The sequence below is a fragment of the Mus caroli genome, unplaced genomic scaffold (assembly GCF_978045245.1).
Source record: "Mus caroli unplaced genomic scaffold, Mus_caroli_1 scaffold_8, whole genome shotgun sequence".
In the NCBI taxonomy this organism is placed as follows: domain Eukaryota; kingdom Metazoa; phylum Chordata; class Mammalia; order Rodentia; family Muridae; genus Mus; species Mus caroli.
Genome location: NW_028227263.1, coordinates 128,812,438 through 128,884,526, shown reverse-complemented (window position 1 = coordinate 128,884,526; position 72,089 = coordinate 128,812,438). Strand labels below are relative to the sequence as shown.

General features: G+C 39.5%; 1 protein-coding gene and 1 pseudogene across 2 annotated transcripts; both read right to left on the bottom strand.

The window, feature by feature from the left end:
- Positions 1-23,615: 23,615 nt before the first annotated feature.
- On the bottom strand, positions 23,616-55,721 carry LOC147003494 (sulfotransferase 2A1-like). 2 transcript variants are annotated; one of them, XM_085842157.1, is made up of 6 exons: positions 55,515-55,721; positions 54,256-54,464; positions 50,859-50,985; positions 32,109-32,203; positions 29,486-29,663; positions 23,616-23,832 (listed from the first exon to the last, which is right to left on the bottom strand). In XM_085842157.1, exons 1-6 carry the CDS (start codon positions 55,648-55,650, stop codon positions 23,720-23,722), a joined length of 858 nt encoding a protein of 285 aa, XP_085698283.1. In that variant the 5' UTR covers positions 55,651-55,721; the 3' UTR covers positions 23,616-23,719. The 2 variants fall into 2 exon arrangements, with proteins under 2 accessions (XP_085698283.1, XP_085698282.1); XM_085842156.1 differs by lacking the exons at positions 23,616-23,832; positions 29,486-29,663; positions 32,109-32,203 and adding an exon at positions 48,375-49,977.
- Positions 39,053-43,465, bottom strand: LOC147003495 (histone acetyltransferase KAT6B pseudogene; annotated as a pseudogene).
- Positions 55,722-72,089: the final 16,368 nt, after the last annotated feature.

The window sequence follows — 72,089 nt, the reverse complement described above, 5'->3', positions numbered from 1 at the left end:
GAACATCAAATAAATGGGACCAGAAAAGAAAATCCTCATGTCACATAATAATCAAAACACTAAAAGCACAGAACAAAGAAACAATATTAGAAGATTTAAGGTGAAAGGACCAAATAACATTCAAAGTTATCAGAATTAAGCAAGACTTCTGAATAGAGACTTTGAAAGCCAGAAGAACCTGGTCAGAGGTCATGCAGAATCTAAGGCAACACAAATGTAAGGCCAGCCTACTAGACCCAGAAAAACACTGAATCAACACATATGAAGAAACCAAAATATTCAGGGCAAAACCATACTATATACCAGGCCAGTCCCTATTACAGAAATTATAGAAAGCTCACATACGTATAGAAACTGAACAACTGTACTCAATGATAACTTGGTTAGGGAAGAATAAAGAAAGAAATTAAAGACTTTCTGGAATTTCATGAAAATGTTGATACATCATACCCAAACTTATGGGACACAATGGAAGCAGTGATAAGAGGAAAGTTCATTGTATTATTTGCCCTGCTAAAGAAATTGGAGAGATCTTAAGCTAACAATTTAACTGATCACCTGTGAGCTCTAGAATAAAAAGAAGCGTACTCACTTGAGTCAAATAGAAGGCAGAAAACAGTCAAAATCAGGGACAAAATCAACCAAACACAAACAAAGAAAACAATACGAAGAATCAACAAAACCAGAAGAAAAAAACAAACGAACAAACAAACATCATATACTACTCTAAAAGCCTATTCTCAACAAAACCGAAAAATCTAAAAGAAATGGAAGTTTTTATGGACAGATACCACATACCAAAGTTTAATTAACATAGGTAAACTATTTAAATAGGCCCATATCACACAACGATATAAAAGAAGTAATTAAAAATCTCCCAACCAAAAGAACTACAGGGCCTGATGGATTTAGTGCGGAATTCTACCAGACCTTCAAAGAAGTCTTGATACCAATTGTCCTCAAACTATTCCATATAATAAAAAGAGAACGAACACTACCTAATTTCTTCTATGAAGCCATAATTATTCTGATACCTAAACCACACAAGGACCCAACCAAAAAATAAAAACTCAGACTAATCTTTCTTATGAATATCTATGCAAAAATACTTAGTAAAATTCTTGCAAACTAATTGCAAGAACACATCAAAACCACCATTCACCATGAGTGAATTCATCACAACCATCAAGACAAATTCATCCTAGTGATGCAAGGTTAGTTTAATATATGAAAATCCATTAATGTAATCCACTATATAAACAAACTCAAATTAGAAAATCACATGGTCATCTCCTTAGAAGCTGAAAAAGCATTTGACAGATTACAACATCACTTCACTGCCACACCCACTCCAGTAAAAACTGAGTTGCAGGCCCAAAAGTTTGGATAAAATCCTGAGGCAAAAAGTTTTAGGGAAACATAGTCTTCTGAAGCCTTGGCATCCCATAGCATGAATGCTCCAAACTTGTCCTTGCATTAGACAATGAATCAATCTGTGTTTTGTATTATTGTTTTATTAGAGGTACCTTCAAACAATGACTTGTCAAATACCTAAGCAAAATTCACCTTTGCTTCCTGGCCTTCACCAATGTCCTAGGCAGTCCTTGAACTGACCCTGGTCTTAGAATTCTGTAAGAATGTTACCTATTCAGTAACATTCAGAATTACCACTAGTATTATAAGAGAGATAATGAAAGAAATCAAACATTACTATCTACTACATAGAATTAGAAATTTCTGGGCAACCTTAGCAAAGTGAGTTTAGAATTATATCATAATTATGTATGGCACATTACATTGCTTAATAGAAGAAAGTCCCCAACAATGTCACTTACAATAGCAGCCACATCAATTCCATTTACAGGAATTTACAATGGTTTAGGAAGAAGATCTGGCTGTGGTTTAAGGAGGTATTGCATTATTATGAGAAGGTTAGCTAGAGTGTAACTCCCTGAACTTGGGCATGAAAGCCCTTAGTCCAGAGTGTAAAGATCTCATACCTGTCTTCTAAAAATGTAGTTGACCTTAGATAGAACAGACTTTGTCTCAGTTGTTTTATTGCCTAGTTCCTACCAGTCTTTATGTATGTAGTCCTCTGTTTTGGATAAGAGTCATTAATCATCAGAAAACCTCAATGTACCTTGAGTGATGTGTCACCTAAATTCCTTATTTTCTTCTGTAGTAAAAATGTAATGCTCGCTTTGAGAAATTATATTCAGAAACAGCACTCTCTGTGTCTGTCTGTCATCCTCTCCAACTCCTTGCTTGCCTGATTACCGAAATCCTGGTTTCTCGTGGATTGAGGGACTGACTGAGTCCAGTCAATGGCAGCTGGCACCTTGAACAGGGACTTTGGACAGGTAAGACTCTCTCTCTCTCTCTCTCTCTCTCTCTCTCTCTCTCTCTCTCTCTCTCTCTCTCTCTTTCTCTCTCTCTCTCTCTCTCTCTCTCTCTCTCTCTCTCTCTCTCTCTCTCTCTCTGTCTGTCTTCCTATTTTCTACCTTCTCTCTTTCCCCTGCATTTCTATAATGAATCTCTTAAACCATAGACAGTCTCTGCTCCATCAAGATTCCACTGCACACTCTGTTCAGTGTTGGGAACCTCTTCCCCTATTCCTTCTCTCCTGCAACCCTGGTGTGTTAGCAAGGTTGCTCCAATGAGGTCCCTGGTCCGGGGCTGTCCCTTTTCCAAACCCACTGCGTGGGTCAGGCATGCTCACACAGGGACCTGTGGAAAAGTGTCCAGCAGCTCTGCCTGCATCTGCCTGCCCTGTGCACAGGAGCACCTTCCCTTCCCCTGGGCCCCCACAGGGCCCCCCTTTATTTTGTTCCATAGGGCTTACAATGGCTTAAAATCGTTCCTTTTTTTCATATACTGCTAATTCTCAAATTTGCAATTGATGTGCTTATATAACTCAAGTTAAGAAAAAACATACTATTCCTTTAAAGGATTGTCTTTGGACATTTAAGAACTCATCCTAATTTGCCTGGTCAAGACCTCAACTCCCTTCCAAATAGCCACAAATAATATAAAATATCTTGGGGTAACTCTCACCAAACAAGTGAAAGTCTTATAAAACAATAACTTCAAGTCTCTCAAGAAAGAAATTAAAGAAGATCTCAGAAATGGAGAGATCTCCCATGCTCTCAGATTGGTAGAGTTCACATCATAAAAATGGCCACCCTATCAAAGGCAATCTATAGATTCAATGCAATTACCATCAGAATCCCAATACAATTCTTCAAAGTCATGGAAAGCACAATTCTCATATTCGTTTGGTGAGGCAAAAAACCCAAAATAGTGAAAACAATTTTTAACAATAAAAGAACAGCTGGGGAAATGAACATCCCTGACCTCATGCTTTACTATAGAGCTATAGTGATAAAAAGTGTCTGGATGAGGAGGAGTTATGGGATGTGGAGCAGTCCAAGTGCTGGACTGGCAGGTGCTGATAAAATATGGAGTGTGAAAACATTAATATTTAATTAAAAGAAAAAAGAAATAAATTGAAGCCTTATAAATATAAGACCGAATCTCAATATAATTTTGGTTTGTATTTCCCCTCCAGGGCCAATCCCAGTGGGATTCTTCTTTCTTGTCTGTTCTTCTTGATGTAGAGATGAGGGAAGAGCATCAGCAGAGAGTAAGACTTGGTTTCATGAGATACAGGCATAAGACTTTGTCTTACTAGATATTTAGGGTTGTTGTATAATAATAAACAGTTTACTTATTGTACTGGCTATTTTTATGTGTCAACTTCACACAGGCTGGGGTTATCACAGAGAAAGGAGCTTTAGTTGGGGAAGTGCCTCCATGAGATCCAGCTGTGAGGTATTTTCTCAATTATTGATCAAGGGGGAAAGGCCCCTTGTGGGACCATCTCTGGGCTGGCAGTCTTGGGTTCTATAAAAGAGCAGGCTGGGCAAAGCCACAAAAGAGCATCCCTCCATGGCCTCTGCATCAGCTCCTGCTTCCTGAACTGCTTGAGTTCCAGTCCTGACTTGCTTGGTGATGAATAGCAGTATGGAAATGTAAGCGGAATAAACCTTTTCCTCCCCAACTTGCTTCTTGGTCATGATGTTTGTGCAGGAATAGAAAACCTCACTATGACACTTAGATCTAAGTCTATGTTACCTTGCTACTGTAGTTGACCTGCCTCCTGAGATCATCTGAGATCAGAAACTAATTTCTTCCTAAAACTGTCAAAGGATTAAGTGAATAGCCTTTGTACTATCTCAGCAGGAACTCTACTGCTCTATCAGCCACCTATTTGTAAATAGCAGGAAGAGAAAGGGACACTTAGAAAAGTGATTATAGTATTTATTACTATGTTGTAAAAACATTCCTATGAAAGCAAACTTAGGAGAAAAGCAGAAAGATCCAAAGTGGGGTAGGGTTAGGGGAAGGGGCAAAAATCCTAGTAAGGGAAAAAATGTTCTAAGGGAAAAATTCTTCTGTATTTGCCTCTCATTATTTGTCCTCAGTACTTATACATCTTTCAGAATACATGGTCACATGTTACAAGGTTCTTCACAAGTTCACACAAATAAATCATAGCATAAATTGAAATAGTTTTCAACAGAGAATATTTACATGCAAATCCAATAGGCGTAATTATCTGGCTAAACATCCTTCACCAGTCACAAATTCACAGGTTTACAGAAGGTTTAAAACCATAACTAAGTTATTAGTGAAGTTTTGTATAGAAAAACCAGTCAATATTTTATCTTCTATCCTCTAACCTGTAAAAAGTCATTAGATCTCTTTTATGACCTTTGATTAATTGTTTTACAACCTCTTGGAATGTGCTCTGAGTAGGAGAGAGTCTGGTTACTACTAAGAGAAGTTAAAGTGTGACACATGGGAGACTGGCAGAGTTCTCATTGCAGTTTTTACTATCAGAAAAGGACCTAATAGCAGTCCCACTACAAAAAAGCATATTAATCACAAATATAATTTAGGAATTCTTTTAGGATAATCATTAAGACATAAGAAGTCATCTATTTGTCTATATAGCATCATTTCAAGAAAATGCATCTTTGTGTATCTGCAGTGACCTGCTCCAAAGGCTTGTGCTGTTACTTAATGATTGTTATATAGGTTTAATAACAACAGGAAAAGTATATTAATAGTAGGAAACTTTCCTAAAATGTATTTCCTTAAAGCATTTCTCAATAAGGGCAACCCTGTCACAGATTATATTATAATCAGAAGCAGGCCATCTCAGAAAGATCACGTGCTAGATATTACCTTGTCACATTATGGCTCCTGACAACTGAGAATTGATAAACGGGACCTCATGAAACTGAAAAGCTTCTCCAAGGCAAAGGACATAGCCAATAGGACAAATAGGCAAATTACAGACTAGGAAAAAACCTCAATAACCCCACATCCAATGGAGGGGTAATAATCAAAATATATTAAGAAGTCAAGGAGCTAACCTCCCAGAAATCAACCCACCAATAAGAAAATGGAGAATAGAGCTAAACAGAGAATTTATGACAGAGGAATTTCAAATGACCAAGAAGCAGTTAAAGAAATATTCAAAGTCCTTAGTGATCAGGGAAATGCAAATCAAAATGACATTGAGACCCTTAGACCAAACCTCACACAAGTCAGAATGGCTAAGATAAAAAAAAAAAATCAGGTGTTAGCACCTCCATTGCTAGTGCGATTTCAAGGTGATAAGAACACTTTGGAAATCAGTCTGGTGGTGCCTCAGAAAATAGGATATAGTACTGCCTGAGGACCCAGCTATACCACTCCTGCACATATACCCAAAAGACACTCCAACATGTAATAAGGACATATACACAAGCTCCACTATGTTCATAGCAGCCATATTAATGATAGCTCAAACCTGTAAACAACCCAGATGTCCCTCAACAGAGGAATGGATATGGAAAATATGGTACATTTACACACGAAATACTACTCAGCTCTTAAAAACAATGACTTCAAGAAATTCACAGGCAAATGATGGAACTTGAAAATAATATCCTGAGTGAGGTAACTCAGTCACAAAAGAACACATACAGTATATACTCACTGATAACTGAATATTAGCACAAAAGTTCGGAACATACAAGGTTAAATTTACAGACCATATGTAGCCTAGGTGAAGGAAGTCCAATATGTGGATTCTTGAGTGCTTCTTAGAACTAATAAGAAAATACTCACAGTTGGAAATATGGAGACAAAGTGTGGAGCAGAGACTGAAGGAAAAGTCATCTAAAGACTGATTCATCCGGGGATCCATACCATATATAGTGACCAAATATGGATTCTGGGAAGGGCTTGGTAATGGAAGACTAATATGGCTATCTTCTGAGAGGCTCTGCCAGTGTCTTTCAAATACAGAGGTGGATACTCACAGCCAACCATTTGACTGAGCATGGGGATCTCTGATGAAGGAATTGGAAAAGAGCCTGAGGAGCTGAGAGGAGTTCGTTTGCAGCCCCATGGAGGGAGCAACAGTGTCATCAGGCCAGAAACCCTGGAGCTCCTGGGGACTGAACCACCAACCAAAGAATACACATGGAGGGACCCATGGTGTTGATATCATATGTAGCAGAGGATGGCTTTGTTGGACATCAGTGGGAGGAGAGGCCCTTGGGCCTGAGGGTTTTCAATGACCCTAAGTAGGGGAATGCCAAGGAGGGAAGTTGGGAGAGGGTGCATGGATGGGAGAGCATCCCAATAGATTCAGTGGGAGGAGGGAGGAGGTAGGGATTTTCCAAAGGGAAGACCTGGAAGGGGAAAACATTTGAAATAAGAACAAAAACAAAAACGAAAACAAAAATTACCCTGAGATTCTTCCTCATACCAATCAGAATGACTATGATCAAAAACCCAGGTGACAGCAACTGTTGGGGAGAATGTGGAGAAAGAGAAATATTCCTCCATTGGTACTGGGATTGCAAACTGGTACAATCAATCTGGAAATCAATCTGGAGGTTCCTTAGAAAATTGGAAATATATCTCCCTGAAGCCACAGCTGTACACTTGAGCATATACCCAAAAGATATATGTGTCCACCATGCCACAGGGACATGTGATCCACTATGTTCACAGCAGCTTTACACAATGGAATACTATTCAGGTATTAAGAATGACGACAATATGAGTTTGCAAGCAAGTGGATGGAACTAGAAAATATCATCCTGAGTAAAGTAAGTCAGACCCAAAAGGACCCACATAATATGTACTCACTAATATGTGGCTTTAGTCAAAAAACACAGGGTATTCAGGATATGATCCACAGAACTCAAGAGGTTACCGAGCTAAATGGCCTAAGTAAGGGTGGTTCAATCATACTAGGGAGGTAGCAAAAAAAAAAAAAAAATCATGGGGGCAGAAGGAGGGAGAGGAAGGGAGAGGTGGAGAAAAGAAAAGGGGAGCATGATCAGGTATTGGGGGTGACATAGGAAAAAGCCCTTAGGACCAGTAGAAGGAATGGAAATATGCAATCTTGGGGATATGATGTGTGAGGACCCTCTAGAATGTACCTACAACCTTGGAGGTGAGAGTTTCTCAGTACTCAAAGGGAGGGACCTTAGATAAAATACACAACACTGGGGAGAGGGAACTTGTACAGTCCACCTCCAGATGAAAGACAGGACATCTATTTGAGAGATGGGCTTGCCATTCCACAGTCAATAACTCTGATCCAGAATTGTTCCTTTCTAAAAGAACTTCAGGGGAAAATATGGAAAAAAAAAAACTGAAAGAAGTGACTGGCCAAATTTGGAATCCATCTCAAGGGGAGGCTCCACGGCCTGTTACTATTATTGTTGCTATGGTGTCCTTACAGACAGGAGCATGGCTGCCCTCTGTGTGGCCCAACAAGCAGCTGACTGAGATAGATGTAGATACTTACACTCAATCAATGGACTGAGTTTGGAGACTCCTGTTTCCCTTGAATTAGGGAAACACTGGAAGAAGATGAGAAGGAAGGCAAACCCACAGTAAGACCAGTAGTCTCAGCTATCCCAGACACCTGAGATGTCTCAGATACTGAGCCATCAATCCAGGCAGCATATACTAGCTTGTATGAGCACCCCAAAACATACATATACAACAAAGGACTACCTGGTCTGGCTTCTTGAGAGAAGATGAATGTAACTCTCTAGAAACTTGAGGCCACAGGGATTATGGATGTCAGAGGGCTGGTGCAGTTGTGGGTTGGAAGTTGAGGGATTTGAAAAAAGGGGAGGAAGAATGGTATGAGGAATTGTGGGAGGTAGGACTGGGAGGTGGATAATGACTGGACTGTAAAAAAAAATAAAGTTAATAATAAAAGAAAAATGCCCTGCAACCAGATCTTATGGAGGCATTTTCTGAATTGAGGTTCCCTCCTTTAAGAAAAGTTGTGTCAAGTTGATATGAAACTGTTATGATATATAATATTATATAGTATAATTACATTATGGATATGGGTCACCACTTGTGTGTGGAGGACAAAAAGAACTCTGTGGGGAGTTATTACTTCTTTCTGCTTTATGCATGATATGCAAGGAACTCATTACATTCAGCTTGCAAAGCAGGTGCCGGTATCTGCTGTGCCAGCTATTGATTTTAACATTTTTTTTCCAACTTGAAGAAGGGCACTTTACAAAGTCATGTTAGGAGGCAACTCTGGTGGTCTCTACACTGTACTGGCTAACCAATGGTAATAATAAATGACCCTCTGCTGTTACACAATTATAGCTGAGGAGAAATAAAAGTATTTTTCTCAGTGTGAGGGTTTGGGCAATGTATTTATGTGTCATTGCCAGGGAAGAACACATAGACAATAAAAGGATAGCAAATCTTATTCCTCCCTGGCATAATTAATAAGTTTGGCTTAGGCTAGGATTATCAATAAGAGGGCTGATTCCATCCACACTCTGAGAGGGTGTCAGAGGTTTTGAATTTTCTAAATCCCACTGGTTTATGGTCTGAATTCCTTCATTGGATTAATGTGAGAAGAGGAATACATAATCAGAGATGGTATTGGCACCTCCAGAAAGTTTCATTTCTTTCCCTCATAATTTATTTTTTTATTCACATTACATCCCAATCGCACATCCTCCCTTCTCTCCTCCTATCCTAGTCTTCTGAAAATGTGGACCTTACAGCTACTATCCATTTGTTGTGGATTGCCCTGTTGCTGTTTGTATTTTGATGCTAATTCTGCTTACCCAAGAGGAGGCTGCCTGGAACAAGGAGTGAAATACTCAGGTGACTTCAGGTGGAATTTCCTCTAATGAATAAAGATTTCAAGGAATCAATCATTGGGTTAATAGGCAGAACTTCCTGGTTGGAGAAAGGAAGAGGAGAAGCAGGAGAGAGATCTTTTGAATGGGAGAGTGGATGGAGGACATATGTAGGTACCAAAGGCCCCAGGTTCAGTTGGTAGATCCACTGGAATTCATTACCAGAGGATATGTAACTCAGAAGAGCTTACAAATTAGAACACTACCTGCTGCACTTAGCGATTGTGTTACCTGTTGATTTTAAACTAAGTTGTGTGGTGTTTGTCTTCATGTGGCAAGTGAGTTCTAGAGAGAATTGTACTGCAGCAAAGCATGGGAATGTGAGAAGTGCCATGTGAACTTAGTGAGCCAGGTGGAGAGATTTCAGAACTCTGGGTCAAAGAGTCTGCTGGGCTGAGAAGAGTCTAGCCTATCCACTGGTGCCTAGTTGGTGGTAGTGTGGGATTCTTATTTCATAATTACAGCTACAGGTGTTATTCCAAACTGTGAGGCAAAAATCTACTATGAATTTAAAATTATTAGCCTATGAGTTAAAAATTTGGAGGTTTGGAGAGCTGAGCAGAGTCTAGTGATGTGATGACTCAAGCATGGAAACCTTGAAAGAAAGAAAGAGGGCTCTGAGAAGGAGTGTGAAGAGTCAAGATGGCTGCTCTGAGTCAGCAAACTGGAGAATGCAAGCTGCCTACTTCTTGTGTCAGATATTGATTGAACTGTGAATTTATAAAATTGGGACTATTTGCTTTTAGGATAGATTTATATACACACTAATAAATCAAGAAAGACAAGATACAGACCAGAAGATGTAGGTAAGGTAGCTGAGAGTCCATATAAGTTGGTCCAAAAATCTGAATTATATATAATACTCATGGTGTTGTCAGATTTTCAAGGGTCTCTTACTACATTAACTGCCTCTCAATATGCAGAAAGCACTGTTTTACACATAGAGACTACTAAACTTATTCAGGATGATTTTGAATTGACTTCACTATATATTCAGCTACAAGAAATGATTAGAAATAGGAGTAATCCACTATATATAATCTCATACAGGTCTGCAAGGCCGTCTGTTACAAGGTAATAATGAAATTGACCAGCTATTGATAGGAAGTATATGAGAGGACTCAGAATTCCATTAAAAATAACAAAACATGTTAACAGCAAAGAATTAAAGAATTCTCTATCACTTGGCATCAAGCCAAGAAAATTGTGAGGCACTTTCCTACTTGTTTACTATATAACCATACTCCATTACCTCCTGGAAGTAACCTTAATGGTAGGCAAAGAAATGAAATTTGGCAGAGATATGTTCCTTTTTACAGAGTTTGATAAACTGATATGTGCATCATACTATAGAAACATATTCAGGATTTCAATGGACAATAACCAAAGGCTGATTCTGGTATTACACATTTGTTAGAAGTTATGGCCATTATGGGAATACCCACATAAACTAAAATGGACAACAGTCTGACATATGTCTTTAATAAGATGAAACAATTTTTAATACATTATACGATAAAACATGTTATAGTCATATAACATAATCAATATACGACAAGCAATTGTGGAACGATCCAATTGAATTCTAAAAGAGATGCTTAACAGGCAATGGCAGGCAACAAAAGCACCCAGAGATAGATTACATAGTGCTTTATTAACCTTAATTTTTAAAATGCTAATCAAAAGAAAACTAACACTGCTAAAAGATATTGAATTTTTGAAAAAAAAAAACTGCTAAACTAAACCAGCCTGTTTTACTTTAAGGATGTTCAGACATCAGAATGGAAGATGAGAAATGTGTTAGGCAGAAGGGTTATGCCTATATTTCTATAAGGAGAGAAAAGCTATGGGTTCTTTCCAAATTTGTAGCTTTCCCCAGCCTGAAGTGGGCTGGTACAAACCTTGTTGCCACTGAGGTGGTGCCACCTGCTGTACAGCTTTCAGACTTGGCTGGATCCTTTTTGAAGTGACAACTGCTCTGAGATTCTATTGTCTGCAGAGAGGCTGAACCTCTCTTCCTGAGACATTACTGAATAAGCAACCAGTCTGGTGACCAAGAGCTGACAGAATGGCTCCAGGCACCAAGAATGGATTGGCGGAGGTGGTAGGGGGTGGGAGGGTGGCTTCCCCCTTATAAACACCATCTCTTAGTAAACTCACAGGCCTTGAACAGAAATGTGTCATGGTCTCCATTAATTTCTCTCGTAGTCTAAGTCTCTTTCAGCTCCAGCCTGCCTCCCAGGTGTACCTGGTTCATGTAGGCCGTGGGCAGGCATACAACAGATTGGCGCCTGAACAGCTACCAGCTGGAAACATGGAAATGGCAGGGAAACACTGAGGGAATCGCTGTCTTGTGTGGAGCTCCATGAGAAGGAAGAATCAGAGGATCATATCTGGCACAGTGAAAAACAGGTATTTATGCTAGCGCTGGCTTTAAACATCATTTTTTAAAAGTGTTTCTGGAGGTGCGATAGGAATAGGGCTAAGTTTGAAATAGTGCTGACCTGGCACTAGGTCCACTTAGGTTTGACAGCAAAATATATGTGGGACTAGAAACTTTGAATCAGGGTGTTGTCCGCAGCTTTCAAAGCTGCTTCAGGCAAGAGGGATAGGGTTTAAAATAATAAAACATGCGGTTGTCCGCAGTCTAGAACTGCATCAGGCTAGAGGAATAGTGTTTAAAATAATAAAATAAAATAATATAATATAAGATAAGATAATAAAATAAAATAGAGGAAAATGGATTTTGAAACTCTCCCGGAGACAGAGAGAAAATCGGGGGATGTCCTGCTTTATTCTCTCTGGCCCCTACAGGAGACACTCTTAGATTTGGCTACATCAAGTTCTCTACATTCTCTGTGTTGTTTGTGTTTGGTGCACCAATATTTGTCCACTTGTCAATTCATGTCTGTCTTTATTTCCTTGTATGTATGCCTGTTGTTTTGTGTTTTATGTTGGAAAATAAAAATGGCTAAGACTATCTGCTGTTTCAGCAGAGCCTGAGAGTAGCCAAGAATCAAACACAGCAGGGGAGCCACTGCTGGAAAAAACTGCTTTTAAAGAAAAGGAGTCTGCAGCTTCTTAGTTTTAAGGCAAAAAAAGCTGATAGTTGTTTTTTCCTAGAAAATTCTCTGCAATTATTATTGTGTTTAGCAAATGACAAAGTGCTTTTTTATCTTATAATTATAGCTATAAACAGTAAAATTCTTTGATTGGTTTAAATTTATAAGACTCATGTACCCTCTGCATTTTTTTTTTTACTGGTCTTAAAGGTGTAACACTGGTAGCAAGAGCTTTAAATTGGTAACTCAGGTTTGGAGTCTTTCAAACTTGTGGCATAAAGCAGGCCAAAAAGTAGGCCTCTAAAGACACTTCTAGTTGAGATAATATTTAATGTGATTCTTATCCTAAAAGGTAGACTTAAAGATAAGATTTAAAACAATGTCTCCTTTCATCACAGCTATGAACTTTGACTCTGTAACTCCTTCCCTGGGTGTTTTGTTCCCAATTCTAAGAAGGTGCACAGTGTCCACACTTTGTTCTTCATTCTTCTTGAGTTTCATGCGTTTAGCAAATTGTATCTTATATCTTGGGTATCCTAAGTTTTGGGCTAATATCCACTTATCAATGAATACATACTGTGTGAGTTCTTTTGTGATTGTGTTACTTCACTCAAGATGATGCCCTCCAGGTCCATCCATTTGGCTAGGAATTTCATAAATTCATTCTTTTTAATAGCTGAGTAGTACTCCATTGTGTAAATGTACCATAATTTCTGTATCCATTCCTCTGTTGAGGGACATCTGGGTTCTTTCCAGCTTCTGGCTATTATAAATAGGGCTGCTATGAACATAGTGGAGCATGTGTCCTTTTTACCGGATGGGACATCTTCTGGATATATGCCCAGGAGAGGTATTGCTGGATCCTCCGGTAGTACTATGTCCAATTTTCTGAGGAACCGCCAGACTGATTTCCAGAGTGGTTGTACAATCTTGCAATCCCACCAACAATGGAGGAGTGTTCCTCTTTCTCCACATCCTCGCCAGCATCTGCTGTCACCTGAATTTTTGATCTTAGCCATTCTGACTGGTGTGAGGTGGAATCTCAGGGTTGTTTTGATTTGCATTTCCCTGATGATTAAGGATGTTGAACATTTTTTCAGGTGTTTCTCTGCCATTCGGTATTCCTCAGGTGAGAATTCTTTGTTCAGTTCTGAGCCCCATTTTTTAATGGGGTTATTTGACTTTCTGGAGTCCACGTTCTTGAGTTCTTTATATATATTGGATATTAGTCCCTTATCTGATTTAGGATAGGTGAAGATCCTTTCCCAAATCTGTTGGTGGTTTTTTTGTCTTATTGATGGTGTCTTTAGTCTTGCAGAAGCTTTGTAGTTTCATGAGGTCCCACTTGTCAATTCTCGATCTTACAGCACAAGCCATTACTGTTCTATTCAGGAATTTTTCCCCTGTGCCCATATCTTCAAGGCTTTTCCCCACTTTCTCCTCTATAAGTTTCAGTGTCTCTGGTTTTATGTGAAGTTCCTTGATCCACTTAGACTTGACCTTAGTACAAGGAGATAGGAATGGATCGATTCACATTCTTCTACATGTTAACAACCAGTTGTGCCAGCACCATTTGGTGAAAATGCTGTCTTTCTTCCACTGGATGTTTTTAGCTCCCTTGTCGAAGATCAAGTGACCATAGGTGTGTGGGTTCATTTCTGGGTCTTCAATTCTATTCCATTGGTCTATTTGTCTGTCACTATACCAGTACCATGCAGTTTTTATCACAATTGCTCTGTAGTAGAGCTTTAGGTCCGGCATGGTGATTCCACCAGAGGTTCTTTTATCCTTGAGAAGAGTTTTTGCTATTCTAGGTTTTTTGTTATTCCAGATGAATTTGCAGATTGCACTTTCTAATTCGTTGAAGAATTGATTTGGAATTTTGATGGGGATTGCATTGAATCTGTAGATTGCTTTTGGCAAGATAGCCATTTTTACAATGTTGATCCTGCCAATCCATGAGCATGGGAGATCTTTCCATCTTCTGAGATCTTCTATAATTTCTTTCTTCAGAGACTTGAAGTTTTTATTATACAGATCTTTCACTTCCTTAGTTAGAGTCACGCCATGATATTTTATATTATTTGTGACTATTGAGAAGGGTGTTGTTTCCCTAATTTCTTTCTCAGCCTGTTTATTCTTTGTGTAGAGAAAGGCCATTGATTTGTTTGAGTTAATTTTATATCCAGCTACTTCACCGAAGCTGTTTATCAGGCTTAGGAGTTCTCTGGTGGAATTTTTAGGGTCACTTATATATACTATCATATCATCTGCAAAAAGTGATATTTTGACTTCATCTTTTCCAATTTGTATCCCTTTGATCTCCTTTTGTTGTCAAATTGCTCTGGCTAGGACTTCAAGTACAATGTTGAATAGGTATGGAGAAAGTGGACAGCCTTGTCTAGTCCCTGATTTTAGAGGGATTGCTTCAAGCTTCTCACCATTTACTTTGATGTTGGCTACTGGTTTGCTGTAGATTGCTTTTATCATGTTTAGGTATGGGCCTTGAATTCCTGATCTTTCCAAGACTTTTATCATGAATGGGTGTTGGATCTTGTCAAATGCTTTTTCCGCATCTAACGAGATGACCATGTGGTTTTTGTCTTTGAGTTTGTTTATATACTGGATTATGTTGATGGATTTCCGTATATTGAACCATCCCTGCATCCCTGGGATGAAACCTACTTGGTCAGGATGGATGATTGTTTTGATGTGTTCTTGGATTCGGTTAGCAAGAACTTTATTGAGGATTTTTGCATCAATATTCATAAGGGATATTGGTCTGAAGTTTTCTATCTTTGTTGGGTCTTTTTGTGGTTTAGGTATCAGAGTAATTGTGGCTTCATAGAATGAGTTGGGTAGAGTACCTTCTGTTTCTATTTTGTGGAATAGTTTGTGAAGAACTGGGATTAGATCTTCTTTGAAGGTCTGATAGAACTCTGCACTAAACCCATCTGGTCCTGGGCTTTTTTTAGTTGGGAGACTATTAATGACATCTTCTATTTCTTTGGGGGATATAGGGCTGTTTAGATCATTAACCTGATCTTGATTCAACTTTGGTACCTGGTATCTGTCTAGGAACTTCTCCATTTCATCCAGGTTCTCCAGTTTTGTTGAGTATAGCCTTTGGTAGAAGGATCTGATGGTGTTTTGGATGTCTTCAGGATCTGTTGTTATGTCTCCTTTTTCATTTCTGATTTTGTTAATTAGGATGCTTTCCCTGTGCCCTCTAGTGAGTCTGGCTAAGGGTTTATCTATCTTGTTGATTTTCTCAAAGAACCATTTAGAGACTGCCGTATCCAGGGATCCATCCCATAATCAGCTTCTAAACGCTGACACCATTGCATACACTAGCAAGATTTTGCTGAAAGGACCCAAATATAGCTGTCTCTTGTGAGACGATGCCGGGGCCTAGCAAACACAGGAGTGGATGTTCACAGTCAGCTATTGGATGTATCACAGGGCTCCCAATGGAGAAGCTAGAGAAAGTACCCAAGGAGCTAAAGGGATCTGCAACCCTATTGTTGGAACAACATGATGTACTAACCAGAACCCCGGAGCTCTTGTCTCTAGCTGCATATGTATCAAAAGATGGCCTAGTCGGCCATCAATGGAAAGAGAGGCCCATTGGACTTGCAAACTTTATATGCCCCAATATAGGGGAATGCCAGGGCCAAAAGAATGGGAATGGGTGGGTAGGGAAGTGGGGGGCGCTATGGGGGACTTTTGGGATAGCATTGGAAATGTAATTGAGGAAAATATGTAATAAAAATCAAAAAAAAAAAAAAAAAAAAAGATGGCCTAGTCGGCCATCACTGGAAAGAGAGGCCCATTGGACATGCAAACTTTATATGCCCCAGTACAGGGGAAAGCCAGGGCCAAAAAGTGGGAATGGGTGGGTAGGGGAGTTGGGGGGAGGGTATGGGGGACTTTTGGGATAGCATTGGAAATGTAATTGAGGAAAATACGTAATAAAAAAAGTATTTAAAAAAAATAAAACAATGTCTCTTTAATGAAGCATTAAAATTTGCACTGTCATGCACTCATAGGTATAAAATGGCAGCCAAAATTTCATAACATGATAATAATGCTTCTAATATTGATTTTAAAGGTGATAAATTGTTTTAAAATTGGGTTTTGCTTTCCCAAGGTTGTAGATATTATCCTAACGTTGCAAAAGAAACTTAAAAATTATGGTTAAAACTGCCAGTGTTCCACTGACTGCCACTTGCAGTTTGATCACAAATTTAAGATTTTCTACTCACCCATATAGTGTTAATTAAGATTATTACAAGAGTAATCATCTTATGAGAGTACCAATACAGCTCTCTGTGGCCATAAAGCCATACAAAGCTCAGAGCAGCCTCAGAGAGGCTTGTGTGACTTTCTTTTGTTTTGCAAATGGTGTGCCTAAGTTAGTTCTTGAAACTTGCCTCTCCCTTCCCCAGGGTAATTTCTCTTTAGCTAAAAGAACACTGTTGCAGATCTATCCAGATGTTGTTCTAATGAAGTTCAAATTCAAAGTTTATAAAAGGTCAACCAGACTGTAGAACTTATAAAGGTATTGCAATCTGGCTTGCCTACTTCATGTAAAGTTATTATAGGTTTAAAGGTTTGCTTTTTCCTTTGCATCTGGATAACTGTAAAAGGTTTGCTTCTAGTGAACTGGTAATCACTGGAAAATTTTGTCTCTATGTATGGCTAATATAGCTTTACAGTATGTTAGAAAAGTTTTTATTGTCTCTGCTTCAATACAAGAAGCTAAGAGTTCGAATCTTTCACTGTATATTGTTTCCTAAGTGGAAAGTATTTTACTAGCTATTGCCTCTCAGGGGAAATTTACTTCAAATGTTTGATCTCACACAATGAGCTCTAAAGTTCTTGGGAGTAGCTGTTGCTCCAGAAAAGATTCAGAGGCAATATCTTTTTAATATTAGGGTTTTAGTTATACTATAAAAATGTGGTACAGAAATTCTAGAATGAAAAATTGATTTGCTTCAAAATTTTATTTTCAAAAGCTTCCAGAAGATGTTAATTGGCTAAGGTCTCACCTTAAGGTCTTAAAGTGACTTATACCTTTGGTGGATGTTATATTGCCTGGACAAGACCCCTTTAGGCAATGCCATGCTGGATTTATATCTTGGGCAGATTACAGGCCTAACATAAGAATAATCTCGTTCTTTATATAATCAAAATAGTATTGGCTTAAGATAATAATAGTTTGGTAGTTTTAGAGAATGTGCATATCAAATTGTAAAGAAAAGAATTTGTTCTTGATGTCTTCAGATTCTACCTGTTTCCACATAATTGTATTACTTATTGAGGACCTATACTTAATCAATTGCTGCAAATGAATGCTCTTATTTCTGATAAATAAATAAATAAATAAATTAGGCACATGTGACTATTAATAACTTTTCATGCTTTCTAGTAACAACCACTGTTCAAGAGAAACAACTGAAAGTGTAATTAGTCACTGGCCATGTTATATTAAAACTGACTATAACAGTCAAGTATTTGAGATGTTTCGTCAACAATTTAATAATTCTCAAAGACAAGGTATTAAAATATAGCTTCTTAAAACACAAAAGGGGGAGGAATTATATCCCTATGCACATTATTTAAATCATATACTTTTTAAGAATTTTGAAATTTGGATATCAAAGAACTTAATAAATGCCTTATAGTACCTTAAAACTAGACATAATCATGTCTAGGTGAGATGAAAAGGATCTACTTATTGGCATATGGCATGATCCGGAACAGCTACCCTATTGGGGAAAGGGAAAAAGATTAGGGTCTCTCCACAGAATGCTCAGAAGCATGACAATTGTCACAATGATTCATGTGACAACCTGACCTGTGAGTTTGCTGAGTGCCCTGACTATGGTGACAAAAAAGCTGAATTGGATATATGTTTTTGAACCACCTATTCTTGCCTTTGTCTTAGATTGTCCCACCCTAGATCCAGTGGTCTGGGTGGGTGGACGCGGTAGGATTGCCAGAAGCTTTTCATGCGGCCCTGGATGGGCACCTGGCTGTGTTAAGTCACTGACCCCACATGGCAGATGGTGGACAAGGGGCAGCTCCAGGTACCAGGTTCTCAGCCTCCAGTATTACATGCTCAATATGGCAGAGGAGCTGAGAACAGAATAGGGGCCCAGAGGTGGCAGTTGGCCCCAGAGATAAGGGAAGAGGGGAGGGAGAGAGGCAGGTGCTGTGTGGTTCCCACACAGGCGGGTGTCCTTATTCCGGTTCTTGGCTGCAGTATAGAAGGCCTTATGTCAGGAGTTTAGACCTGGATTGTTACAAGAAAGCCTATCCCATCATTCAAGCATGGTAGGTCTTGATAGTCAGAGACATTCTATGATTTTAGAGCTTCATTGGACAAAGGCAGGGGGAAAGAAAGAAGGGAGAGAGAGAGAGAGAGAGAGAGAGAGAGAGAGAGAGAGAGAGAGAGAGAGAGAGAGAGAGAGAGAGAAGGTAAGAGAGGGTAAGAGAGATAAAAGTTTCCAGAGTAAGAAAAGTGAAAGCTTAAGAGAGCAAAGAGTGGCCAAGCAGCCTCTCTTATAGTGGGCTAGCTATCGTGCTGTTAATACATTTATTTGGGGAGGAGTCTAGCAAGAATGCCAAAAGCTTGGGACATTTTCTACATGACTGCTAACCACATGCTTCTCTTGTGGAGGATGTGGTGTTTGTAACTTTAACAGGAGCCGGGGTCCAGGAGACATGATCAAATGCCTTCTATCCCATGTAGGTGGAAATTACCACCCATCGGGTCCCACTGGAGTTCAAGCCCTCAGCTCGACCGGAGACCAGGCTGTCTCTGCATAGCCCATTGCCCCACAGGTGGCCCTGGTGCTGTTTGTAGTCTGATGTTAATTCTGCATCCCCAAGAGGGGCTACCTCAATTAATAATAGATCACATACTCAGGTGATTTTATGTGAACTTTCTCCCCATTCTAACTGGTCAAATAAATGATGGGGCCCATGATTGGACAGTAGAAGGGAAAAGGTGGGGCTGGAAGTTTTAGAAAGTGGAAGAAGGTTAGGCATGATAGAGAAGAAGGTCAGAGAAAGAAGAGGTAGAAGGAAGTTGGAAAAGAATCACATGGCTTAGAGAAGTTGCAAGTAGCAAGGGATCTATGTCATACTTGGGGAATAGATTGGTATAGTGGTAGTACTGCCCAATCTAAGCATACAGTATATAAACATAAGAATTGAGTTGTATGTTATCTTCATGGGCTTATTGAGGTTGAAAATTTACTGCGATATGAATTAACAACCATTGGTAATTAATATCTCTCAACATCAATGTACTCAACTCCTCAATACAAAGTCACAGGCTAACAGAATATATGTAAAAACAGGATCCATCATTCTGCTACACACAAGAAATACACTTCAGCCACAAAGATAGACATTATCTCAGAGTAAATGGCTGGGACAAGATTTTTTTAAGCAAATGTACCCAAGAACCAAGCTGGAGCAACCATTCTAATATCTAATAAAACAGACTTCCAACAAAAATGAATCAAGAGATTGGGAAGTACTTTTCATACTCATCCAAGAAAAAAATCCTTCACGATGATATCTCAATACTGAACATCCATTCCCCAAATGCAAGGGCACCACATTTATAAAAGCATCATTACTAACACTTAAATCACACATCAAACTTCACATATTGATAGTGCAAAACTATCATCTCACTCCTACCAATGGATATGTTATCTAGACAGAAACTAAACAGAGAAATAATGAAACAAACAGATGTTAGAACTCAAATGGACCTAACAGATACCTATGGAATATTTTACCCAAATATGAAAGCATATATTGTCTTCTCATCCTGTCACAGAACTTTCTTAAAAATTTACCATGTACTCAGTTCCAAAGCAAATTTCAACAGATACAAAAAATGGAAATAACCTCCTGTATCTTATCAGATCCCCACAGATTAAGGTTGGGCTTCAACAAGAACAACAGAAAGAGCAGAAAGCCTACAAACTGAAGGAGACTGAACAACTCTCTACTGAATGACTACTGGGTCAGGATGAAATACAGAAAAAATTAAAGACTTTCTAGAATTCAATGAAAATGAAAACACAACATACCAAAATTATGATACACAATGAAAGCAGTGCTAGGAGGAAAATTCATAGTACTAAATGCCTTCATAAAAAAATTGATGAGTTCTCATGCTAGCTATTTAATAATATACCTGAAAGCTCTGGAACATAAAGAAGCAAACATACACAAGAGGAGTAGATCAGAGGAAATAATCAACCTCAAGTCTGAGATCAATAAATTAGAAGCAAAGAGTACAATACAAACGTACAATGCAGCAAATAACTCTTTTTTTTTTGAGAAAATAAATAAAATAGACAAGATTTCAGTTAACTAAAGACAGAAAGAACTTCCAAATTAACAAAATCATAAATGAAAATGGGGATATAACAATAGACACCAGGGAAATACAAAGAATCATTATGTATTACTTTAAAAGCCTGTAGTTTTTAAAATTGGAATATAGAAGTGAAATCAATGATTTTCCTGATACATTTCACTTAACAAACTTAAGTCAAGATCAGGTAAACAATTTAAATAAAATTATAACCCGCAAAGAAACAGAAGCAGACATAAAGCTCTTTCATGCCAAGGTAAACAAACAAACAAACAAACAAGCCTCGGGAGAGATGGTTTTAGCACAGAATTCTACTAGACTTTCAAAGAAGAGCTAATGCTGATATCTTTTCAAATTATTCTACAAAATAGAAACAGAAGGAACATTGCCAAATTCATTTTATGAGACAACAGCCACCCTGATTTCTAAACAACACAAAGACTCAACCAAAAATTAGAAATACAGATAAATTTGCCTTGTAAACATTGATGCAAAAATACTCAACAAAATACTTGCAAAACCAATCTAAGACCACATTAAAGCCATAATCCATGATGATCAAATAGGCTTCATCCCAGGACTGCAGAGATGTTCACATACAAAAATCTACCAATATTCTTGATCATATAAACAAACAGTATGGAAAAAAAAACATGTGATTACCTCATCAGATTATGAGAAAAGCCTTTGACAAAATCTAACATTCCTTCTTTATTTTAAAAGTCTTGGAGTTATCAGGGATGCATGGTACATACTTAAACATAATGAAGGTAATATACATCAGGCTAATAGCAAATATCAAATTAAATGGAGAGAAATCCAATGTAATTTCACTAAAATTAGATACAAGATAAGGCTGTCCACTCTCACCATAGCTTTGAAATGTAGTACTTGAAGTTCTAGATAGAACAATAAGACAACAAAAGAAGATCAAGGAGATACAAATTAGAAAGGAGGAAGTCAAAATATCACTATGTGCAGATAATGTGGTAGTATACATAAGTGACCACTAAAATTCTATCAAAGAACTCTTACAGGTGATAAACTTCTTCAGCCAAATTATTAACCTTCACTTACACAAAAGATGAAAGGGCTAAAGGCTGGGCATGGTGGTGCACACCTTTAATCCCAGGACTCCAGAGGCAGAAGGAGGTGGATTTCTGAGTTCCAGGCCAGCCTGGTCTACAAAGTAAGTTCCAGGACAGCCAGACCTATACAGAGAAACCCTGTATCAAAAAAACAAACAAACAAAAGAAAAAAGAAAGAAAAGAAAAGAAGAGAAAAAGAAAAAGAAAAAGAAAAAAGGAAAATAAGGAAACAAACCCTTCAGAATAGCCATAAATAATATAAAATACATTTGGGTGACTCTAACCAAGCATGTAAAAGAATTGTATGACAAGAATTTCAGGTGTCTGCAAAGAAATTGAAGCCGAAATAGAAGATGGCATCATATTCTATGCTCATGTACAAGTAGGATTAACATAGTTAAAAGAGCCATTCTACCAAAAAACAATCTATAGATTCAGTGTGACTTCTATAAAAATTCCTAAAGAATTCTTTACCCACCTTGAAAGAATAATTCTTCATTTTATGTGGTTCAAAACAAAACAAAACAAAACAAAACAAAAATGAGAAAGCTAAAAACTCCTGTACAAGAAAAGAACTTCTGGGATGTGTCACCATCTGTGTTCTCAACCTCTACTACAGAGCTCAGGGAATCTTATGAAAGAATTGTGGGTAAGATTGAAGGAGCTGGAAGGGTCAAGATCATCAGAAGAAAACCTGCAGCGCCAATTAACCTGGGTCTTAGGGGGCTCCCAGAGACTGAACCACCAACAAAAGAGTATGCACTGATTGGACCTAGGGTGCCTGTACATATGTAATAAATATGAATCTTAATCTTCATGTGTGTCTCATGAAGACTAATTGAAGCAGGGGCTGTCTCTGGCTATGACTCTGTTGCCTCCTTTTGTATCCCTTTCCCACAGTTGGACTGCCCTGTCTGGCCTCAGTGGGAGAGGATGTACTTAGTTCTATGAGATTTGATGCACCGGGGTGGGTTTTTCCCTGAGTGGGTGAATGCAAGGGAACCCCCTTTCTTGAGGAGAAGAGGAGAGGGGATGGAGGGAGGAAGTTTTAAATGTGTGGCTCAGAGGAGAGTAGGGAGTTGGTTGCAAGCAGGATGTAAAGAGAATAAATAAACAAATGAAAACATTAAGAATATATATATATATATATATGTTTATATATATGCACACATATATATAAACACACACATATATACATATGTATATATGTATATATATACATGTGTATATATATATACATACATATATATATATACATGTGTATATATATATATATGTTTCTTTGCAAACAATGGAGCTGATATTCATGAAAAGTTTGATTAATACACAAATACTGAGTAAAACTTGTATAATTTCCATAGCGTCACACTTATAAACTTTTCATGTCCAATCTCAGTCAATAAAACTACAAATAAATGACTTATTTAAATGAAAATAAAATGTTTTAAAGCTGGAATTCTATAAAGTGCATTGGAATTTGCTGATAATACACAACAAAACAATAATAAAAGTAGCAAATATATGATGACTCAAGATTCCATGATTCTTGGCTTAAGAGATGACTCTCAAAGATGGACAGATTTTAGAAGTATTGTATTGCTTAGGTAGAGGACCTAAGATCAGTTCCTACAACTCAAAGCAGGAAGTTTACAGCTACATTCAACTGCAGGTCCCTTGGAACCAATGTATTCTTCTGGCCACTGAAGGCACTACAAACATAAAGGTATACACACCACCAGCAGCACCACTGTTGCTACTACTAGTATCAGTAACACAAGTTTTTAAAAATTCACTCTCACAATTCCACAACAGGATTTATTCTATGACTACATCCAGGTATTCAGGATACAGAACAAGAGGAACATAAACATCAGTGTTCACATATTATTTAAAAGTTTTGAAAACTTATTCCCATGGAAACATCCCTGGGGGGAATCCAGCCATTTTCTCCTGGAACACTTTATCGAAGGCTTCAGCTTGAGCTACTGTGAAGTGATTCTTCCAGTCCCCAGTTGTGCCTGTAAAATGTGAAGAAGATACATAGGTGGATTTATAATGGTCATAACACTAAACTAGTTCTTCCCATCATATGCTTTTACCTTCCGTTTGATAATGATCACACAGTTAATATCCTACATCCACTCCAGTGGTGACTCACATTACAGGTTTAGAAATTTGGAAGCAGTCCTGAGGCACAGTTTCAAGGAAAGAGCCTCCTGGAACCTTGGCATTCCCATAGCTAGTATGCCCCAGATTTCTTTCTGCAATATTGTGGAGGGTCTTGCATGCTTTCTTAAGTTATTTACTGGATAAGAGTTAGAAGTCTCAGGGCAAGATTAGCAAAGTATACTTAGACTCTTCATTACAACCAGGTATAGCAGTCTACATTGCATATTAGAAGCAAGTTGGTGAATTCTTCTGACAAATGGAGATTCCCTACAGACACTTTAAAGAACAGCCAAGTTACACTCATATGCAAGAATTTATCAAGGCCTAGGATATAGAAGGGTTGTGGTATTATATTACTCATGAGAAGGTCTGCTAGAGCAGAACCCCCTCATGCTAGCTTTCTAAAGGCTCAAAGGAGTAGAAGAAATTGTGACTAGGTTGTGAAGTCCTTACCTGACATTAGCTGACTCTAGGCAGGGCTGTTTTATCTTTACTGTAAATATTACCTAGTTCCTGTAAGTCTTTTGAAGTCATTTCTCTGTTTTGTGTCAGATACTTCAATGTACTTTGCCTGCTGTGACACACTACTCCTTTCTTTTCTGTATTATATAAGACTAGTGTTTGATTTGTGACAATACATTCAGATTCAGCACACTCTCTCCTCTCTGTGTCTGTCTATGCTCACCTGTTGGAACCTTGATTCCCACAGGTTGAAAGGGGCTGAATGAACCTGGTCTGTGGCATTAATAAATCAAACTACCATTTTCTGTAGAAAATTAACTCCTTTCTTTCTTTCTTTCTTTCTTTCTTTCTTTCTTTCTTTCTTTCTTTCTTTCTTTCTTTCTTTCTTTCTTTCTTCCTTCCTTCCTTCCTTCCTTCCTTCCTTCCTTTCCTTCCTTCCTTTCCTTCCTTCCTTCCTTCCTTCCTTCCTTCCTTCCTTCCTTCCTTCCTTCCTTCCTTCTCTCTTCCCTTCTCTTCTCTTCTCTTCTCTTCTCTTCTCTTCTCTTCTCTTCTCTTCTCTTCTCTTCTCTTCTCTTCTCTTCTCTTCTCTTCTCTTCTCTTCTCTTCTCTTCTCTTCTCTTCTCTCTCTCTCTCTCTCTCTCTCTCTCTCTCTCTCTCTCTCTCTCTCTCTCTCTCTTTTCTCTTAAACAGGGTTTCTCTGTATAGCTCTGGCTGTCCTGGAACTCACTTTGTAGACCAGGCTGCCTCCCAAGTGAGGGGATTAAAGGCATGTGCCACCATGCCTTGCCAAAAATTTCTTAAGTCCTGAAATCATATATACATACTTCTCCCTCTGTCTAAATTATGTCCTACCTTTTCCTCTCCCAACCTATATGCTAGACAATCTAATAGCAGCAACAATGGCTTGATCTTTTTATATATACACAGATTATTCCTGCTTCCCATCAAACCTGTTCCTATCATGCTATCCAACTCAGAAGTGTTTATCATCTCAATGATCCAAATAGACTTCAACTGTTCTGTCTACATCTTAGTATTTACTTATAGAAGTAAATAATTTTAAAGCAACTTTTAACTAATATCTTAAAATAGTTTCTACTTATGTGTGTGTGTGTGGTCACATGAGTGCTGCAGATACACACAGTTATGAGCAGCATTTCAGCTGTCTTGATTTTCTCACTAGATACAGTGAACCCAGCCCCTCACAGCTGAGGGCATTGAAGGACTCTGTTTCACTCATCCATGGTGTTTTGTGATACATGAAGATCTGCATAATTTCAGCACATGTCCAATGTAGCACTGTGTCTTCTGACCATATATTGTTTTTCACCACTCCATTCCAGAATGTCTTTAGTTATAACCTTAGAGATTAATCAACTGTTCATTTTGTGTTGTGTCTTCTGTCATCCTAGAGGACTAATAATTTTCATATAATTACATCTTGCTCTTTGTCTTTTTATTAATGACACTGTAACCTTCTCTTCCCATCTTTCCTCCATTTACAACCCAGCAGGTCCCATCCTTGCTTTATTTCCTAGCTGTGACACTGTTATTTAGACCATGTATTTATGCTTTGAATATACACACAGAATATGCATGAAATATATTTGGAAAGAAAATGTTTCTGAAATTACTAAATGGTTCATTGTACAGAGTGACTGACATATAGGATATACTCAGTGTGGGATTGTTAAATAAATTCGTGCATACCTGAGAAAGGTATAGGCAGTGCTCCTATTTTGCTGATGATGAAAAATTAGTCTTTGAGATGTTACCAGTATGACAGTGATGGATGTGTATTTGAATCAAAAAAGAATGACAATAGAAGCCATTCTTTTCTTTATCACATTACTTTCTTTCTGTATCATCACATAAGTTAATTTTAATTCCCCAGAGGGCTATATTAAGGAAAATATAAAGAATTCATAAAAATGTAAATCCTTGATACAGCATATTAAAATAATATACTATAATTGATATGAATATAAAAGTGTCATCTAATGAGATGGGTACCTATTAATATCCATTGTGCTCTCAGGTTCATTCTTTTCTTTATTAGAACATGATATCTTATGGTTTTTGACAGCATGCCTGGATCCTGATAGGCCAAACCAGATAGATGTTAGACTCAAACATCTCAAACAAATTCAATATGGATTCCCAATGGAATAAATCAGTCCATCTGAGAAACCACATCTTTGGAGGTACACACATGGAGTTGTAAGTTCACCTATTTGCAAATTCTGTGCACCTTATTGATGCACTTTTATTTTCTTTCCTTGTTTCTAAAAATCTCCGCAAACTTTTGTGTGTCAGATGTCAGGATAACCCTAACATGTGGTGGCTTAACTCTTGTTGAAAAAGAACTTCCTCATAGTTCTGGAGGCTGCAGATCTCACATCAGAGTACTGTCCAAACCTTTGTAGGATTTTCTTTATGACCTTAAGATGGGAGGCTTCTTCTTCTGTCCTTGGGTCATCTTCTCTTTTGACTCTGATTCAGGTCTTCTGAAGATACCAGTAAAAATGATCAATGGCCCAACTACTGTGTCCATTAAATAATACACTGTGAAGTAATGAGTGCTGGGAATTTTGAGGTTTGCCAGAATATGTTTCCTATACATATCTAGATTGTGGCATTGTCCTTATAAAGTCTTGTCACCCAAAGAGTAGCTAAATATCTCTCTAGTATGCATTTCCTGCAGAGCCTAAATATTGAATTACAATGACTACAATTGTACATGGAAAATCATTGCTTGGAGATTAAAACCAGATGCACCTCAACAACTTGAATGATTGAGTCTCTGGGATAAAGCTTACAAAGCAGCTCTGCAGAGGCAATAAAAGGTAATTTCTTGTGTCTTAAGATAAGAACAATTAAAGGATTTTTGGAAAATAGGTCTAGTGAATTCCTCATGGCTCAGGAAAGTCTAACACTTACTACAGCTTTTTAATGCTTTATGATATAGGGAATTAAGTTGCCTAATGGTAAATAATGGAGTGTGTTTTAGCATTATCTTAGATTTGCACATATTTTGATGATTCAAAACTGGCACCAATCTGATAGAGAAATTGAGAAGACAAATATAATCTTTACATAAATTTTTCTTTCAAAGTTATTTCCAGACATATCCATTTCATCATTCTCTATAATGAATTAGTGAAGCAAGTGGGTAATGTATTTTGTGTCCCTCATCAGTGACCTGGTTTCCAGAATTCCCTGGCTTAAAGGATATTGGTGTCACACTAGTATAAGAAAAATAATACCCCCAAATAAAAGCTGTCTTCAAATGCAAAACAAACAAACAAACAAACAAAAAACAAAAAAAACAACAAAAAAAACATATGCTACATATAATCACTAGGATAATTAAATTTCTAAAGACTAATGAAGTCTTATCAAGTATTTTGGCCGAACTATATTATAATTACTGTATGTATGTATATATGTATGTATTTCTGCTATCATCTGTGCTGCATGGCAAATAGTATTTGTATTTGGAAGAGAATAAAACCAAGTATGGTCTCATCCTAAAAGAATCTTCCTGGCAAAGCAGAAACAACAGTTGTCTTCATGGAATTTTGTCTTAAATTCTATTCCATCTGCTCTGATTTGTCTCTGCTAATGCTTTTGCTTGTCAGTTTCCTTATCCCTTTGCTATTAACAGAGCTACTTCATTCTTTTAGGTATTTAATAACAGACTTATTTTCTTACAATGTTTTAACACTGCCAAATTCTCATTCATTATAGAAAATCCAGAAACAGACCACTTTGCTTAGGTGAGACCATTTTTCTAGTGCAGTATGTCTCCACAGAGTCAGGAGTACAGTAGTGTGATGGCAGCTGGAAAGAAAAGTTTATTTTTCCACATGCCTTGAACTTTAGTGTATAGATTTCCATTATCTTTTAGTTAGTGGTGACATATCTTTATGTTTACATCTCAGTCAAAATTTCCCATTATTTGGATAGTACTAGTCCTGGACTAAATACAATCTGGTATCTACTTTGACTTCATGTTTTCTTTGAAAACTCCTTATATCCTTATATTGTTCATTTCCATATTTCACACTCCAAAGCTGTCAATGGAAGGCAAATGCTGAAATATTTCAATTATGTATAAAGGAAACATACTAACATATATTGTTAGTATCCAAATTTCAGACTCCAAAACTGTCGATTGAAGTTAAAGGCTGAAATATTTAAATTATGGATAAAGAAAATTAAACTCATAATTTATACTTCATTCATTTATACCTATATTTTTATTCAGTGTTAAATATCTGATGACTGACACCTTCTTTCGTCTACTCTAAGTTCCATCTCACCTATCATTATCTAATTAGGTCTGGGTGAGGTTCAAGGTCTGATTGATTCTGGCAAAGTCACTCCAGAACTGTACAGCTATGACACCACACACAGAAACAATCTGCTCCCATCATAGAGAGGAGTTGGCAAATAAATAGAGAGCATTGAAATTCCCCGTTCAGGAAAGAGAATTCCAAAGAAGAGAGGAGTCATGACCCTAAAGCAATCTAAACATAGATTGGCAAATAACATCAGATTTTAACATTAGAGATTTTTTTTTACTCCTATAGGAGTATAATCTTGGCTTACAGTTGGCAGCAATCTTGACCTGTTCAACATCTTTTCCAGCAGTTAATGTAATTTTTGCAGTTCTATGCTTATCATCTTAGATATATCTTTGGTCTACTGCATTACACTTTTTATATTGTAGAAATGAGGAATGTGATACAGGAAACTTTACAATGCCTCATAGAATACTGACTACTTTCCCATTTTCTTCATTGAAGTTTTTAGACATGACCATCTCCAATCCCAAGTCCATCTACCAGAATAAATAAACTTTGCAGAGTGTCTTAAACCCACATCTTCTCCACAAAAACCTTCCCTGTAATGTCTGTGAGAAGCTATCGGTGATGAGCAGTGACTTTCAGTACATTCCCAACAACTACTTAGAGCTTCATTGGCACAAGCCCTTCACTTATTCTGACATATTCTGAAGCTAGATGATTTCTTTACCTTTTCTCATGAGCTTCAAGCCATTGGGAACCCATTCTTCCTTAATGAGACTATAATTGGACATGTTGTTTTCTTTCATGGCTTGGAAGGAGCTGTATTTGAGGACGAGATCCAGCTCATCTGGCCCTAAATTTTTCCCTAGGAAGTCACAGATCTTCTTTATGGTTTCCTTTGTATCCTAAAAGAAGAAAGTGAAATGAGGGCAATCAACAGAAAGCACTGAGAGAAAAGATTCAAACATGTGATCTGTAGATGGGGATGATCAAAATGTTGTGAAAAGGTCATCATCAAATGAGAGAGCATGAATAGGAATTAGGCAATAAAGGAAATGGAACAAAGGGAGGAAGGACTAAGACTCAACATTTATATATTGAGTGGGCTCTCAATGTGGCTCATCTCTGCTCTCTAAAAGACAGAGACTGGGTATTCTTTTTAGGGAAGAGGAAATGTAAGAGAGAGGCTCTCATAGAACCAAAGTTAAATTTAAACTTGCTTTTTAGAGGATCATGACCTTGAATTTTAGACCTTCCTGGGTCAATCTCCATAGTACTAAGGTCACAGGTGTGTGCTGACACAGTCTCTCAGTATACTGAATTTTTTTTCTTAAGACAGGGCCTCACTATGGAATTTTTTCTTGTGTGTTGGAAGTTGCTGTGGAGATTAGGATATGTCAAGCTCACAGAGATCAGAAATCCATCTATCTGGCTTTTTCCTTCCAAGTGCTGGCACTGAAAGTATGTACAAGCATACCTACCCTGCCCTGGCAGGTTTAAAGAAACTTATAGAAATGCTGCTAGACAATGATCAAGGCAAATGAAGACATGTGCACAAAATCCTCAGCAGAGATTACTGTTAGTTCCAGATAATACTGTTTGCTTAGGTATCTGAAAACAATACAGATTTTAGGACAGTTTCATAGAAATGTTCTCAATATTTGTTTTTTGAGGGTACTTCCAAGAGATTTTGTTTTGAGAAAGTATCTCAGGTTGCAGCTTATATGGGCATCACATTCCCAAATTTTCTGTTTCAGATCTCTAACTGTTGTAATGATATCTGTGTACTACCACAATTAATTTAATCTTCTGATATAGTCATTACAAGGTAAAATCTTAGAACGTCAAAAATTGTGCTTTTAATCCTAGCCTTCCCCATGGGGACATGAGGTTTTCTTGGTTTAAAACATTTTTTGCATATTTATTAGTATTCTGCTTAATATTTCATATGTATGTAAACAATCATGACAATAACTGATAAGAATGTGTTAATGGTCAGATAGAAGACTTATTAGACTGTGTAGTAGTGTGTAGCAGACAGCTGGGTAGTGATCCTTTCTTGGGAAAAGTGAACTTAATGATGATTAAGTAAAAGATTCTACATATGGAAAAAGGAGTGTGATGAAACTTTTTTAATTGTAAAATTAATTTATTTTGTACACTCTATATGTTATTTCCCCAAAGCCGACCCTATGACTGTTCCATACCACATATCTCCTCCCCACCATCCCGTCTCTATGGGGATGTCCTCCCCAAACCAGCTGACTTCTAATCTCCCTGTGTCCTCCAGTCTCCCAAGGGTTAGGTGCATCATCTCTGAATGAACACTGACCAAAAGTTCTCTACTGTATATGTGTTGGAGGCCTCATATTAGCTGGTGTATGCTGTCTGTTTGGTGGTCCACCTTTTGAAAGATCTCAGGGGTCCAGATTAATTGAGACTCTTGGTCATCTTAAAGGATCACCCTTCTCCTCAGCTACCTTCAGCCTACTCTAATTCAAAAACAAGGATCAGCTGCTTTTGTCCATTGGCAGGGTACAAACATCTGCCTCTGATTCTTTCAGCTGCTTCCTGGTGTTTTCAGAGGCCATTTATGATAGGTCCCTTTTTGCAAACTATCCAGAGCTTCAGGAATAGTGTCAGGCCTTGTGACCTCCCCTTGAGCTGGACACCACTTTGGGTCTTTTGCTGGACCTACTTTTCCTCAGGTTCCTCTCCATTTCCAACCCTGTCATTCTTTCAGACAGGAACAATTATGGGTCAGAGTTATGACTGTGGGATGGGCCCACTCTCCCTCATTTGATGCCCTGTCTTCCTGATGGAAGTGCAGGTAGGGTCTATAACATCATTCTCCCTAATGCATGGAAATTCATCTAAGGTGTCTCTCTTTGAGTCCTGAGAGTCTTTAACTTACCAGGTCTCTGGTAAATTCTGGAGGGTCCCCTAAACATCCTAATTTTAGAGGATGCTTTTATCCATTCTTACTGCTGGCCATCAGAGTTTCAGTCCTTTTCCTTCACACTATACTAGATCAGGTTCACCTCTCCCTCCCAGTTCCCCCATATACTTTCCCTCCCAGGTTCCTCCCTCCTATTTCCTGAGAGAAAACTCTATGAGGTCAAATTTGTTTTTGAATAATTTCATCTTTCACTTTTTGTCTGGTTGCATTTTTACTTTTTATTAATAATTATTTTTCTCCATTCCTTCAGGGAAGCAGGTAGGCTGAGAGCAGATTTTTGGCTTTCTCTCTGCTTTTCTAGATCCTATGACCAATATTCATCTTTTGTTGTTGTTGTTATTATTTTTGTAATGGGTTCTCATTCTTAACTGAGTGATAACTGTAAGCTCACCTTTTTCAAGTCTTCATAGTATAGTACCAAGAAGTTGTCCCATTCTCTCATGGATAGCCAGTCACGGACATGCTCAAACCATGATCCAAATATGACTGTGTGCAGGGGGAAGTGGAGTGTCAGTTACAAAGCACTAACAAAGGGTCTGCTTGACTTTCTTCATTTTCTGAAAGCAGCAGCAGAAAGCTTCACTAAGAAAAAATCTAACTAGTCTGTATTTATAGCATTAAACATGATGTTTGAGGTTGATACACAAATAGAGAACTGATAAAATCAAGTTCATTATCAAACTCATTACCACTAAGTTTTACCATTGATGCCATGAGGAGATATTCTACTGCCAAGGTGCAAGGTCAGAGGTGTGTGCTGGGGGAAACCTATCACACCAATACAGAAATCCAGAGGTGATTTCTGTAAGTACCTGCCTCCTAGTGAGGTATATGAAGACAACAGAAAGATTTGATAACAGAGATGGGAGAACAGTATTTTATATGGTGTTGGAAAGAAACATTCCAATTTATACAGCAACCTACTGGCAGAAATCTAATAGATGTATAAAACAAAGCTATATGACATCATTAATAATCACATCAACAAAGTTAGTTAAGGGGATAAGGCACCTTTATGGTGTGTGTGTGTATGTGTGTGTGTGTGTCTGTCTGTCTGTCTGTGTGTGTGTGTGTAAGGGGTAGGGGGAGAGAGAGAGAGAGAGAGAGAGAGAGAGAGAGAGAGAGAGAGAGAGAGAGAGAGAGAGAATGTGAGGTTTTAGAATTATCTTAGCATATGTTTGGATGCAGATCTGTTGATTATGAGAACTATATAAGGCACTGCCAAGTGGGGAAGACAAGAGACAGAGGAATTTTAACAGATTCCCTCAACTCAGCATACCTATGTCTACAATTACCTTTGGGAGTATATAGGGGTATCATTTCCATTTCTCAGTTTTCAATTTTCAGCCCCTGATTTTCCACATAATGCTCTTATCCTGAGCTGAACTCACATGCTACAATATAGGTGTACCAAGCCGAAAGTGTCTTGTAGTGCAATAATGACACAATTGTTATGGGGTTACATAAATGATGTCTGATTGATTGGATTTGAGCCTTGATCCTTGAGATGGAATTCATGCCTGGTACTATAATCCTGGTCATGAACCCATGGTTGATGATGTCATAGTTCCAAACTAGGGTTCCTACTGTCATTTAACTAAACGGTCATATTGTCAAACTACCGTCTAAATATTTGTATTTATACCTGTGGAATTGTGCTGTTCTATATCTTTGTTAGAGATTAATTTTGCAACTGGCTCTGGATAATGTAGACTCAGAAGTGATCAAAATGTGCAGCCTAATTGTGAGTGCTCAGTCATTGATGTACTGAAGACTCAGGAAATACCATGAGACAGGAAGTAGAAAATAAAAGCTAGAGAATGTGGTGGAGTGATTTGAAATATTCCTCTGTAAATATTGTCCTTTGAACATGAATTAGCTGTTATGCAAATGTGCTCATATCACCAATGGTTGCCTATAGCAAAACTGCATAACATAAAGCCGATCAATATTCCAGGATGCATGGGAGAGGGTGTCCTGAATCCTCACTCCTCACTGAAGATCTATTTGCAGTTGATGGCTACTAGATGAGAAAGACTTCCACACCCTTTTCATATAGGGCCACTTTTATGTTTCTAGTGCCCACATGGATGGCCCTACATCCATGCACATATGAGCACCACAAATTATCATTAGTGGGTTGTACTGTTTTGAAAAAAATTAAGTTCTGCTATGGACATATTATGGAATGTATAGTGTGTTGGAATGCATACTGGTAAATCTGGTAGAATGTGATATAACATATTCATTTTTAATTTTTTAAAGAATAGAAATATTATGTATAAAAACACAAAAATTTTGAAAAATAAATCAAGTCAAAACATAGGACATATGCAGCTGGAAACACGAATTTCTGGGGTACTGGTTAGTTCCTATTGTTGTTCCACCTATAGGATTGCAGACCCCTTCAGCTCTTTGTGGACTTTTTCTAGCTCCTCCATTTGGGGCCCTGTGTTCAATCCAATAGATGACTGTGAGCATCCACTTCTGTGTTTGCAGGCACTGGCATAGCCTCACAAGAGACAGCTATATTAGGGTCTTTTCAGCAAAATCTTGCTAGCCTATGCTATAGTGTCTGCTTTTGGTGGCTTATTATGGGATAGATGCATGGTGCAGTCTCTGGATGTTCCATCCTTTCCTCTCAGCTCCAAACTTTGTCTCTGTAAGTCCTTTGATGGGTGTTTTGTTCCCAATTCTGAAGGGGCAAAGTGTTCACACTTTGGTCTTAGTTCTTCTTGAGTTTCATGTGTTTTGCAAATTATATCTTGGGTATTCTACGTTTCTGGTCTAATATCCACTTATCAGTGTGTGCATATCATGTGAGTTATCTTGTGATTGGGTTACCTCACTCAGGATAATATCCTCCAGATCCATCCATTTGCCCAGGAATTTCATAAGTTTATTGTTCTAATAGCTGAGTAGTTTTCCATTTTGTAAATATACCACAATTTCTATATCCATTCCTCTGTTGAGGGACATATGATTCTTTCCACTTTCTGGCTATTATAAATAAGGCTGCTATGAACATAGTGGAGCTTGTATTCTTATTACCAGTTGGAACAGCTTCTAGATATATGCCCAAAAGTGGCATTGCTGGTTCCTCCAGTAGTACTATGTCCAATTTTCTGAGGAACAGCCAGATGATTTCCAGGGTGGTTGTACAAGTTTGCAATCCCACCAAAAATGGAGGAGTGTTCCTCTTTCTCCACATCCTCACCAGCATCTGCTGTCACATGAATTTTTGATCTTAGCCATTCTGTCTGGTGTGAGGTGGAATCAGGGTTGTCTTGATTTGTATTTCCCTGATGATTAAGGATGTTCAACATTTTTTCAGGTTGAAAAGCATATGAAATGAATTAATGGCCACCAAGCCTGTTCTACTTGAGAATAACTATTTTATCTTAAAAGCCCATCCACATGAGTTAGTTTCAGCAGTCAACCATATATATCCCTGTGTCAGGTTAGACTCTCAGTTTAGAGATTGTCCCCATGAAATTTGCCTATGAATGTGTATTTGAGTGATTGTCTTTATTGACCAATGACATGGTAGCACCAAGAGCATAAACATGTGGACCTGGTCTGAATGAAAAAACTGAGAGTGAGACATTGAGAAAATTAGTAAGCTGATTTGTAAACTGTTTTCACTTCAGCTCTTTCTCAAGATCCTCCCCTGATTTCTCCTGTTGATAGATTTTTCACCTGAAAGTGTAAGTCAGATAAACTCTTTCTGCTCTTAAGTTGCTCCTGGAAAGACTATTTTATCAGAAAAAACATAAACCAAACTAGACCAATCATTAAAGAGGAAATAGGAGAACAACTTGTGTACCTTAGCAAAATCATCAAAATGACAGGCATTGATAGTCAACTTACAATTATAACAACTTATTAATGTGACTTTTTATTTTTTAATTTAAGTTTTATTGCACTATGATGAGAAAAGATAATTTCAATTTATCAGAAATTAACATTTAACATTTAAAACATATTTTAACATTTAAAAACATATTTTGAGTACATACAATTACATCACATTCTTCTTCTCCTTTGGTTCCCCAATTCCCCCCAGAGAACCCCCTTCAATACCTGCCATATCTTTCAGGATTTTTATCATATTTTGTAAAATTTATAAAATAATATAACAATAAAAATGAGTACTCTAAAAGTTACTTGATATAAAACCACAATCAACTGAAAAATCTTATATTGATGCTTGTCTACAGCAATACTGAATATACATACCTTATTCTCAATATAAATTTCAAATAATTTCAAATATATAAGTATATCACATTTTAAAATAATATATCACCTCTTCAGGTCAGTGCCTGCTCCAGGCCACCATGTGTGTGAACTCAGCAGACAGTCCACTGTCCCCAGAGGATTCTACACTCTGTTGGTGCCCTTGCATGCACAGGATGTTAGGATCCCTGGTGAGTAGAGTGTAACATCTGTTCTAAAACAATCATGATGGGCCTGTGCCAGCAAAAGCAAGGACACAGGAGTCCTGCCTGACCAGCAGCTCGGGTTCCTTCAGATCAGTGCTGGTCTACCTTGGTTTCGAACACAATGTCCCATGGTCCCCAGAGGAGATTCCGATTCCAGATTCTCTAACACACCGGCAATCTTAGGATTTGAGGATCCCAGTACCCAGGAGCGTGGTCACAATAGGATTCTAGGGTTTCAGAGGAAGCTTGACTGCCAAGAACTCTGACACACCCAGAAAATCAGGGTCATAGGATCCTGGAATCATAGGATCATAGAGAAAGCTGGACTCTGAGGAGTTCTGAATCAACTGGGATTACAGGAAGGACAGGCTCCAATCAGACATATTGAGGGCAGCAAGCACTTGAGATAATCGGATAACAGGAGACAAGTGTAAGAATAGAAGCAACAGAAACCAAGGCTACTTGGCATCATCAGAACCAAACTGTCCCACCATAGCAAGTCCTGGATACAGCATCACACAAGATATGGATCTAATATCACTTCTTTTGATAATGATGGAGGACTATAAGATGGAAATAAATAACTCTTTTAAAGAAACACAGAAGAACACATCCAATCAGGTGAAAGAATTGAACAAAACCATCCAGGATCTACAAATGGAAGTAGAAACAATAAAGAATTCACAAAGGGAGACCACTCTGAAAATAGAAAACCTAGAAAAGAAGTCAGGAGCCATTGATGCAAGCATAACCTACAGAATATAAGAGATAGAAGAGAGACTCTCAGGTGCAAAGATACCTTAGAAAATATTGACACAATAATCAAATAAAATGGAAAATGCAAAAAGATCCTAACCCAAAGCATTCAGGAAATCCAGGACACAGTGAGAAGACCAAATCTAATGGTAATAGGTATAGACAAGAAGAAAGATTTTCAACCTAAAGGGCCAGTAAATACCCTCAACAAATTTATACAAGAAAACTTCCCCAACCTAAAGAAAGAGATCCCCATGAATATACAAGAAGTCTACAGATCTCCAAATAGTTTGGACCAGAAAAGGAATTCCTCTCATCCTATAATAATCAAACCACCAAATAAAATCAGTAAAGGGAAAAAGTCAACAACATATGAAGGCAGACCTATCAGAATTTCACCTGACTTCTCCCCACAGATTACAGAAGCCAGAAGATCCAGGGAAAATGTCATACAGACCCACAGTGATCACAAATGCCAGCTCAGGCTACTATATCCAAGAAAAGTCTCAATTACTATAGATGGAGAAACTAAGGTATCCCATGGCAAAACCAAATTCACACAATATCTTTCCACAAACCCAGCCCTTCAAAGGATAATAAAGGGAAAGCTTCAACACAATGAGGGAAACTATGCTTGAGAAAAAGCAAGAAACTAATCTTTCAACAAACCTGAAAACATAGCCACGTGAACAGAATTCCAAATCTAAAAATAAACATAACAGGAAGAAATAACAACTTTTCCTTAATATTTCTTAATATCAATAGACTGAATTCCTCAATAAAAAGACATACAATAACAGACTGGTTATGTAAACAGGACCCCACTTTTTGCTGCATACAGAAAATCCACCTAAGGCATAAAGGAAGACATTAACTACCTCAGAGTAAAAGGCTGGAAAACAATTTTCCAAGCAAATGGTCCCAAGAACCAAGCTGGAGTAGCCACTCTAATATCAAATAAAATGGACTTTCTCTCTTTTTTAAAAATGGCTCATCATAATTTATTTTATATTAAAATGTACAGCTTTTCTGGGGGGGAGGGTGTTTACCTTTTTTTTTTTTGAAGTAACTGAATAAAAAGAAAACAGGTAAATACAAGAGTTCTGCTGGCTCCTACTTTATAAAAGGTCGTGCACACCTGTTCTGCTTAGCCCTTACTGCCATCTGTCCAGGTGCAAAGGCTACAAAAGGAAGCAATAGAAACAGACAAATAAGTTTTCTGCTTTTTTACTTGAGATTTGTAAGCTTACTTTGTGCTATTCACAAGCTACTTTTCTATTTTCTTTTAAAAAATTCCAATATTTTATAAAGATAGAAAAATCTACAGATGAAATGAAAATGTAAAGAGGCATTTCCATAAAATAGCAACTTTACACCAAATTCATGATTTAAAAAAAAAATCTTGCCAAGTATTTGTACATAATATGAAATGCTTCAAAACCTGACAGATAAACACTGAGACATGCTTCATTTAATAAATAGAAGTGTGCATTTATAAAACAGAAAGCTGCCTCTCCCCATAGGAGCCTGCCACCAAAATGGAAAATGGTCTTCTCAACTTTACACCAAACATTTAGCAATAAACCCCCTTCACTAAACAGATGGGAATAGCTGTGATCGCTCTTTACAGTTTTATAATTAACAAAAATAGAGTCTTTTTTAAAACCTCAAATTAGGGTACCCTAATCAAGGAAAAAAAACCCAAAAAACAAAAACCTTAAGAAGTGGCTTACCGTTAGCACAACACTTGTACAGTACTACAAAATGCACTGTCACCATCAAAGAAATTAGTGGCATACTGAAGGGTCACCTTAAACAAAATATACAGTAATTGAAATGCTAAAGGCATTTCCATGGAGTAGACAAGGAAGAAGAAAAGCTGGAGGTTCAGTATTAAAACAGGTGATTTGGGAAGGGGCTTGTATGCACACTGTTTAATGGAAACAGGCAAGATGTGTGGCTACTGCCAACTAGAATCCTAAGAGAGGCCTTCCTTTGCAAAGAATTTTATATAAAAGTAACAGAAATAAAGGTATCAAAAAAGAAAAAAAAAAGTAAAAAAGAAAAACGACTTGTATAAGGCATTCTGCTGCATACAGCTTTTTTTTTTTTTTTTTTTTAATAAATGGTGCCAACAAATGTTTTTGTACTCACACCAATGCTGGTTTTGAAATCGTACTCTTCAAAGGTATTTGTGCAGATAAATCCAATAGTGGGGCCCAGTGGGCTGGGTGGGCTGCCAGGCTGTCTACCTTCTCATGTAGGATCCATTGGGAGACTGTTTGGACATGCCCATGTTCATGTAGCCATGGGATCCCAGGGCCTTGTACATCATGTTAGTGTGGGGTGGGGTCTGCATTGGCTGGTGGGCATATGGCTGGCTTCCCATCATATGCCCAGCAGATGGGCACATCTGCAACTGCATCGGGTACTGGGGGGGTTGATTCATGTAGCCATGGTAGCTGTGTTAACCACTGTTCATCATCCTGTTCATCATCGGCTGGGACATGCTATAGCCATTCATGGCATTCAGAGTGTTCATGTTCATATTTACGGAGTTGACATTGTAGGCTGGCGCTGGCATCAAGTTCACACTCATGTTCATGCCTCTTTGCATTGTTAAAGTCCATGCAGGACCCTGCATGGCTACAGTTTGGGAACGCCCATCGATTTGTGACTGATGGGTGGCAGCATCTGGTGGCAGAGATTCGGACTTAGCTCTCATGGAGACGTGGCCCTTGCTGGCAATCTGAGTTTGCAGTATTTGGCTGTGGGAGATGCCAATATTCGATGCTGCCTTGTTCTGCTGCAGGAGAGATGGTGGCATATTCATGGGAGGAGGAGTCAGGTTAGGGGGTGGGGTCATGGTAGCTTGTGCTTGAGGTCCTTCAGGGACAGAGTATAGAGACTGTGAAAGCTGAACAAGCCCTGTGTTGCTTAATGGTGTGGACAAAGAGGCACTGTTTGCATAGGAGGTCACAGCAGTGGAATGATTAATAAGTGTATTAGTTAACTGCTGCAGTTTGTCAGGGTTGAAGGTCGCAGATGGCTGTGGGTAGTGCCCATCCCCAAAATCACTTTGACCCATTCACTCATATAAGCCAATGTTGGTATTGCTGGTCTCGGGGATGTCAGCCAGCTTCATGGGTGGGGTGAAATTGGTGGCCATGCTGCACTGAGCTAGCTGCTGACTGCTACTGGGAGGCCTCTCCACCACACAGCCTTGGGGAAACTTGATGCTGCAGGTTGGAGGGGAGCTGATGCTGGTCTGCTGCATCATGCTGCAGTTACCGCTGATGTTTGGACATCTGCTGGGTGACAGCACAGCTGTTCTGTGTCAGATTGCTAGAGGTGAGACTGCTATAGGAGCAACTATTCTGGGAAGAGCTATTTCCACAGATGCTGCCTCCCATGGTTGAGTCCGAGCTGCTTGGGTTCTCGTTGTTCTCTTGTGCTCTCAATACTGCCCAGGTCACTGAACCTGCTGTCAATGACCTGCTGTGAGTGATCTGACACTGACAGGATGTCCATCATTGGACTGGTCTCCATGTTCTGCAGAGGTGGCACTGTGATGGCAGTCTGATCAGGGCTAATTTGGATAAAGCTATTCTCTAGCAGGGACACTGGGGCTATTGACAGAATGAACTGACTTGCCAGGAAAGGAATGGACAGATTAAAGTGGGCTACCTTGGACTGTTGGCACTCGTCCAGTATGGTGGCAATTTGAGAACTTTGGTCTGTGTGCATTTAGTTTTGCAGGCTTCTACAGGCCTCTTGAGTCTCAGCACAATCTGGAAAGGTGTCATCTTTTTCCCTGTTTTCTTGGGTCAAAGACTGAATAGCCTGGGCAGTCTTGGAGTCAATTTCCACAGCTGCTGGGCCTCCCTCTTTGAGATCAGCATCCATACCATCACTGTTCTTTTGGTCCTGCTTCTGTGTCTTTTCTTCCTGGTGCTCCCTGTCAGACTCAGGTGCAATTCCAGTGTCCCCGGCAAGCTCCTTTGGCTCACTGTTACATGACACTGTGAGATCAACACTGCAGTTTATCAAGACCCCAGGGTTCAAGTGGCTCAACTGAATGCTCAGGTCTAAATAAGTCTCCTGGCCCTTTAGTGCATCTTTGAAGGTTTCTCTTGGGAAGTCTCCTCTCTCCATGTTGGCAGCCTCCATGTGGCCATATTCTTCATCATCTGCATCATGGTCGTCATTGTGAGATGGCTCTTCTTCCTCATCCTCATCCTCTTCATGGTCATCCAAATGCACAGGGTCTTCCTTTTCCTAGGAGATTTCCTCTTCTGTGTTTTGTTTACATTCAGCACCACCTTGGTCTTTTTCTCCTCTTCCTCCTCTTCCTCTTCTCCCTCCTCCTCCTCCTTCCTTGTCCTGTTCTTCCCATACAGATTCAGCTTGAACTCATCTATCCTCTCTTTGCTTTGCTTCTTCTTGGAGAGCCCTTGCTTCGCTCCTTTTGACCACACTTGTCTGCACTTTAGAGGCTCAGTATTGTCTTTACTGCCTACTTTCAAGTGTTATGCATCATTGCCTACATCTTTTCTACAAAGGGCAGCATTCTTGAAGAAATGATTGTCTATTCGTTCCTCTTCCTCTGTCTGCCTTTTCTTCCCTGCGTGCTGTTGGAATGCTTTTCTCAGAACTGGCTTTCTGTCCCCCTCCTCACTGGGACCTCACAGGTAGGCTCCAGCTGCAGCATTGTTCTCTCCTCATCTGAGTTGTCAAAGGGCTCATTCAGCACTTCTGTCCTCTTGGAAATGGTCTCAGTGGTTACACTGCTGTTGATCCTCCTGCGTTTATGACCTTTTATCTTCTTTACTACAAAAGTCCTCTTTCTTTTAACGGAATCTGACTGTGGCTTAGTCAACTGTGGGGGAGATGTGTGAATGCTCTCCTCCTCTTCCCCATCTTCTTCCTCTTCCTCGTCATCTTCCTCCTCCTTTTCCTCTTCCTCTTCTTCACTGCTCTCTTTTGACAGTTTTAACTACTGTCCTCTCTCCCCGGCCACTGGCTGCCTATCTGGACAATGGAGGTATTTATTTATTTTTATTGTACTTTTGCAGACGATTGCCTACTGGTAACTCTAGACTACAGGATCTCTTGATCCTCCTTCTCCCAGCACCTGGCTTGTTCCACTAGTCATTCAGGGTCTTTCTCAGCTTCTCACTCTTCCTCAGAAAACACAGCAATAGAAATTAAAATTGGAGTCCATCTTAGAACCTCTGGATCAATTTTGTAGGTTTGGGAACAGTTCTTCAGCTTTTCCATGTGGCTCAATATCAACTTTTCCCTTCTTATGATGACAAACCTGCGATCTCTCCATCAATCATGTGGAGGTGCTGCAGAGTGGTGGCAATGCCATGTGGGCACATACCTGTGGCTCTCCTAATGACCTTGAAGCTGATGTGCCTCTTGTGGTGGTTGTAGAGGTATTCCAAGATGACACTTTTCCAGTAGGTCAGATAGGAGAGCTGGCCCAGGTCAGAGAGTGGCTTTCGTAAGACCCTGCTTGGCCTTCTCGTTGAGAAAGCAAATAGATGAATTCAATGAGAAAGCATCCAAATCCTTCAATTTGGTGCTGGGGCATGATCATTATGCAGGCCAAATTATACTTCTGCTGGTAGAGCTTTTCCTTGGAGAATTATCCAACCACATGACAGCCTTTTTCATCATTTTTTGTAAGGACATTAAAAAGGAATGGCTCAAAATCATAATACAAGGTTTTGTGGTCTAGTAAGAGCTTGGCGAAGTAAATGTTTTGGCAGTACATATTACATATATTCCCACCAACTTCAAATACTGAAAGGTCTTTCCTTCAGGAAAATTTATTTGCTGTAGGACGAAACCATCCACACTTCTTTGAGTGTCATAGCAAAATATTTTTACTCTTCATATATTTAAGAAAGAATTCACACAGGTAAAACTTTGGTAATCTTGCATATTCCTGTGTGTAAGGCAAGGAGTACCAGGTTTGGATATCATATTTTCTGAACTCTATTACTGAGGGGTAGTGACCACAGTCTTCCAATCCACTTTCAAATTCTATTTTCTCCCAAGACAGTCCTGGGCCTGCTTAAAATTGTCCAGATACTCTTCAGTCACGATATCTGTGTTTCCCATCAGACTTACATCTGCACTTTCTTTTTTGATGCTTATTTTAATTTCAGTATCAGGTGACCCCTTCCTGTGAATGCACTTATGGATCCTTTATCACTGGTTACAATTCTTTTGTCAGTCTGGAAAGTGGTGGGTCACAGCACCCCATATGGAATCTTCTATCACAGGAATAAAAAAAAAAGTATATTATCTGCATATTTTCCCTGGACTCGACATGTTCTGCAGGTCTTGCACTCGATGCACTGCCACTTCAAGGCCTTCACATTTGTGGTTAATTCAGGAAAAAATTCAGACAAGATGGATATCCACTACTGACACACTCTGCACAAGATACAAGTTCTTCTGTTTTCTTTTCACAATTTGACTCTTTAGTCCTCAAACAGAAGCTACATATTGGAATGGGATCAGCAGGGGTTTTTTAGTTAGGATTTTACTGCTGTGAACAGACACCATGACTAAGGCAACTCCTATAAGAACAGCATTTAATTGGGGCAGGCTCACAGGTTCAGAATTTCAATCCATTATCATCAAGGCAGGAACATGGAAGCATCTAGACAAGCCTGGTGCAGGAGGAGGTAAGAATTCTACACCTTCAACTCAAAATGGACTTTCAAACTAAAGTTCTCCAAAAAGATAAGGAGGGACACTTCTTACTCGTCAAAGGTAAAGTTTACAAAGATGAACTCTAAATTATAAACATATATGCTCCAAATGCAAGGGCATCCACATTCATTAAAGAAAATTTGATAAAAATCAAAGCACACATTATAACTCTAACAATAATACTGGGATCTTTCAACACCCCACTCTCATCAATGGACAGATCCTGGAAACAGAAAATAAATGGACACACAGTGAAAGTAATAGAAGTTATGAAACAAATGGATTTAAATGCTATCTTTACACATTTCATCCAAAAATAAAAGGATATATCTTCTTTTCAACATGTCAGATTACCTTCTCCAAAATTTACCATATAATAAGTCACAAAACAGGCCTAGGCAATACAAAAATATAGAATGAATACCATGTGCTCTATTAGATTTCCACGGACTAAGGCTGATCTTCAATAACAACATAGATAATAGAAATCCCACATACATGTGGAAGCTGAACAACACTATACTCGATGATAACTTGGTCAAGGAAGAAATATAGAAAGAAATGAAGAACTCATTAGAGTTTAATGAAAATGAACCCACAACATACCCAAATGTATAGGTCACAATGAAAGCGGTCCTACAAGGAAAAGTCATAGATCTGAGCGTCTCCAAAAAGAAGCTGAAGTGAGCACACACTAGCAGCTCGACTGCATACCCAAAATCTCTAGACCAAAAGGAAGTAAAAACACCCGATATGAATCGGTGGAAGGAAATAAACAAACTTAAGGCTGAAATCAACCAAGTGGAAACAATAAGAACTATTCAAAGAATTATCCAATCCAAGAGCTGTTTTTTTGAGAAAATCAACAGGATAAATAAACCCTTAGCTAGACTAACTAGAGGGCAGAGGGACAGTATCCTAATTAACAAAATCAGAAATGAAAAGATAGATATAAAAACAGAATCTGAGGAAATCCAAAAATTCATCAGATCCTACAACAAAAGTCTATACTCTACAAAACGGTAAAACCTAAATTAAATGGACAATTTCCTAGACAGATACCAGGTACCAAAGTTAAATCAGGTTCAGATTAATGACCTAAAGAGTCCCATTTCCCCTAAAGAAATAGAAGCAGTCATCAATAGTCTCCCAAACAGAAAAAGCCCAGGACCAGATGGGTTTAGTGCAGAGCTCTATCAGACCTTCAAAGAAGACCTAATTCCAAATCTCCTAAACTATTCCAAAAAATCGAAACAGAAAGTACTCTACCCAATTCATTCTATGAAGCCACAATTACTTTGATACCTAAACCATATAGAGACCCAACAAAGAAAGAGTACTTCAGATCAATTTCCCTTATGAATATCGACTCAAAAATAATTAATAAAATTCTAACAAACCGAATCTAAGAAAACATCAAACCATCATCCTTCATGTTCAAGCAAACTTCATCCTAGGGATGCAAGGATGGTTCAATATACGGAAATCTGTCAACATAATCTGCTATATAAACAAACTCAATGGCAAAAAACACATGATCATCTCTTTGGATGATGAGAAAACATTAGAAAAAGTCCAACACCCCTTAATGATAAAAGTCTTGGAAAGATCAGGAATTCAAGGCCCATACCTTAACATAATAAAAGCAATATACAGCAAACCAGTAGCTAACATCAAAGTAAATGGTGAGAAACTGGAAGCAATCCCACTAAAAGCAGGGACTGGATAAGGCTGCCCACGCTTTCCCTAACTGTTCAATATAGGACTTGAAGTCTAGCTAGCTCCGGGGTACTGGTTAGTTCATAATGTTGTTCTACCTATAGGGTTGCAGATCCCTTTAGTTCCTTGGGTACTTTCTCTAGCTCCGGAGCTCTTGACTCTAGCTGCATATGTATCAAAAGATGACCTAGTCGGCCATCACTGGAAAGAGAGGCCCATTGGACTTGCAAACTTTATATGCCCCAGTACAGGGGAATGCCAGGGCCAAAAAGTGGGAATGGGTGGGTAGGGGAGTGGGTGGGAGGATATGGGGGACTTTTGGGAAAGCATTGGAAATGTAAATGAGGAGAATACCTAATAAAAAGTATTAAAAAAATAAAAAAATAAAAAGTTTAATTTCAGTATCCAAGTTCGTCATTTATAAACACACGAAAACATAGTCCAGGCAAATTAAATACAGAGCCTACATACACTATTTCAACAAAACATTTTTTTCTAAAATGTCAGAGGCAAATGAGTGATTTGTTTCACCCATAATATTTAACTGATTTGCAATGAGAAAATGAAAAACTTTTTTTTTTAAAGACATAAGCAAAAACTTTGGAGTCAGGTAAAGTGTCTGATAGCTGATACTTCATTTTGATATCCTTGGCACTCTATAATGTACCAATGATGGTTTAGGCTTCCCTATCATAGGAAAAAAATCTAAATATCTAAGATTTTTCTCATGACTGCAATATACAAGTGCTTTCCCTGTCAACAAGCTACCTCCTCAAAGTAGAATCTGAGCTATATCTGGTCAAGCTGTGAGGGGTCAGTACATACTTCTTACGAGATAGCTTTATTGTATAGAGATGCAAAAAGTAAACCAGAGGCAGGGATATATGATCAACAGGCCCCATCTCTTTTATACGTGTCATATCATGCACTGGTGAAGTCCTAAGCATGACTTTAAAAATTGGATTCAATTTCAAGGGACTCATAATAATCAGGATATCTCTGAGTTAACTGACCCTGTAAAACCTGATTGCAACACCTGACATTGGAACGTGCTCATGACCAATTCGCCATGTGATTGACACTCCATGATATGCCCAAGTTGAGTTTTGTTTTCAAATGCCTGGTTCTGTAATGTAAACAGCTTCCAGAATATTCCCTCTAGGACATACTTTTGGAGCCTGTGGTTAAGAACTGTTCAGTCAGGATGGCTTAACCTCCACCTCCTATTTACAGGTTTCATTTAACAGCCACAAAAGCTGTTTTGTTGCAAATAAAATATTTAATTAAAATACAGCACCTAAGTTGTGGTTTTTACACAACTGAATAAAAACCCTACATAATAAAATTGTTTACATCTTCCTTTCATTCTAGTAAAACAGATTATTATCCCCTCAAAACAAAACAAAAAACCTTTATACTTTTAAACCTGATCATCCTAATTCATAATTGCCAAGACTTTGTTTCTAGTGGGCTTCTGAAAATGCACCTTGACACCTGCCCTGAAGGAGGAGTAAGGCACATGTGGGTATTACGGTGAGAACTGGCAGGTAGCCCCAGATGCCTGGTCTGGGGTCCTAAATGGCCCATCCAGGCAAGTCAGCCCTGGTACAATAGCTAGCACTCTGAAGGACGTTTACAGTCTGGTGGCTCCATCAATGAGTTCAATACTGAAAGCATATCAAAGGAAGATTCACTTTTTAAAAGACGAGCTTTTCAAAATGCTCCATCATGAGACTGGGCTGGCCAAAGCTGCCAGCATCTATGGGTATGCTGAACAACTTTTCTGAGGGGACTGTACTTGGGGGACAGCCCAGAAATCAGACTGCTAAGTTAGACTGCCCAGGCCACAATGACTGCTTTAGGTTCCAGTAGGTAAGTGGGTCACAGCTGTGTTCCAGCACGTCTTCCTCCAAATACGCAAGCACCATGTCTTCAGATAGTTTCTCTCTCTGATCTCTCTCTATTGGTGCGAGTGACCACAGGCTCTCCTCTGTGCCAGTGTCTTTAAGTGGGGTCCCTGAGTCACAGCCATTGGAAGTGGCAGTGTCCTCTGAGGTAGAATTCAGTATTTCTAGCTCCCTGATTAAGTCTTGCCTGTACTGCCCTGCCTCCTCTTCTGTGAACAGGGAAGCTTTGTAGAGAGGGTCCAACAGTGTGGCAATGATGTATCTGTGGTCATGAAGGGTGGCAGACAGGCAGCTCGCCATGGCTTCCCTCAGGGACTTAAGCATGGTGTCAATACCCATGGTCTCCCCAAACAGCATCTCCACTTTTTTGCTGAGGCTGTGGATCATGGGGATTACCTGGCTCAGCGTAGATATGTGGGCACTCATCTCTCGGCTTGCAGCATCAAATGGTCTTAGCACATGGCACACAGACCTCATGACCTTCCACTGGTCACAGATGATCAATTCTCTGAAGTTACATTCAATGGATACCTGGTTAACTGCCCTCTTCTACTCAATCAGATGTTCAAGCATGTGGAACAATGTGCTTCACCTAGACGGTACATCCTGGATCACCTGGTGCTGTGGCAGCTCTTAGTCTTTCTGCATTTCTGCTAACTTCTCTCTTACTCTGGGTGACTGATGGACCCGCTCACACAGCTTCCGGGCAATACTCAGTAAGTTCTTGATCATCCTCTGGCTCTTGATAGCCTCACTCACAATCAGATTCACTGTGTGACTGAAACACTGCACACTTGAGTGTTCACCCTCACTCAGCATCTTCCCTATGCTTGGATTGTCAGTCACAGTGATGCCAATCTGAAGGCCAATGGAAGTCACCCAGGCTTCCCACCAACACTCCAGCTGCTTCTGAATGCTATTTCAACTATAGTCACAGTCAATCTGTGACACATCTAAAAGTGCTGAGCAATGATGGTCCTCACAATGTTGTTAGACAGTGGGTGTGAAGGTGACCCAGTGAGCTATAATGGTCAGATATTCATGAGTCTGGCTACTCATCCATATTCAAGAGGTGAAGTGAACCACACCACTCTCAGCTTCCTTCAGATGTGACATAATTATCTGTTTCATATTGTCATACATATCTGGGATAGCTGTTCTAGAGAAGTAGGAAGGGGAGGGTAAAGAGTACTGAGGTTTCAAGTATTCGAGCAACCTGTTAAAGCCAACATTGTCTACAAGGGAATATGGGTGAAGGTCAAGTGCAATCATTTCAGCTTTGAGACTTGTGATTTTTTTTTGGCAACTGGATGAGAGTCATAGAACTTCTCTGTGGAGTCACGGAAAGGGAAAGGCCCTAAGAGCTCTATGCCCAGAGGCCTCCAAATGCCTGGAGAATGGGACAGAGTGGTCTCTGAGATGCCATTCTTGAGTACATGGCCATGGAACTGCTGCAGATGGTTCAGAAGACAGCTGATGCCCAGGTTGGTGGGCTTCTTGCCCCTGCTGATGGTCCGGCCACAGTGCAGGCACACCACCTTTCTTGAGTTTGCTGAACAAATAGAAAAGTGATTCCATAGCTTGGTGGACTTCTTGCTATTAGTAGGAAACACACCTTGATGTTTTTTTTTTTTTTTTCTGACCAATGCTGGCAAGTCAGTTAATTTGGAGGATATTTCTGCAGAGGCCAAAGTCGCATATGGAGAGATTGCCAAACTTGCACCCAGAAAGTTCTTCGGTTCCCAACCACCTCAGGGTGGCGTCTGTACAGGTGTTGCATCAAACAACTGGTGCCAACATCTCCCTTCTTCCCCCGACTAATAATGCAGCTACAGTACCGGCACACTGCTTTGAGACTGACCATTAGGGCCAGGGAAAAGTGATGCCAGACTTCTGACTATATTTTTCTCATCACCTTAATTTTGCTGGAAGACAGTGCCTGATTCAAACCTTAGATTTACTGTGTCTGGTGACTGCTTCTCTGGAGAAAACACTACAGAGGCCTCCCCCAAGTCATCAGAGGATGAAAACATGGACACATCTTCTGGGGACACATCCCCAGGATTTATGTGTGATGACAGGACCTCAGGAAGTCTGTCGGGGGATGAGGAGGCAGAAGGGGACTCTTTGACTCGTTTGCCTGGAGATAACAATGCAGAGTTGAGATCCCCTTCTGGGGGCAGCAGGGCAGGCATCAGGGTTCAGGGCACAGGGTACAATGGTGGGATGCCTGTGTTGCTCCCATTCTCCTGCAGTACAATGGAGCAATGTGCTCTCCACCTGTGCCTGATGAGGCAGCTTGTGACCAGGTCCTTCCTGTTCTTCTCTCTACTGAACTCATTCATACAGTGGACACACACAGCCTTTAAGCTACTAAGGGGTGACAAGTAGAAGTGCTTCCAGATGGCTGATCTCTTCCTGGACCCAAATGTGCTTTTGGGAAAGGAAAGGTTTCTGTCTGCCATGGTTTCTGAAGTGTTATCATAATGGAGCATGGAGAGGTTGAGAGAGGAGCCTGCCAAGGCCTCCTCTCTGCTGTACTTTTCAGTGACAAACACATCAGACACCTCTTCAGAAGAAACTACAGTCACAAACTCTTTCATTATTTGGTGAGGAGATGGGATCTTGGGAGCCATTTTCTGGAGAAGTCTGACAGGTGAGAGCACAATGCTAAGGTCTCCCACATCTGAAATGCCACCTCCTGTAGGCAGATAGGATTCACAGTGGAGGGATAAGAATAGCAACCCATTCAGAAAAACTTTGGCCCCAAATGTGTCCTAACCAGAAGATGTCCAGAAATAAAGATGGAGCAGAGATGGAAAGAATGGGCAATCAATTACTGGCCAAAATTGAGACACACACCATGGACAAGAAACAATCCATGATACTATTGCTGATACTCTTAGATGCTTACCTACAATAGCCCAGAATAACTGTACTCTGAGAGGCTCAACATAGCAGCTGAATTACAGAGATATATAAGTCCACAGCCAAACATTAGTTAGAGATGTGGAAGTCTTTTGGGAAAGTTGGGGAAAGGATTGTTGTACCCAATGGGGTTAAGAACTCCAGATGAAGACCAGAAGAGTCAACTAACTTGTACCTTTTAGCACTCTCAGATACTGAACCACAAAACAAAAAGTTATCCAGAGCTAGACCTAGGGGCCCTGCACATATGTAGCAGATTTGTAGCTTGGTCTTTGAGCAGATCTCCCAACAATTGGAGCTGGGGCTCTCCATGAACATGTTTCCTCTCTGTGTATCCTATTCCTCTATCTGGGATGCCTTGTCTTGTCTCTGAGGGAGAAGACACACCACGTCCTGGGGAGAATTGTTGTGTCATGGTAGGGAGGTACCCTAGGGCAACTATCCCTTCACCGAAGAGAAGAGGATGGGGATAGGAGCTGTGAGTAGGGGTCATTAAGAGGAGAGTGGTGCTGTATATTGTGACATAAACAAACAAACAAACAAATAAATTTATAATATATATAATATGATAAATAAATTTATTAATTTATAAATTAATTAATGAAATTAATTTCTCTGAGTTTCTCCCCCTCCTATATTTAACAGATTACTCACCATTTCCTTTGAGGAACCATTCAAAATATATTCCAAAAGACCCTGGATTCTTCACAATGTTTGTGTTTCCCAAGAAAAAGTAACCAGACACAAGAATATCTCTGGGATTTCTGATGAGATAGATCGCCTTGAATGGATGAAAATGTAAATGAAGGTCAACAGTTATTCCTCACATTTTAACTGTCATAATTTACATGATATATTCTAATATCTAATTATTTCTAATTACATTTGCTATTTCTATGTGGGAAAACATATACACAAGTGAAAAATCTATAGTCATAATTCCCCTTTTCTAATTTTATATGATTTGTAAAAAATGAACAACAAAATGACTAGTTCATTAATAATGAAAAAAAGAAACAGACTTATTCGACAGTTCTAAAGATTATAATAACAATTGGTTATCCAACACCAAATGCCATGCCTGTAAAATAAACATACAATTAATACTGTAGTGACTGAGAAAGATGCACTGAAGTGTTTTGGGATATACAGATTCATTTACGAATACATTGATTATTTATTTATTTAGGAATATATACTGTATACATTAGAAGCATGTAAATATATATCTATATAGGAATACATAAACATAGGAATATATTTAGAAATATATATGTATATTCATATGTATATATATGCAACATGATTTAATGAAAAAAGAAAACATAAATTTGAAAGAGAGAAAAAAATTATATATTAATTTAGCAGGGGAAATATGGTAGGGGAAAATGATATATATATATATATATATATATATAATTATATTTTATTATAAAATGTCAAAACATAAAAGAAATAAATTAAAAGAAATCATTATTTTTTAAAAATATATTTATTTTATACATAGGAATACACTGTTGCTGTATTCAGACATACCAAAAGGCACTGGATCTCATTACATATCGTCATGAACCACCATGTTGTTTCTGGGAATTGATGTCAGTAACTCTGGAAAAGCAATTACTGCTCTTTACCTTGGAGCCAACACTCCAGCACCCAAAGTAATCATTTTTAATAAAATGAACTTCATATTTTGTACCAATTATTCTATATCTCATCTTTTTATCTTCAAATGTATTGATTTATGCATGTCTGAGTGCACACATTCATTTTTGCACACCATATGTGGACAGAAACCCACAGACATTAAGTAAAAGGGAGTTGGATGCCCTGGCACTAGAGTTGCAGAGAGTTGTGAGAAACCATGTGGGTGTTGGGAACTGAACCTAGGTCCTTTACAAGAGCAGCCAGTACTCTTAACAGCTGAGCCATCTCGCTAAGTCCTCTTAGAAATTTTAAATATTTTTATTGGATGTTTTTGTATACATTTCAAATGTTATCACCTTTTTCAGCTTCCTACCTCCTCCCTGTAAACCCCCAATCCGATCCCCTTCCCCCTGCTTCAATGAAAGTGTTTTCTTACAACCATCCACTCCTACTTCCCAAGGATAGCTAAAGTTATTCTCAACAATAAACGAAGTACTGGGTGAATCACCATCCCTGATCTCAATCTGTGTTATAAGCAATAATGATAAAACATGTATGCTATTGGTACAATGAAATGCAGGTGGATTAATGGAATAGAATTGAAAACCCAAAATTGAACCCACACACCTATGTTCAGTTGATCTTTTGCAAAGCTTCTAAAACCATCCACTGGGAAAAAGAGAGCATTTTCAACAAATGATGCCTGTTTAATTGGCTATCAGCTTGTAGAACAGTGGGAATTGATTCATTCTTATCTCCTTTTACACAGCTCAACTACAAGTGTATCGAGAACTTCCACATATAACCAGATACACTGAAACTTATAGAAGATAAAGTAGGGAAGAACCTAAAATACATGGGCACAAGAGAAAAGTTCCTGAACAGAACAGAAATGGTTTATGCTCAAAGGTCAAGAATTGACAAATGGGACCTAATAAAATTGCAGAGTTTCTGTAAGGCAAAGAACACTGTCATTGGGACAAATGGAGAGAGGAACACTCCTCTATTGCAGGTGGGATTGCAAGCTGGTACAACCACTCTGGAAATCATTCTGGTGGTTTCTAGGGAAATTGGACATAGTATTACCTGAGGACCCACTCCCAAGCATATATCCAAAAGATGCTACAACATATAACAAGGATATGTTCATAGCAGCTGTATTTATAAGAGACAGATTATGGAAATATATCAGATGTCCTTCAACAGAGGAAATGATACAGAAAGGGTGGTACATTTACACGATGGCATACTACTCATCAATAAAAAACAATGACTTTTGAAATTCATAGGAAAATTAATAAAAATAGAAAATATCATCTTGAGTGAGATAACCCAATCAGAAAAGCATACAAATGGTATGCATTAACTGATAATTGATTATTAGCCCAGTAGGTCAGAATAACCAAAATATATTTCACAGACCACATGAAGCTCTAGAAGGACGACCAGAGCGTTGATACTTCCATGCTTCTTAGAAGGGGGGACAAAAACTTATGGGAGGAAACATGAAGACAAAGTGTTGAGCAGAGACTGAAGGAAAGACAATACAGATACTGCTCCATCTGGGGATCCATCCCATATTCAGTAACCAAACCAAGACACTATTTTCGATGCAAAGAAGTGCATGCTGTCAGGAACTGTCTTCTGAGAGGCTCTGCCAGAAATATAGAATTCATCTCTTTAAGCTTCAGTTTCCCTGGTCAAAATTTTCCAAATCCAGATAAGACACACACATATATATGAATGGCCACAAACATTGTGCCATTTTAGTGAGAGATTATTTTAAGTTTGTCTTTGTAGTTGCAGCATAAACTATAGCTTTTATGTATGGAGGAATTTACACAAAACTTTCTTACTAACTAAGACCTTTCATAGGTCAGTATGTGGATATCTCTGATTACTTCTACTGTTCCTCTTTCCATTTCATGGGAGACTTCTGTGGCTACTGATCTCAATAAACAGCTACACACGTGATGACACTGTATATATAACTGATCTTTGAACATTGATGGCTGGTCAGTTTTGTTCCCCTATGAGCAATTGTGTCTTAGGTGTTTCACCCACAGGGCTTAGGTATACATTATATAAGAAAGATTAGCTTTTTGATGACAATGATATAGTAATATCCATTGTACATTTGAGATTGAACTCTGTTTGGCCTATATATGCAGTTCATGAATGTTTCAGTGTGATATTTCACTTTATTTCTTAAAGCTGCCCAGGATCACTGTGTGCTGGTCCACATCCTTGTACTCTATCTAATATAGTCTGAGGTGGGGAAACATCAGCATCACCTAGTGCATGAGAATCCCATCTTCACATTTCAGCAAGACCTCCAGGATTTGTCAGGTAAAATAAGTTCAGAGTGTTTAGTCAAAGAAAATTTCAACCACTGGACACTGACCTTGGCCTTGGAACTGAAGAAAGACTTGGGGAAGAGATGGATGGGAAGATGGGAGGTTATGAGTCGTGGTCCTTCTTTATTGATTAATGCAGCATATCCTGCATCAGTCTCTATCCAGGGTGAGCGGTCCCAAATGGGCACAGTTTGTATCCATTTCGGATCTCCCTTGGTCTGAATCAAGCAGACAATCTCCATCAGCCAGTTTGTTCCTGAAGGAAAAGGAAAAGTGACTGTCACTCATTTCAACATTACTTGTGAAAAAGCCTCAAGTAGAATATATGCCCATAAAATTTAGAGTGCTGCCCAATTTCAAGCACACAGAATTGTATTCACAATGGCTGTGTGACATAAGTGCAAAGTATATTCACTCATCATATTCTAGACTTCATTTGCAAAACCTTATACTCAGTAAACAGCAACCTGGCAATGGAATATCTCCTCCAGGCCTGGGCCAACATCATTCTATATTCTGGTGGAATCAATTTGTATCTCATATATTTCAGAATGTTATAATCATATCACATGCCCTTGGAGACTACCTCCTTAAATTTAATTCACTGTCATTGAGATGCCCCCATGCTGAAATATATGACTGAGTACTTCTACTTTTTAAGGTGAATCAATTTCCTTGTGCATTTTTATCACACACACTTGATTTCCGATTATTTGCTCATTTGTCACTGGATGTTTCTCTAGCTTCCTTCTCTGAGGTAGTGTCTGGTACTTTTTTCCTATATTCCCACTGCCTATGGAATTTCTGTGTCATTTTTCTTTATATGTCAACAACCTAATACTTGCTCAATGTTCAGTGCTTCTTCCACACAGCAATCATCCATATCACAAAACTACCATGATGTTGCTTTTTGCTTTCTTGAGTGTTCTGATTCTTTCTACATCCTGGACAAGGTCCATAGTAATTTTACCTGAAACTGTCCTCTCTTCCACATATCCTCACATACATGCCTCTATCTCTTATTTCTTGCATTTATTCTCATCACTCTCTCTCTTCTATCTCTTCCCCAGAGAGAGGGACCAATGGCATATTCTGCTTTAGGGAGCACTATCATTGTTCTGGAGCCATAGCTGATCTACTCTGCCCACATAGGTCAGTCTGAGTGGAACACACACAAATCTCCATGCCCACAAGTCATTTTACACATTAATATATAGAACACTCTACTCATCACCCAAAATGAATTAGGATCAAAGTACTAATCTCCCTTATACATTTCTGAATTAGTTTTACTGATGATCCTTACCTGACTTGGGGTAAGTCAATATCAACAAGTCTTCTTCTTTCACCACAAACTTATTACGAATATCTTCCAAAATTTCTCTTTGATATGCTAGGGCAGGAAAAGGTATGCCTTCAAACCAATTATAGTCTGACATCATGAATAGCTCCTTGTAGGTGCTGTTAGGATTCCAGCCCAGGACACCTATTCAACTTATAACAAATGCTGAGAGGTAAGATTTATAGTGCCGGTAAAAAATTATTAACATTCTTTTATGTGTTTTGAAATATTTACTGATGGCGAGAAATAAATATTGTCACATACAGTCAAAGGTTACTATATTGAGCAATTTTAAAGTTGTACAAATAACATTCTGTAGAATTTGTGAGGCCAAGTTCATGACCCCGAATCAGAGACTTAGGAAGACGTAATAGGACATAGAAATGCAAGTTAATTTAAAATGTCTAGTAATATAATTTAGCTTTCAGAATGATTTTGAATGTGCAGAAAAATTACAGAGATCATACAGAACCTTTGCATGGAATTTCTTTCTTTCTTGCTTGCTTTCTTGTTTTCTTGCTTTCTTGCTTTCTTGCTTTCTTGCTTTCTTCTTGCTTCTTTCTTGCTTTCTTGCTTTCTTTTTATTTTTTTTTTAAATAGTGGTTGCTTTTGAGAAACTCATAGTATATTAAGTTCCCTTTTTCTTCCCCTCAAAGCCTTCCCTCCTTTTCCCATATTTTTTATCTCTTCTTTAATATCTGTTGCTATTTATATATGCACACATGTATATAGTCAAGCTACTGAGTGCATGCATTTGAGGTTGTACACGATGTATCCTGAGGTGTGCAATTGAGATTAGAAAAATCAATGTGAGATTTCATCTTCAGACGCAGCCTATTCTCCATATTTTAGCAACAATTGATATGAAGTATTTCTTCTTATAGGGTAAAAATATATAGAATTTCCCCTGGCCTCTTTAGTATACCTACTAGTACCATTGTGCTGGTTTGTTTGGGTAACTATACTGTTAAAAGTTCATGTGTCTATTTTCCTGTTGTGTCTAAGATAGACATATTGTATCAACAGGAATCTTGGCATTTGGGGCAACTCTGTACCCTCTTCTGTGACCTTTTCTGTGAGCCTCTCAGGTTGTAGGGATTTATTTCAGATATATCAGTTTGGGTTGTGTACCTTTCTGTTATTATCTACATTTTGGTCCATTGTGGATCCTTGCCAGAGTCACCACATGTTGCAAAAAGAAAGTTCTTTTTCAATGGGTTAACTGCATTAACCTGTGGGTATAAGGTCAAGTACTTAGAAAACAGCTGGAAATTACACTGGTTTAGGGAACTGTTGGTAATGAGACTCATAGGGTTTTGCTTTTTCCATTTCCATCTGGATTTATGTCTATAATACCAGACATGGCTCTCCTCTATTTGAGTAGGCTTAAGGTCTAATTGTATAGCCTTTGATGACTCTAAGATAAAAGTGCCACCATTTTGCTCTTTGGATGTCTTGCAGTCAAGTCATTCTTCTGGCTCACAGGCTTCATACCTGCATAGATTGAGTGATTGTTCCTCTCCCTGGCATAGTGAGCAAGGTCTTACTTTATGAAAACCACTTCATTGGCAAGAGATTTCCAGGCTATTTTAGATCAGTTCCTCCAAACTGTGTGTCTGAATTGCATCTTCAAGTTCTGGGAGGCAACCAAGGGCATCAAGAGCTGATTTTTTGGGGAGAATTCTCAGATTCTACAAACTACTTTAGAGAATATTTCTCATGTATGATATTGGGCTTTTAATATATAGTCCATATTTCTTGTGGAGAACATTATCATTCCAAATGGCAAAATATCTTTAAAATACATATTAATATTTCAAACATATATGCATATTAATGTGATTTTAGATAAATACTGGATAATATGATTTTCTACATTTTAAAATATTTTTTATTACATCTTTTCCTCAATTACATTTCCAATGCTATCTCAAAAGTCCCCCATACCCTCCCCCCCACTGCCCTACCCACCCATTCCCATTTTTTTAGCCCTGGCATTCCCCTGTACTGTGGCATATAAAATTTACATGTCCAATGGGCCTCTCTTTCCAGTGATGGCCAACTAGGTGAAAAGTCTGGTGTAATTCTGATAGGCCTGCTTTTATATGTTACTTGACCTTTCTCCCTTACTGCTTTTAATATTCTATCTTTATTTAGTGCATTTGTTGTTCTGATTATTATGTGTCGGGAGGAATTTCTTTTCTGGTCCAGTCTATTTAGAATTCTGTAGGCTTTTTGTATGATCTTGGGCATCTATTTCTTTAGGATTGGGAAGTTTTCTTTTATAATTTTGTTGAAGATATTTACTGGCCCTTTAAGTTGAAAATCTTCATTCTCATCCACTCCTATTATCCATAGGTTTGGTCTTCTCATTGTGTCCTGTATTTCCTGGATGTTTTGAGTTAGGATCCTTTTACATTTTGTATTTTCTTTGATTGTTGTGCCAATGTTCTCTATGCAATCTTCTGCACCTGAGATTCTCTCTTGCATCTCTTGTATTCTGTTGCTGATTCTCGCATTTATGATTCCAGATTTCTTTCCTAGGGTTTGTATCTCCAGCGTTGCCTCACTTTCGGTTTTCTTTATTGTGTCTACTTCCCTTTTTAGGTCTAGTATGGTTTTGTTCATTTCCATCACCTGTTTCGATGTGTTTTCCTGTTTTTCTTTAAGGCCTTCTACCTGTTTGGTTGTGTTTTCCTCTTTTTCTTTAAGCAGTGTTCCTCTTTTCTTTAGCAGTGTTCTCCTCCATTTCTTTAAGTGAGTTATGAAAGTCCTTCTTGATGTCCTCTACCATCATCATGAGATATGCTTTTAAATCTGGGTCTAGCTTTTTGGTTGTCTTGGGGTGCCCAGGACTAGGTGGGCTGGGAGTGCTGCATTCTGTTGATGGTGCGTGGTCTTGATTTCTGTTAGTAGGATTCTTAAGTTTGCCCTTCGCCATCTGGTAATCTCTGAAGCTAGCTCTTATAGTTGTCTCTGGTTAGAGCTTGTTCCTCAGGTGACTCTGTTAGCCTCTATCAGCAGACATGGGAGGCTGGCTCTCTCCTTAGTTTCAGTGGTCAGAGTATTCTCTGTAGGCAAGCTCTATTCTTGCAGGGAAGGTGCCCAGATATCTGGTGTTCGAACCTGCCTCCTGGCAGAGTTGTGTTCCACTCACCAGAAGTCTTAGGATCCCGTGGGGAATTCCTGTGTGGGTCCTTGCGGGTTTCAGAGACTCCACTGGCAAGGCACCCTGGTGCTCGAGTGGACCGGAAGGGACTTGTGCCCCACCTCAGGCCGGGTTGCCTGCTTCTGTAGTTAATGCAGTCTCAGGTCCCTCACAATTGGATTGGAGCAAACTCTGTGTTCCACTCACCAGAGGTCTTAGGATCCCGTGGGGAATCCTGTGTGGTTCCTTGTGGGTGTCCAGAGACTCCACTGGCAAGGCACCCCGGTGCTTGAGTGGACCAGAAGGGAATTTTCTACATTTTTAAAAACATCCTTGGTATTATTTATCCTTTTGTCTTTTCTATTACTGAGTATTAGACCTGTGTAATTTTTCCAAAATACACTCCATTCTATTTCCCCCATTTTTCCCTTTGTAACACCTGTGTGCTAATCCAGTGTCTAGAATTTCTCTCCCAAACGATTCCTATTAATTTTCCTGGTTACTGTGGTTACTCCAAGTTATATGCACACAGTTACAGATTCAAAGCCAGAATGCACAAATCATTTCTAGATCCACCTTTTTGTCTAAAAGTTTCATGATTTCATTTATTTTCACAGCTAAGTAGATTTTCATTGTACATATGAACCACAGTTTCATTAGTCATTTATTAGTTGAAGGACATTTAAGTTGTTTTTGTCTTCTAGTTATTATGACTAGAACAGTAATAAACATGGCTGAGAACCTATTTGTGGAGTAATATATCACGTCCTTTCACAATTTTCAAGGAATATTTTATCCGTGCCTTATGATATATTTTTCTCACTGATTTTTAGGGAGACTTCATCAGATTGAAATGCATTTAAGTACATGAGGGTCGCCATTTCCCAAATTATTACAATCATTTATCTCACCTGCATTCGTTGTAAGTTTTTGGTTTGGTCATATTATTTCTGACTAGAATAGATTAAATCTCAAACTAGCTTAATTTTTATTTCCTTAATTGCTAAAGATTTTGACCAATTAAGAAGGTATATCTTAGTTTTTATTTTTATTTTTAATTCTTCTCTTGTTAAGAAATAAATCTGGTCAGAGGTAAAGGCCAGTATTTTTCATAAGATATTTTCTCCATTTACATTTGAAATGCTATCCCAAAAGTCCCCTATACCCTCTCCTCATCCTTCTCCCCTACCCATCCACTCCCAATTCTTGGCCCTTGTATCCCCCTCTACTAGGGCATATAAAGTTTGCCAGACCAAGGGGTATCTCTTCCCAATGATGCCCGACTAAGCCATCTTCTGCTACATATTGAGCTAGAGACATGAGCTCTGGGGGTACTGGTTAGTTCACATTGTTGTTCCAACTATAGTTTTGCGGACCCCTTCAGCTCCTTGGGTACTTTCTCTAGCTCCTCCATTGGAGGCCCTGTGTTCCATCCAATAAATGACTGTGAGGATCCATTTCTGTATGTGCCAGGAATTGGCTGAGCCTCACAAGAGACACCTATATCAGGGCCCTTTCATCAAAATCTTGCTGGCATATGCAATAGTGTGTGTGTGTTTGGTGGCTGATTATGGGATGGATCCCTCATTGGGGAAGTCTCTAGATGGTTATTCCTTTGGTCTCAGTCTGAAACTTTGTCTCTGTAACTCCTTCCATAGGTATTTTGTTCCCTAAGGAGGAATGATGTATCCACACGTTGGTCTTCCTTTTTGTACTCGCTGGTTCTGAGTGTCTACTTGACACAGGCTGGACTTATCACAGAGAAAGGAGCTTCAGTTGCAGAGATGCCTGCAGGAGATATAGCTATAAGGCAATTTTTCAAGTAGTGATCAAGAGGGAAAGGCTCCTTGTGGGTGAAACCATCTCTGGGCTGGTCATCTTGGGTTCTATAAGAGAGCAGGCTGAGCAAGCCAGGAGAAGCAAGCCAGTAAAGAACATTCCTCCATGACTTCTGCATCAACTCCTGCTTTCTGACCTGCTTGAGTTCCAGTCCTGGCTTCCTTTGGTGATAAACAGCAGTATGGAAGTGTAAGCTGAATAAACCCTTTCCTCTCCAACTTGCTTCTTGGTCATGATGTTTGTGCAGGAATAGAAACGCTGACTAAGACAAATAGGTACCAGCAGAGTGGGGTATTCCTGTGACAACCTGGCCTGGGGAGGACTGTGGAAGGACTTTGGAACTTTGGGTTAGAACATCCATTTGGTGTGAAGAGCACTGTCAGATGTTGTCTAGAAGCTTGGAAGATAATTTTGGAAACAGTGCAGAAGATGGAGGCCTGGCTTGTGAAATTTAAGAGGGAAAATTAAAGACTATTTGCAGGGCCATTACTATTTTGAATTGTGAAGTTTCAGTGGTTCTATTTAATTGGGGCTGAAGAATCAGCTGTGATTAACAAGATACCAGAACTATTAAAGCAAAACCTTGGCATTACTGGGACTATTGATGCTGGTTAGCTGGTGATTAAGAAGAGACCAGCATCATTGAGGAGACATCTTCTGAGAAGTGTTTTCTGAAAGCACAGAGGCTGTGTTTCAGAGATAGCCAAAGTTGTACCTTGTGATGTGGCTGGACTTGGTAATGTGTAAGAGTCACCCAGGTGGTACTGGTTTTGAAGGCATGAAGGGATCACACAGAGCAGCTGAGTCTCAGCACTGTGAGAGGCATGGAAGGCCATTGGTGAAGGTGTAGCCTCAGTTGCAATTGATGGCTCAGGACTGAACGGACCATGCAGTGTTTTGGAGATGCCAGTACCATGAGATGACCACCAAGAGCAGCAGCAGTGGAGTACAGGCATCTGGAGCCTAGAGGACAACATGTGTGCTACAAAGGGCATGGCTGGAGAAGTGACCCAAGCCCTTAGAGGAGTCCAGAAGATCGTTAGTTGGATCCCAGACGTTGGACGGTTGGAGATTGTTGTTTTTGATTGTGACTGTGCCCTGTTATTTTTCCATCTTGAAGGAAGATTTTTAGTGAAGCCCAAAGTTAGGAGACTTTGAATTTTAAAAGATACTGGATATTTTAAAGAGATTGAACTTTTAAAATGTAAATACTGTGGGTTTTTAAAGTTATTTAATATCTTGGGGATGAATAAGAACTAAGGTTTGAGGCTTACTAGTGATGTGTTTGTATGTCAAGTTGACAAGGGGTCAATTGTACTGGCTGGATCTGGGTGTCAAGTTGACACAGGCTGGAATTATCACAGAGAAAGGAACTTCAGTTGGGGAGATGCCTCCAGGAGATCCAGCTGTAAGGAATTTTCTCAATTAGTGATCAAGGGGCAAAGGCTCCTTGTGGGTGAAACCATCTCTGGCTGGTTGTCTTGGGTTCTATAAGAGAGCAGGCTGAGCAAGCCAGGAGAAGCAAGCCAGTAAAGAACATCCCTCCATGGCTTCTGCATCAGCTCCTGCTTTCTGACCTGCTTGAGTTCCAGTCCTGGCTTCCTTTGGTGATGAATAGCAGTATGGAAGTGTAAGCTGAATAAACCCTTTCCTCTCCAACTTGCTTCTTGGTCATGATGTTTGTGCAGGAATAGAAACCCTGACTAAGACACTTCTTTATTTTCTTGTTTTGCAAAATGTATCTTGGGTATTCTATGGGATTGCAAGCTGGTAAAACCACTCTGGAAATCAGTCTGGTGGTTCTTCAGAAATTTAACCTAGTACAAGCAGAAAAATCCATCAATACTTCTTCTGGGCATATAGCCAGAAGATGTTCCAACTTGTAACGAGGAAACATGTTCGACTATGTTCATAGCAGCCTTATTAATAATAGCCAGATGCTGGAAAGAACCCAGATGTCCCTAAACAGGTGAATAGATACAAAAATATGGTACATTTACACATTGGAGTACTACTCAGCTATTGAGAACAATGAATTTATGAAATTCTTAGGCAAATGGACATGTCTGGAGGATATCATCTTGAGTGAAGTAACCCAGTCACAAAAGAACACACATAATATGTTTTCACTGATAAGTGGATATTAGCCCAGAAACTTAGAATAGCCAAGATATAATTCACAAAACAGATGAAACTCTAGAAGATGGAAGACCGGATTGTGGATACTTCCTTCCTTCTTGTATTGGGCAACAAATTATTCATGGAAGGAGTTACACAAAGTTCAGAGCTGAGACAGAAGTAAGGACCATCCAGAGACTGTCTCACAAAGGGATTTAATCCAATAAGCCACCACCAAACCCAGACAGTATTGGATAGGTCAGAAAGATTTTGCTGACAGGACCCTGATATAGGTGTCTCTTGTGAGGCTATGCCAATGCCTGGCAAATACAGAAGTGGATGCTCACCTTCATCTATTGGATGGAACACAGGGCCCCTAATGAAGGAGCTAGAGAAAGTTGCCAAGGAGCTAAAGGGGTATGCTACCCTATAGGAGGAATAACAATGTGAACTAACCAGTACCCCCTAGAGCTGTGTCTCTAGTTCCACATATAGCAGAGGATGGCCTAATCAGTGGGAGGAGAAGCCCTTGGTCTTGTGAAGATCATATGTCCAGGTACATGGGAATGCCAGGGCCAGGAAGTTGGATTGGGTGGCTTGAGAATCACATCAGGGGGACTGTATAGTGGACTTTCAAGATACCAATTGAAATGTAAAAGAAGAAAATTTCTTTTTTTTAAAAAAAAGATTTATTTATTTATTATATGTAAGTACACTGTAGCTGTCTTCAGATACACCAGAAGAGGACATCAGATCTCATTACGGATGGTTGTGAGCCACCATGTGGTTGCTGGGATTTGAACTCTGGACCTTCAGAAGAGCAGTCGGGTGCTCTTACCCACTGAGCCATCTCACCAGCCTCAGAAAATTTCTAATTAAGAAAATTTCTAATTAAGAAACCTCCAAGAAGTTTTTTTTATTTCTTCCTTGACCAAGTTATCCTTGAGTAGAGTGTTGTTCTGCTTCTATGTGAATATTGGATTGAATTGAATGTTATTATTGAAGGTCATCCTTAGTCTGTAGTGGTTTGATAGGATGCATGGGATAATTTCAATATTTTTGTATCTTTTGAGGGCTGTTTTGTGACCAATTATATGGTCAGTTTTGGAGAAGGTACCATGAGATGCTGAGAAGGAGGTATATTCTTTGCTTTACGATCAAATCTTCTGTAGATACCTGTTAAACGCATTGGTTTCATAACTTCTGTTAGTTTCCATGTGTTTCTGTTTAGTTTCTCTTTCCATGATTTGTCGGGTGCTGAAGTCTCCCACTATTATTGTGTGAGTTGCAATATGTGCTTTGCTCTTTATTATAGTTTCCTTAATGATTGTGGCTGTCCTTGCATTTGCAGCATAGATATTCAGAAGTGAGAGTTCATCTTGGAAGATTTTACCGTTGATGAGTATGAAGAGCCCTCCTTGTCTTTTATGATAACTTTGGGTTGGAAGTCAATTTTATTCGATATTATAATGGCTACTCCAGCTTGTTTCTTAGGACCATTTGCTTGGAAATTGTATTCTAGCCTTTTACTCTGAGGCAGTGTCTGCCTTTATGCCTGAGTTGGATCTCCTGTATGTAGCAAAAAGTTGGGTCTTGTTTACATGGCAAGCCTTTTAGTCTATGTCTTTTTATTGGGGAATTGGGTCCATTGATATTAAGAGATATTAAGGAAAAGTCTTTATTGCTTCCTGTTATGTTTGTTGTTAATTTGGAATTCTGTTCTTGCAGCTAAGATCTTTTAGGTTTGTTGAAGAATTACTTTCTTGCTTTTTCTAGGGCTTAATATCCCTCCTATACTGGCAAGTTTTTCCTTTGTTATCCTTTGAAGGGCTGGATTCTTGGAAAGATATTGTGTGAATTTGTTTTGTTTTGTTTTGTTTTTTTCATGGAATACTTTGGTATCTCCTTCCATGGTAACTGAGAGTTTTTCTGGGTATAGTAGCCTGGGCTGGAATTTGTGTTCTCTTAGGGTCTGTATAACATCTGTCCAGGATCTTCTGGCTTTCATAGTTTCTGATTAGAAGTCTGGTGTAATTCTAATAGGTATGCCTTTATAAGTTACTTGACCTTTTTCCCTTACTGCTTTTAATATTCTATCTTTGTTTAGTGCATTTGATGTTCTGATTATTATGTGTTGGAAGGAATTTCTTTTTTTTTTCTTTTGATATAAACACAAGAGGTAGTTTAATGATAGAGCTCCAGGCTGACATGTGTCTCACGCAAGTCACAGAGGAATCGACCCTGAGGCTCAAAAGTTAGGGGTTTATATAGAAAAAAAGTCAGGGGATAGGAGAAATTGGCGCGGTTACACACAATTGAACAGTTTAAACATCAGCAAGCAGTCAGGACAACAGCAACTCTAAAGGGAGAATGCATATCTTTATGGGCAGAGCATCTGGTTAAATTCAAACCATATCAGGAGGAGACCAGACCAGGTGGCCCATTACTCAACTGGGCTTGTCCAGAGATGGTCCTTGCATGCCTCTCTTATCTTTATAGCCAGTCAGTTCCTGGAATGACTTAACAGCCTTTATGCCAGCCTGTCTGGTCATGCCTGGGCCTGTTTTGCTATGCTCTCTGCCTTAGGTCTGTAAACCTTCTGACTAGTCATCATGAGATGTATGAATCATGGTCCTTCAATTTAATTTTCTTTCTTTCATTCCCTTCTTCTTTTACTAAATAATTCTAATCTTAGAATTTTAAAGGTCTGTATCCTCATGTGGGGGGTAGGAATCATATTCTTCTACTATCTTTACTATGGGTTGATATTGGTGTTGGAGCACCATAAGCTGCACTGCATTCACTCTACTCTTAACAAAAGCAATTCCCTTATATATTATGCAGGGGCCAAAGATCAAAACCAAACATATAGTAAGAATTGGTCCAGCTAAAGTGGAAAGTAAAGTGGTCATCTGTGGAGATTTAAGAGTACTACAACTTGAACCATCTCTGTTGAGCTTCTCGATCTCGCTTTCTCCTTTCTAGTCTTTCCCTCAGTTTCTGCATAGAATATCTGACTATTCCCATGTTGTCTGTGTAGAAGCAGCATTCTTCTTTTAAGGCTGCACATAGTCCACCTTCTTTTAAAAACAAGAAATATAAACCTCTTCTGTTTTGTAATACTACTTCCTACAGGGAGGTCAAGGATTTTTCTAATGCATCGATAGATTTTTCTAGCAAACTTAAATCTTCATTTATAGCTTAAGGATTGGATTCCTTGCCTACCCTCAATCAAGGCTGTTACAACCATTCCTACTCCTACCATAAGACCCACCCCCATCAACATAGCTAGGGTAAGGGAGACTGGTTCTCTTTTCAATCTCTTATTGGTATACTCATCTTCTAGGTGGGAAGCAGGATAATAATACACGCGAGGTAGGAGCTGAACCATAACACAGAAATCACGAGAGGGGTCAAAAACACTAGTTGATACACATGGGGTGAGCCCTATTTTACAGGACCACCAACTGACTGGATATAGCACAAGGTAATAGTTGGTATTTGTCTTGGACACAGGATGAGTCTGGCCACATAAAGTGTTGGTGGGAAGGGGGATGTATCCCTATGCAGAGACCAGGGCTCCTTCCTGACACTTCAGTCAGGGTTAATTTCTTTCCTGTTCCCTATGAGCAGGAGGCATGACTACTGGTTTTTATTAAACTCTCCATTAACGGCAATCCCTTCATAGTAGAGAGGGCCTGAGGATAGGTATAGCCAGCAGTCCGTAGTAACATCCAGATCCGAGCTGTTAAGGGCATAAAAGGCTCCTCTAATCAGGTTGAACAGTCTCTGTCCAATCCAGAAATCTGAGGGGATTGTGGTCAGGGGATCTTGGGGGGTGACGACCTTGAGGGGGTTCTCAAATATCAGAGCCGGGTTTGGGTTTGGCAGGGAGGCCCTGTTCCGGAAGGACCTTGTTAGGTCCTATGGGCACTGGGGATGGACTCTCCACAGTCAATTTGATTTTGAAAACTAATCCAGAGTCTTTCCCTACTGTGTCCAATCACAAACCCCAATTGTTTCCCTTAAGCCTGTTCTGTCGTTCTCGTTTCCCTGGTCAGTAAACTTTATATGTACGGGGTTGCAATAGTTATCTTTACAAGGTCCATTAGGGTTGTTGAACCAGGCACACCCACTCTCAAGGTATTTAGAATTATCTCTTTCACCTTGGTTTGGCCGGTCATAGCTACTGCCCCTTTTTACTGTGATCAGGTCCCAGGTAGAGATAGGATTCCAATAAGCTTCACCTGTGGTCTCAGGACCCCATGCAGCACAGTAAAAGTCCAGTGCCCCTCTACACTGAGACCGAAGCTTTCATGGTTGGCCTTGGCCAGGGTAAACATAAAATTCTGCAGACCAATGATTGGCTCCGTAGTACTGTCCTGAGCATCCAAACGTGCTCCCTATCCTGCTCTGGAAGAACAGTTTATCAGGTGGTGGTTTATGAAGGTCAGGGAGGTCCCAGGTAAGTGACCCTGCTACTAACTTACAGATATCAGGTGTGGGGTCAGGCCACCAGGTCCACTGGGGTTGTACTGAGGTGGTCGACCATACAATGTCCCCCTCCTCATTAAGCACTTCCCATGTTTGTTGAATTGGAGTATGAGGGTTGAAGCCTCTGTTCCGAGTCGCTCTTGCAACGCAAGTGCAACTTAAGTGGATTATTAGTCTTTTCCAGAGTCCAGTCAGTCATCACGATCAACCTCAGGGGGAGCCCTCTTGACGTGTTAGGCATGAAACCAAGAGGAGACTCCTTCTACTTTAAGTGCAGTGGTGTAGTCAATAGTACCAGGTTGGGTCCTTTCCACTGCGGCTCGAGGTTCCCCACTCAGTGCCTCCTCACCAGGATCAAGTCTCCCACTTCAAACTGATGTGGAACCTGTAAGTCAATGGCGTAGGTTTCTATCAACTGCTCCCAGGTTTCTTTCCTCACGATTTCAAGAACCTTCAGCCGGGCCTCTACCATGAAACTGCTTCCATTGGTGAACCAGGCTACCGTTCCAGGCCAAGATCGATTGGCTAGGTCTGGCTGAGTCCCAGTTTCCTGTCAATATCTCCTCACACTGATGTACGGGGGTCTCGTCAGCTTCAGGCAGTAGGGTGGCAGGATTAAAAGTGGCAGGTGGCTCTTCCGGCCTGACCAGCACCAGGGTAGCCAGAGCGCAGGGTCGGCTGACACCCGCCAGCTACCCACGACACCCGCCACAGGATTTTGAGACTTCTGGTGAGTGGAACACAGCTTCTGCTCCAGTCCAATCACGCGGGACCTGAGACTGCTTTGGTTGGGGAGGCAGAAATCCGGCCTGAATAGGGCCACAAGCCTCTTCCAGTCAGAACAGCACTGGGGTAGCTAGGGCGCAGGGTCGGCTGACACTCGCCAGCTACCCACAACTCGCGCCACAGGATCTTAAGACATCTGGTGAGTGGAACACAGCTTCTGCTCCAATCCAATTGCGTGCGGGACCTGAGACTGCATTAGGTAGGGAAGCAGAAAACCAGCCTGAGTAGGGCCACAGGCCTCTTCCGGCCTGACCAGCACAGGGGTAGCTAGAGCGCAGGGTCATCTGACTCCCGCCAGCTACCCACGACACCCGCCAAAGGATTTTGAGACTTCTGGTGAGTGGAACAGAGCTTCTGCTCCAGTCCAATCACGCGGGACCTGAGACTGCTTTGGTTGGGGAGGCAGAAATCCGGCCTGAGTAGGGCCACAAGCCTCTTCCAGTCAGAACAGCACCAGGGTAGCTAGGGTGCAGGGTCGGCTGACACTCGCCAACTACCCATAACACCCGCCACAGGATCTTAAGACTTCTGGTGAGTGGAACACAGCTTCTGCTCCAATCCAATTGCCCATGGGACCTGAGACTGCATTAGTTAGGGAAGCAGAAAACCGGCCTGAGTAGGGCCACAGGCCTCTTCCAGCCTGATCAGCACCAGGGTACCTAGATCGCAGGGTCGGCTGACACCCGCCAGCTACCCACGACACCCGCCACAGGATCTTGAGACTTCTGGTGAGTGGAACACAGCTTCTGCTCCAGTCCAATCGCACGGGAACTGAGACTGCTTTGGTTGGAGAGGCAGAAATCCGGCCTGAGTAGGGCCACAAGCCTCATCTGGTCGGACCAGCACTGGGGGAGCTAGAGCGCAGGGTCGGCTGACACCCGCCAGCTACCCACGACACCCGCCACAGGATCTTGAGACTTCTGGTGAGTGGAACACAGCTTCTGCTCCAGTCCAATCGCACGGGAACTGAGACTGCTTTGGTTGGGGAGGCAGAAATCCGGCCTGAGTAGGGCCACAAGCCTCATCTGGTCGGACCAGCACTGGGGGAGCTAGAGCGCAGGGTCGGCTGACACCCGCCAGCTACCCACGACACCCGCCACAGGATTTTGAGACTTCGGGTGAGTGGAACACAGAGTCTGCTCCAATCTTTAAACAGTGACAACAATAACAACTAACCCCAGAGATTACCAGATGCGAAAGGTAAACGTAATAATCTTACTAACAGAAACCAAGACCACTCACCATCATCAGAACCCAGCACTCCCACTTCGCCCAGTCCAGGGCACACCAACACACCGGAAAAGCTAGACACGGATCTAAAAGCATATCTCATGATGATGGTAGAGGACATCAAGAAGGACTTTAATAACTCACTTAAAGAATTACAGGAGAACATGGCTAAAGAGTTACAAGTCCTTAAAGAAAAACAGGATAACACAATCAAACAGGTAGAAGTCCTTAAGGAAAAACAGGATAACACAATCAAACAGGTAGAAGTCCTTAAAGAAAAACAGGAAATCAAATCCAAACAGATGATGGAAATGAACAAAACCATACTAGACCTAAAAAGGGAAGTAGACACAATAACGAAAACCCAAAATGAGGCAATACTGGAGATAGAAACCCTAGGAAAGAAATCTGGAATCATAGACACGAGCATCAGCAACAGAATACAAGACATGGAAGAGAGAATCTCAGGTGCAGAAGATTCCATAGAGAACATCAGCACAACAATCAAGGAAAATGTAAAACGCAAAAAGATCCTAACTCAAAACATCCAAGAAATACAGGACCCAATGAGAAGACCAAACCTACGGATAATAGAAGTAGATGAGAATGAAGAATTTCAAATCAAAGGACCAGAAAACATCTTCAACAAAATTATAGAAGAAAACTTCCCAAATCTAAAGAAAGAGATGCCCATGAACATACAAGAAGCCTACAGAACTCCAAATAGACTGGACCAGAAAAGAAATACCTCCCGACACATAATAATCAGAACAACAAATGCACTAAATAAAGATAGAATACTAAAAGCAGTAAGAGAAAAAGGCCAAGTAACATATAAAGGCAAGCCTATCAGAATTACACCAGATTTTTCACCAGAGACTATGAAATCCAGAAGATCCTGGACAGATGTTATTCAGACACTAAAAGAACACAAATTCCAGCCCAGCCTACTATACCCAGCCAAACTCTCAATTAACATAGATGGAGAAACCAAAGTATTCCACGACAAAACCAAATTCACACATTATCTCTCCAGGAATCCAGCCCTTCAAAGTATAATAACAGGAAAAAAACCAATACAAGGACAGGAACCACGCCCTAGAAACAACAAGAAGGTAATCCCTCAACAAACCTAAAAGAAGACAGTCACAAGAACAGAATGCCAACTTTAACAACAAAAATAACAGGAAACAACAATTACTTTTCCTTAATATCTCTTAATATCAATGGACTCAACTCCCCGATAAAAAGACATAGACTAACAAACTGGCTACACAAACAAGACCCAACATTTTGCTGCTTACAGGAAACTCATCTCAGAGAAAAAGATAGACACTACCTCAGAATGAAAGGCTGGAAAACAATTTTCCAAGCAAATGGTAGGAAGAAACAAGCTGGAGTAGCCATTCTAATATCTGATAAGATTGACTTCCAACACAAAGTCATCACAAAAGACAGGGAGGGGCACTTCATACACATCAAAGGTAAAATCCTCCAATAGGAACTATCAATCCTGAATATCTATGCTCCAAATACAAAGGCAGCCACATTCATTAAAGAAACTTTAGTAAATCTCAAAGCACACATTGCACCTCATACAATAATAGTGGGAGACTTCAACACACCACTTTCACCAATGGACAGATCATGGAAACAGAAACTAAACAGGGACACAGTGAAACTAACAGAAGTTATGAATCAAATGGATCTGGAAGATATCTACAGAACATTCTATCCTAAAACAAAAGGATATACCTTCTTCTCAGCACCTCATGGTACCTTCTCCAAAATTGACCACATAATTGGTCACAAAGCAGGCCTCAACAGATATAAAAATATTGAAATTGTCCCATGCATCCTATCAGATCACCATGGACTAAGGCTGATCTTCAATAACAAAATAAATAATAGAAAGCCAACCTTCACGTGGAAACTGAACAACACTCTTCTCAATGATACCTTGGTCAAGGAAGGAATAAAGAAAGAAATTAAGGACTTTTTAGAGTTCAATGAAAATGAAGCCACAACATACCCAAACTTATGGGACGCAATGAAAGCATTTCTAAGAGGAAAACTCATAGCTCTGAGTGCCTCCAAAAAGAAACTAGAGAGAGCACACATTAGCAGCTTGACAACACACCTAAAAGCACTAGAACAAAAGGAAGCAAATTCACCCAAGAGGAGTAGACGGCAGGAAATAATCAAACTCAGGGGCGTAATCAACCAAGTGGAAACAAGAAGAACTATTCAAAGAATCAACCAATCAAGGAGCTGGTTCTTTGAGAAAATCAACAAGATAGATAAACCCTTAGCCAGACTCACTAGAGGGCACAGGGAAAGCATCCTAATTAACAAAATCAGAAATGAAAAAGGAGACATAACAACAGATCCTGAAGACATCCAAAACACCATCAGATCCTTCTACCAAAGGCTATACTCAACAAAACTGGAGAACCTGGATGAAATGGAGACGTTCCTAGACAGATACCAGGTACCAAAGTTGAATCAAGATCAGGTTAATGATCTAAACAGCCCTATATCCCCCAAAGAAATAGAAGCAGTCATTAATAGTCTCCCAACCAAAAAAAGCCCAGGACCAGATGGGTTTAGTGCAGAGTTCTATCAGACCTTCAAAGAAGATCTAATCCCAGTTCTTCACAAAATATTCCACAAAATAGAAACAGAAGGTACTCTACCCAACTCATGCTATGAAGCCACAATTACTCTGATACCTAAACCACAAAAAGACCCAACAAAGATAGAAAACTTCAGACCAATATCCCTTATGAATATTGATGCAAAAATCCTCAATAAAGTTCTTGCTAACTGAATCCATGAACACATCAAAACAATCATCCATCCTGACCAAGTAGGTTTCATCCCAGGGATGCAGGGATGGTTCAATATATGGAAATCCATCAAGG

Bases quoted from the DNA above. Each gene is read 5' to 3' on its own strand.
- LOC147003494 (XM_085842156.1), bottom strand. From the start codon at position 55,650: ATGATGTCAGACTATAATTGGTTTGAAGGCATACCTTTTCCTGCCCTA. The intron at 54,465-55,514 runs GTAAGGATCATC...CTTTTCCTTCAG, and splicing joins ATTGACTTACCCCAAGTCAG to GAACAAACTGGCTGATGGAG. The intron at 50,986-54,255 runs GTCAGTGTCCAG...CATCCATTCAAG, and splicing joins TCTTCAGTTCCAAGGCCAAG to GCGATCTATCTCATCAGAAA.